This window comes from Bubalus bubalis, chromosome 14, assembly GCF_019923935.1.
Source record: "Bubalus bubalis isolate 160015118507 breed Murrah chromosome 14, NDDB_SH_1, whole genome shotgun sequence".
Lineage (NCBI taxonomy): Eukaryota > Metazoa > Chordata > Mammalia > Artiodactyla > Bovidae > Bubalus > Bubalus bubalis.
Genome location: NC_059170.1, coordinates 72,780,861 through 72,852,587, shown reverse-complemented (window position 1 = coordinate 72,852,587; position 71,727 = coordinate 72,780,861). Strand labels below are relative to the sequence as shown.

The 71,727-nt window shown below is 41.3% G+C and overlaps 2 protein-coding genes and 1 long non-coding RNA gene across 8 annotated transcripts; 1 reads left to right on the top strand and 2 right to left on the bottom strand.

Moving 5' to 3' along the window:
- Window positions 1–12,446: 12,446 nt before the first annotated feature.
- On the bottom strand, window positions 12,447–24,895 carry LOC102411182 (ankyrin repeat domain-containing protein 26). Of its 2 annotated transcripts, XM_044928270.2 has the most exons (6): window positions 24,392–24,895; window positions 21,704–21,818; window positions 21,373–21,546; window positions 16,086–16,191; window positions 14,461–14,598; window positions 12,447–12,503 (listed from the first exon to the last, which is right to left on the bottom strand). In XM_044928270.2, the coding sequence occupies exons 1-4, from the start codon at window positions 24,397–24,399 to the stop codon at window positions 16,090–16,092; spliced, it is 399 nt and encodes a 132-aa protein (XP_044784205.1). In that variant the 5' UTR covers window positions 24,400–24,895; the 3' UTR covers window positions 12,447–12,503; window positions 14,461–14,598; window positions 16,086–16,089. The 2 variants fall into 2 exon arrangements, with proteins under 2 accessions (XP_044784205.1, XP_006042195.1); XM_006042133.4 differs by lacking the exons at window positions 12,447–12,503; window positions 14,461–14,598; window positions 16,086–16,191 and adding an exon at window positions 19,083–19,407 and having other exon boundaries at window positions 24,392–24,892.
- Window positions 24,896–33,187: 8,292 nt separating this feature from the next.
- On the bottom strand, window positions 33,188–55,452 carry LOC102410635. 5 transcript variants are annotated; one of them, XR_006544685.2, is made up of 8 exons: window positions 54,590–55,452; window positions 53,368–53,645; window positions 52,495–52,664; window positions 47,886–47,965; window positions 43,567–43,696; window positions 42,896–43,104; window positions 42,022–42,200; window positions 40,186–41,429 (listed from the first exon to the last, which is right to left on the bottom strand). It is a non-coding gene; the product is annotated as an uncharacterized LOC102410635 (long non-coding RNA). The 5 variants fall into 5 exon arrangements; XR_006544683.2 differs by lacking the exons at window positions 40,186–41,429; window positions 47,886–47,965; window positions 52,495–52,664 and adding an exon at window positions 33,188–33,301 and having other exon boundaries at window positions 54,590–55,444; XR_006544684.2 differs by lacking the exons at window positions 47,886–47,965; window positions 52,495–52,664 and having other exon boundaries at window positions 40,186–41,418; window positions 54,590–55,444.
- Window positions 55,453–55,471: 19 nt separating this feature from the next.
- On the top strand, window positions 55,472–66,110 carry LOC123464868 (transcription initiation factor TFIID subunit 4-like). The gene is made up of 3 exons (XM_045162579.1): window positions 55,472–55,553; window positions 55,607–56,082; window positions 65,802–66,110. The coding sequence occupies exons 1-3, from the start codon at window positions 55,472–55,474 to the stop codon at window positions 65,805–65,807; spliced, it is 564 nt and encodes a 187-aa protein (XP_045018514.1). The 3' UTR covers window positions 65,808–66,110.
- The last annotated feature ends 5,617 nt before the right edge of the window (window positions 66,111–71,727 follow it).

The window sequence follows — 71,727 nt, the reverse complement described above, 5'->3', positions numbered from 1 at the left end:
AGAGGGGACAGGGTGAGATGGATGGCAAGAGTAACATGGAAACTTACAATTCCATATGTAAAATAGGTAACCAATGGGAATTTGCTCTATCACTCAGGGAACTCAAAGAGGGGCTCTGCAACAATCTAGAAGGGTGGGATGGAGAGGGAGAATGGACGGGGGTTTGGGAGGGAGGGGACATGGGTATACCTATGGCCGATTCTTGTTGATGTCTGACAGAACACAACAAAATTCCAGAAAGCAATTATCCTTCATGTAAGAATAAATGAATTTTCTACAACCCTATTTGAACATTCACATGGTTTCCTGCTTCTTTCCCAGTAAACAGCACACTAACGACTCTAACTTCTTATCTGTCTTCTGGAATGGCAGGTAAAGATTAAAGGAATGATCTAGATATTAAAAAAAAGGAGTAAAACTATGATTATCCAAGTTGAAAGTTTAAAACTTTTCAAATACATTTATGATGATCAAGCAGGACTCAATATTCACATCGGGAAAGAAAAAACAAATGAAAAGAATCAAGTAACCACAATGACTAACTTTTCAATATGGAAGAATTTACATGTTAGTTTCACATGTATAACAGAGAATTGACATGGTAATTTAACACCTATAAATACTGAAATTAATAAAGTTTCTTGAAAATAACATGGAATATACATGTTGCTAGAGATATTTTTTAAAGAAAAAATATCTTCCACAGAAATTTTATAAACTCTGGTGGTAATTTTTTTTCCTTATGATTTTATAATAACAAGCAGTCTATATAAGAAAAAAGCATAAATCATGATTTCATTCATTTAATGTATGTAATTACCCATTATTTGCTGACATTTGGAAAAAAGAAATCAGAATCTCTAGAGGAATAGTTCTACATTTCTTCTTTTAAATTGTTGCAGCTGAAAATTTTCTCAATGAAGAGAGATTAAGAATTTCATTTACAAAATTATAAATTATAATTTTAGTAAAAAGAATAGATAAAATGCTTATTTGTTTCCTCTTTATTTTCAGAAAGATTTAAAACACCCACCACGGTTATAGCAAACAGTAAGATAAATTAGGTAAGTACATTAAGTGTCTAGCGTCGGACACGACTGAGCGACTGAACCGAACTGAAGTTAGAAAGCACAAGAAACAGAAGGGCCAAAAATTCTTAATTCATAATACGTCTCCGAAGGCCTAAAACAGGGCTCATTTTGAATTGTCTCTAAATGAAAGTTTTACTAGGTTAAATCGAAGACATCACTTCATTAATTTCAAAGTGAGAATTTCTTTAAAATGAGAAATCACTTCAAATTTAAATGAACATCCAGAGGGAACTATATTCAAAAAACATATATACATACACAAGTATAAACAAATCACGTTGCTGTACACCTGAAACTTACACAATATTTTAAACTGACTACATGTCAACTGAAGGAAAAAACAAGAACGACCACCATCATCGAAAACAATCACCAAAAAAATAAGGAACACATTTTCTTTCAGTTTTTCATAAAAATCAGCTATATGTCATTCAAAAGTGTATGAGCATTGTTTTTTCATGACCTCACTTTCTCTTAAGTTGAATTTGAAATAATTTCTCGCATATTTATCATATAGAGTTCCTGGTCTGACTCACCCCCACTATTTCTGTTGTGTTTGTATAATAATCTGCCTCATCTTCACCCTCATTCCATCTTATATTCATCTTGACCTTCTTAAAGGAATTCTTCCCCTTCATCCTCCTCCCCATCTTCATATTCATCTAGTTGTTTTTCCTCAGCGCTCTGTAATTCTTTTCTTTAATAAGGGCATACTTAGTATGCCAATCTTTATAAATCTGAATCATGCACATGTATGGCTCTTATTATCAGACCATTTTGTATCGTGACTTTGAGGGCTTCTATTTCTGTGGTGGGATCCTTTTTGTCATCATAAGGATCAGGGGAATGGTATGTGAAAAAGTACAGGGAAAGAAGAGTTACAAATAGAACGACATCCCTTTGTACGACCGAGGCCTGCTACAGACTTGAAAAGTTTTGGAACAGGCTCAGGCGATGGGAAGGCAGGATGACAGATGCCCTCACACCAGGGTGATGGTTTGGGAAATGTTTCAACCACATCTTCAATGTTACTATCAGAATTATTGTCCTCAGAGAAAGCTGTACTCTCTGGTCTCAAAAATGCCACATTTTGCGTCTACTACAGTGAAAACAGGAGACAGTACATGAGAATATGTGTCATTTCAAATCAGGGAATAACACCAGGAGGACAGTCTTCAAATAACTTGCTGTTTCTCTTGGATTGCTGAGAAGCCTTCATTAGCTTTGTTAACTTTGGTTTCAGGACATGCTGGAAAAGAAAATAAGAGCTTGAAGAACATAACAAGTATCAACCTGAATAAAAGAATTATAACATCCCCCATTCCTCTATGATCTAACAAAGAGCACAGGCTCTGGAGTCATTCAGATGTGGATTTAAATCCCATTTCTGCCACTGACTGACCTGCTCATGGGGAAAGGATTATGACAGATGACATCAGAAGCCCCAGATGCTCCTCTCCTTACCCCTAATTGACTGCAATACAAATACTAGGACACCCACTAGATTACTTTCTCTACCAAAATGTTCTAGAGTAATAATTTATCCACGGTAGTTTAGAGCACTACTAAAAAACTAAGACATTTAAATTAATTGCTATATTTTGAAATTTGCTTCCATGATTAATATATACATGGATTATCACTTAGGAAGGGAAATATGAAAGTTTAGGTTTTAGCAGAACCTTATTTTTTTTTTTAAGAAGGCTATTTTATTTATTTATTTTTTTTAAATTTAATTTTTTTTTAATTTTTATTTTATTTTTAAACTTTACATAATTGTATTAGTTTTGCCAAATATCAAAATGAATCTGCCACAGGTATACATGTGTTCCCCATCCTGAACCCTCCTCCCTCCTCCCTCCTCATTCCATCCCTCTGGGTCGTCCCAGTGCACCAGCCCCAAGCATCCAGTATCGTGCATCGAACCTGGACTGGCAACTCGTTTCATACATGATATTTTACATGTTTCAATGCCATTCTCCCAAATCTTCCCACCCTCTCCCTCTCTCACAGAGTCCATAAGACTGTTCTATACATCTGTGTCTCTTTTGCTGTCTCGTACACAGGGTTATTGTTACCATCTTTCTAAATTCCATATATATGCGTTAGTATACTGTATTGGTGTTTTTCCTTCTGGCTTACTTCACTCTGTATAATAGGCTCCAGTTTCATCCACCTCATTAGAACTGATTCAATGTATTCTTTTTAATGGCTGAGTAATACTCCATTGTGTATATGTACCACTGCTTTCTTATCCATTCATCTGCTGATGGACATCTAGGTTGCTTCCATGTCCTGGCTATTATAAACAGTGCTGCGATGAACATTGAGGTACACGTGTCTCTTTCCCTTCTGGTTTCCTCAGTGTGTATGCCCAGCAGTGGGATTGCTGGATCATAAGGCAGTTCTATTTCCAGTTTTTTAAGGAATCTCCACACTGTTCTCCATAGTGGCTGTACTAGTTTGCATTCCCACCAACAGTGTAAGAGGGTTCCCTTTTCTCCACACCCTCTCCAGCATTTATTACTTGTAGACTTTTGGATCGCAGCCATTCTGACTGGTGTGAAATGGTACCTCATAGTGGTTTTGATTTGCATTTCTCTGATAATGAGTGATGTTGAGCATCTTTTCATGTGTTTGTTAGCCATCTGTATGTCTTCTTTGGAGAAATGTCTATTTAGTTCTTTGGCCCATTTTTTGATTGGGTCATTTATTTTTCTGGAGTTGAGCTGTAGGAGTTGCTTGTATATTTTTGATATTAGTTGTTTGTCAGTTGCTTCATTTGCTATTATCTTCTCCCATTCTGAAGGCTGTCTTTTCACCTTGCTAATAGTTTCCTTTGATGTGCAGAAGCTTTTAAGGTTAATTAGGTCCCATTTGTTTATTTTTGCTTTTATTTCCAATATTCTGGGAGGTGGGTCATAGAGGATCCTGCTGTGATGTATATCAGAGAGTGTTTTGCCTATGTTCTCCTCTAGGAGTTTTATAGTTTCTGGTCTTAAGTTTAGATCTTTAATCCATTTTGAGTTTATTTTTGTGTATGGTGTTAAAAAGTGTTCTAGTTTCATTCTTCTACAAGTGGTTGACCAGATTTCCCAGCACCACTTGTTAAAGAGATTGTCTTTAATCCATTGTATATTCTTGCCTCCTTTGTCAAAGATAAGGTGTCCATAGGTGCGTGGATTTATCTCTGGGCTTTCTATTTTGTTCCATTGATCTATATTTCTGTCTTTGTGCCAGTACCATACTGTCTTGATAACTGTGGCTTTGTAGTAGAGCCTGAAGTCAGGTAGGTTGATTCCTCCAGTTCCATTCTTCTTTCTCAAGATCACTTTGGCTATTCGAGGTTTTTTGTATTTCCATACAAATTGTGAAATTATTTGTTCTAGCTCTGTGAAGACTGCTGTTGGTAGCTTGATGGGGATTGCATTGAATCTATAGATTGCTTTGGGTAGTATACTCATTTTCACTATATTGATTCTTCCAATCCATGAACATGGTATATTTCTCCATCTGTTAGTGTCCTCTTTGATTTCTTTCACCAGTGTTTTATAGTTTTCTATATATAGGTCTTTAGTTTCTTTAGGTAGATATATTCCTAAGTATTTTATTCTTTCCGTTGCAATGGTGAATGGAATTGTTTCCTTAATTTCTCTTTCTGTTTTCTCATTATTAGTGTATAGGAATGCAAGGGATTTCTGGGTGTTGATTTTATATCCTGCAACTTTACTATAGTCATTGATTAGTTCTAGTAATTTTCTGGTGGAGTCTTTAGGGTTTTCTATGTAGAGGATCATGTCATCTGCAAACAGTGAGAGCTTTACTTCTTCTTTTCCAATTTGGATTCCTTTTATTTCTTTTTCTGTTCTGATTGCTGTGGCCAAAACTTCCAAAACTATGTTGAATAGTAATGGTGAAAGTGGGCACCCTTGTCTTGTTCCTGACTTTAGAGGAAATGCTTTCAATTTTTCACCATTGAGGATAATGTTTGCTGTGGGTTTGTCATATATAGCTTTGATTATGTTGAGGTATGTTCCTTCTATTCCTGCTTTCTGGAGAGTTTTGATCATAAATGGATGTTGAATTTTGTCAAAGGCTTTCTCTGCATCTATTGAGATAATCATATGGTTTTTATTTTTCAATTTGTTAATGTGGTGTATTACATTGATTGATTTGTGGATATTGAAGAATCCTTGCATCCCTGGGATAAAGCCCACTTGGTCATGGTGTATGATCTTTTTAATGTGTTGTTGGATTCTGATTGCTAGAATTTTGTTAAGGATTTTTGCATCTATGTTCATCAGTGATATTGGCCTGTAGTTTTCTTTTTTTGTGGGATCTTTGTCAGGTTTTGGTATTAGGGTGATGGTGGCCTCATAGAATGAGTTTGGAAGTTTACCATCCTCTGCAATTTTCTGGAAGAGCTTAAGCATGCTAGGTGTTAGCTCTTCTCTAAATTTTGGTAGAATTCAGCTGTGAAACCGTCTGGACCTGGGCTTTTGTTTGTTGGAAGATTTTTTATTACAGTTTCAATTTCCGTGCTTGTGATGGGTCTGTTAAGATTTTCTATTTCTTCCTGGTCGAGTTTTGGAAAGTTGTACTTTTCTAAGAATTTGTCCATTTCTTCCACGTTGTCCATTTTATTGGCATATAATTGTTGATAGTACTCTCTTATGATCCTTTGTATTTCTGTGTTGTCTGTTGTGATCTCTCCATTTTCATTTCTAATTTTATTGATTTGATTTTTCTCCCTTTGTCTGTTGATGAGTCTGGCTAATGGTTTGTCACTTTTATTTATCCTTTCAAAAAACCAGCTTTTGGTTTTGTTGATTTTTGCTATGATCTCTTTTGTTTCTTTTGCATTTATTTCTGCTCTAAGTTTTAAGATTTCTTTCCTTCTACTAACCCTGGGGTTCTTCATTTCTTCCTTTTCTAGTTGCTTTAGGTGTAGAGTTAGGTTATTTATTTGACTTTTTTCTTGTTTCTTGAGGTGTGCCTGTATTGCTATGAACTTTCCCCTTAGGACTGCTTTTACCGTGTCCCACAGGTTTTGGGTTGTTGTGTTTTCATTTTCATTCATTTCTATGCAAATTTTGATTTCTTTTTTGATTTCTTCTGTGATTTGTTGGTTATTCAGCAGCGTGTTGTTCAGCCTCCATATGTTGGAATTTTTAATAGTTTTTCTCTTGTAATTGAGATCTAATCTTACTGCATTGTGGTCAGAAAAGATGCTTGGAATGATTTCTATTTTTTTGAATTTACCAAGGCTAGCTTTATGGCCCAGGATGTGATCTATCCTGGAGAAGGTTCCATGTGTGCTTGAGAAAAAGGTGAAATTCATTGTTTTGTGATGAAATGTCCTATAGATATCAATTAGGTCTAACTGGTCTACTGTATTGTTTAAAGTTTGTGTTTCCTTGTTAATTTCCTGTTTAGTTGATCTATCCATAGGTGTGAGTGGGGTATTAAAGTCTCCCACTATTATTGTGTTATTGTTAATTTCTCCTTTCATATTTGTTAACATTTGTCTTACATACTGCGGTGCTCCTGTGTTGGGTGCATATATATTTATAATTGTTATATCTTCTTCTTGGATTGATCCTTTGATCATTATGTAGTGACCATCTTTGTCTCTTTTCACAGTCTTTGTTTTAAAGTCTATTTTATCTGATATGAGTATTGCTACTCCTGCTTTCTTTTGGTCCCTATTTGCATGGAAAATCTTTTTCCAGCCCTTCACTTTCAGTCTGTATGTGTCTCCTGTTTTGAGGTGGGTCTCTTGTAGACAGCATATGTAGGGGTCTTGTTTTTGTATCCATTCAGCCAGTCTTTGTCTTTTGGTTGGGGCATTCAGCCCATTTACGTTTAAGGTAATTACTGATAAGTATGATCCCGTTGCCATTTACTTTATTGTTTTGGGTTCAAATTTATACACCGTTTTTGTGTTTCCTGTCTAGAGAATATCCTTTAGTATTTGTTGGAAAGCTGGTTTGGTGGTGCAGAATTCTCTCAGCTTTTGCTTGTCTGAAAAGCTTTTGATTTCTCCTTCATACTTGAATGAGATCCTTGCTGGGTACAATAATCTGGGCTGTAGGTTATTTTCTTTCATCATTTTAAGTATGTCTTGCCATTCCCTCCTGGCTTGAAGAGTTTCTATTGAAAGATCAGCTGTTATCCTTATGGGTATTCCCTTGTGTGTTATTTGTTGTTTTTCCCTTGCTGCTTTTAATATTTGTTCTTTGTGTTTGATCTTTGTTAATTTGATTAATATGTGTCTTGGGGTGTTTCGCCTTGGGTTTATCCTGTTTGGGACTCTCTGGGTTTCTTGGACTTGGGTGATGATTTCCTTCCCCATTTTAGGGAAGTTTTCAATTATTATCTCCTCAAGTATTTGGTCTTTCTTTTTGTCTTCTTCTTCTGGGACGCCTATGATTCGAATGTTTTAGCATTTAATATTGTCCTGGAGGTCTCTGAGATTGTCCTCATTTCTTTAATTCGTTTTTCTTTTATCCTCTCTGATTCATTTATTTCTACCATTCTATCTTCTAATTCATTAATCCTATCTTCTGCCTCTGTTATTCTACTATTTGTTGCCTCCAGAGTGTTTTTAATTTCACTTATTGCATTATTCATTATATATTGACTCTTTTTTATTTCTTCTAAGTCCTTGTTAAACCTTTCTTGCATCTTCTCAATCCTTGCCTCCAGGCTATTTATCTGTGATTCCATTTTAATTTCAAGATTTTGGATCAATTTCACTATCATTATTTGGAATTCTTTATCAGGTAGATTCCCTATCTCTTCCTCTTTTGTTTGGATTGGTGGGCATTTATCCTGTTCCTTTATCTTCTGGCTATTCCTCTGTCTCTTCATCTTGTTTAAATTGCTGAGTTTGGGGTGTCCTTTCTGTACTCTGGCAGTTTGTGGAGTTCTCTTTATTGTGGCGTTTCCTCACTGTGTGTGGGTTTGTACAGGTGGCTTGTCAAGGTTTCCTGGTTAGGGAAGCTTGTGTCGATGTTCTGGTGGGTGGAGCTGTATTTCTTCTCTCTGGAGTGTAATGAAATGTCCAGTAATGAGTTATGAGATGTCTATGGTTTTGGGGTGACTTTGGGCAGCCTGTATCTTGAGGCTCAGGGCTGTGTTCCTTTGTTGCTGGAGAATTTGCTTGGTATGTCTTTCCCTGGAACTTGTTGGCCCTTGTGTGGTGCTTGGTTTCAGTGTCGGTATGGAGGCGTTTGATTAGCTCCTGTCAATTAATGTTCCTTGGAGTCAGGAGTTCACTGGAGTCAGGGTTTGGACTTAAGCCTCCTACTTCCAGTTATCGGTCTTATTTTTACAGTAGTTTCAAAACTTCTCCTTCTATACAGCACCATTGATAAAACATCTACATTAAAGATGAAAAGTTTCTCTACTGTGAGGGTCACTCAGAGTGGCTCACAGCATTACATGGAGAAGAGAAGAGGGAGGAGGGAGTTAGAGGTGACCCAAATGAGATGAGGTGGAATCAATAGTGGAGAGAGTGGGCTAGCCAGCAGCCACTTCCTTATGTGCACTCCACAACTGGACCGCTCAGAGATGTTCACGGAGTTATACAGAGAAGAGAAGAAGGAGGCAGGAGACAGAGGTGGCCAGAAGGATAAAAGGGGGAAATGAAAAGGAGGGAGACAGATCCAGCTAGTAATCAGTTCCCTAAGTGTTCTCCACCGTCTGGAACACACAGAAATTCACAGAGTTGGGTAGAGTAGAGAGGGGTTAGGGAGGAGATACAGGCGACCTGGTGGAGAAAACGGAGAGTCCAAAGGGAGAGAGAGCAGTCAAGCCAGTAATCTCGTTCCCTAGTGAAAAATGGGTCCTGAAGATTGGGTTCTTAAAGGTACAAAACTGGTAACAAATACATAAAAGCAAAAATTAAAAATCTAGAGTAGAGTTTGGAATTTCAAAAATGCGATGTTAATGAAAAGAAGAAGGAAAAGAAAGAGAGAAAAAATGAACAAAGAAAAACAAACAAGGTTGTGAAAATTATAAAGAAACTACAGGTACAAAATTGATAACTAATACCAAAAAGCAAAAATTAAAAATCTAGAGTAGAGTTTGGAATTTCAAAAATACAATGTTAAAAAAAAAAAAAGAAGAAGAAAAATAAAGAGAGAAAACAAATAAACCAACAAAAACAATGTCGCAAAAATTAAAAGAAAATACAGGTACAAAATTGATATCAAATACCAAAAAGCATAAATTAAAAATCTTGAGTAGAGTTTGGAATTGCAGATATACGATGTTATATAAAAGAAGAAGAGAAAGAAACAGAGGGAAAAAAATTAAAAAAAAGTCACAGAAATTATAAAAAAAACACTATATGTACAAAATTGATAACATATACCAAAAGGCTAAAATTAAAAATCTAGAGTAGAGTTTGGAATTTCAAAAATACGATGTTAAAGAAAAGAAGAAGGAAAAGAAAGAGAGAAAAAATGAACAAAGAAAAACAAACAAGGTTGTGAAAATTATAAAGAAACTACAGGTACAAAATTGATAACTAATACCAAAAAGCAAAAGTTAAAAATCTAGAGTAGAGTTTGGAATTTCACAAATACAATGTTAAAAAAAAGAAGAAGAAAAATAAAGAGAGAAAATAAACAAACCAACAAAAACAATGTCGCAAAAATTATAAAGAAAATACAGGTACAAAATTGATATCAAATACCAAAAAGCATAAATTAAAAATCTTGAGTAGAGTTTGGAATTGCAGATATACAATGTTATACAAAAGAAGAAGAGAAAGAAACAGGAAAAAAAAAAGTCACAGAAATTATGAAAAAAACTATAGGTACAAAATTGATAACATATACCAAAAGGCTAAAATTAAAAATCTAGAGTTTGGAATTTCAAAAATACAATGTTAAAGAAAAGAAGAAAAAGAAAAAGAAAAAAACACGGTCAAAAAATTATAAAATATATATATGAAGTTTGCTGAAGAAGAAAAAAAATAGGGTCTTTTTTTTTTTTTTGCAAAGTAATAGTTATAAAAGTGAAAATTAAAGGACAATAGAGGACTTAAATTTTTTTTAAAAAAATTAAAAAAAAAAGAAAAAAAGAAAGATTGATGGTAAAAATAGTAAAAATATATCTAGGTCTTTCTCTGGTTTTGTTGTGAGTATTGTGGGTTCAGTTCATTTTTGGCTAGTTCCTTGGTCTGACTTATATTTCTCAAGATCTATAGGCCCCTTCCTATGTAGTCCGTAGTAACCACAGGGTTTTAATCTATGGCCTGTAGCTTCCAAGGCGTTTCCCTCTGTTATAGCTTCTTCTGTTTGCTGGTCTCTTCAGTGTCTGGTTCCCGCCCTGACACAAAGGGGACGGTGGAGGACACTATTTTTTTTTTTAATTTAGGCTCACTTGTTCAGCCGTGCTGTGGGGAGGGAGGGAGGGATGCTGCAAACAGATAACACTGGCGTGCGCTCGCAGTGCCTCAGCCACACTGGGTCTGCCCCCGCTCACGGCGCGTGTAGCCTCCCTGCCCACACTGCTTGGGCTCTAGGTTGTTCCGCTGGGAACAATCAGAGGCCGGCCCTGGGCTGAGCGCCCAGGTCCAAGCCGCTCAGGTTCAGGCACTCGGGTAGTCCTCAGAGGCGCAGACTCGGTTGGGCCTGCGTTTTGTGCTCTCCCCAGATCCGAGCAGCTCAGGTGATGAGGTGTTTGGCGGGCGCCAATGCTGCGACTTATCGCTTCCCCGCCACTCGGTTATCTGGGTGTAAAACCGGCACACCTTCTCAGGCAGCTGTTGACCGTCCAGACCCCCCAAGAAGTTTTAGTTAGCAAAGAAGCCTGCTTACAGTTTTATAGATAGTGTCTCTCTGGGGCTGCGATTGCCCCCTTCCGGCTCTGGCTGCCTGTCACTGGAGGGGGAAGGTCTGCAGCCGGCTATCTCTGTTCAGTCCTTTGTTCTGTGTGTGGGCCTGGCAGTGTCTTAGGGCTGGCTTTTCACGTGGTAGATATCCCACAGTCTGGTTTGCTAGCCCAAATTATTTCGCTCAGATAGCGCTCAGGACATTCGGCCAGATTCTTACTCTAAGGGACACAGCCCGCGCCGCGCTTCCCTGCCCAGCCCCCGCTTGCTAATGCCGTGTGCAGGCATCTGTGCTGCTTCTCCGCTGGGGGAGTTACGTAGGGCTCACAATCTGCGATTTTTAATTGTTTATTTATTTTTTTTCTCCCTTTTATGTTGCCCTCTGTGCTTCCAAAGCTCAGCACAGATTCGGCAGTGAGAAGGTTTCCTGGTGTTTGGAAACTTCTCTCTTTTTAAGACTCCCTTCCCAGGACGGAACTCCGTCCCTCCCTCTTTTGTCTCTTTTTTTTGTCTTTTATATTTTTTCCTACCTCCTTTCAAAGAGTTGGGTTGCTTTTCTGGGTGCCCGATGTCCTGCCGGCATTCAGAAGTTGTTTTGTGGAATTTACTCGACGTTTAAATGCTCTTTTGATGAATTTGTGGGGGAGAAAGTGTTCTCCCCATCCTACTCCTCCGCCATCTTGGCTCCTCCCCCAGAACCTTATTTAGATGGGCTAGAACTGCAAACAGGATAAACTACTTCTATTCTGTTTGTCAAACAGCTAGAGGCCAATGAAACAGGGAAAAAAATCAGCTCCTTCTAAGAAACAGGGAAAAAAAACAAGGGTAAAGCAGTAGGGCAAGCATCATGAAGAAAGCCACAAACACTCTAAACAGAAAGCCACAAGCAAACATGTTCACAATAGAGGCAGAGAGAGATGGACTGAAAGAACAGACCCTGAAGAAATGTGTTCTTCAAGGAAAAATTAGGTTAACAGTAAATATTAAAAAAGAAAAAAATTAAAGTAGAGGAGGAAGAAGAAAGGAAAAAGTGAGACATTCTGAGTCAAGAACAAACTTTACAGAAAAAAAAATAAGTATAATAAGGTATGTGGAGAAACACATATTTAGAATTTATATACAATAGATCAGTAATATATCAGTATTCTTAAGGATATATTATGAGCAAAGCCTCTGTTTCATATAATTTTATTCATATATTTTCATGCATCTACACTGTTTTTCAAATTTTATGAAAATATCAACATCAGTTCAGTTCAGTTCAGTTGCTCAGTTGTGTGCGACTCTTTGCGATCCCATGGTCTGAAGTATGCCAGGCTTTCCTGTCCATCACCAACTCCTGGAGGTTTTACAAATGCATGTCCATTGAGTTGGTGATGCCATCCAACCATCTCATCCTCTGTTGTCCCCGTCTCCTCCCGCCTTCAAACTTTCCCAGAATCGGTATTTTCCAATGAGTCGGTTCTTCACATAAGATGGCCAAAGTATTGGAGCTTCAGCTTCCGCATCAGTCCTTGCAAAAATATTCAGGAGTGATTTCCTTTAGGATGGACTGGTTGGATCTCCTTGCAGAAAGAAAGAAAAGGAAGATGAAGTAGTCTTGAACTCAGGGCAGTACAGCTCCAATAACTAACTAGATTTAGCTTGGCATATGAAAACTCTCTCGAGCTTGCAAATCCTAGCTCTATAACCAACTGCACTTTGTTCCTGCAGGATTTGCTTCTCTTCAGTTCACAGTCTTCCTCTACACAGCTGGGATCTTACTGCCTGATTTCACAAGAGGATTAAGAGGATTTAATGAGATAATATACCCAGCAAATGCTTGCCGAAACAGTCAAAGAATGGAATAATTTGTTCTTGAACTTTATTGCTGGAACTACTTTCCAAGTAAAACCCGATGTGCGCTTTTTCATACGTTTAACATTCAGGTGTTGCATGAAACTGTTATTAAATCTGGTGATCAGCTGTTCTCTGTGGTTTATAATATAGAGAATCTCAGCTCTTAAATAATGTGTACCTAAATTTATTTATAACATATGCATTCACTACATTAGAGAACATAACGATCCCCCATCATTGCAGCTAATCACACGAAAGCTAATCACAATCAAGACTTGGCCTGGACCACTACTCTTCCTTCTCTACCTGCTCAGACTCTGAACCAGCAGATCTTTCTGACAATGATGCTTAATCTCCATGTCCCTCTCCAGTTCACTTGAAGACACATCCCTACTCTTGCAGTGGACACTGGCAAGCTCTAGACAGGGCTTACCTCTCTCAATTCCAACTATCTTACTTAGGGATTTCTGCTGAAATGGGTTCCTTATGGGGCAGATTCTGAAAACATTTAAGGTGGAGGCGGATAGGAATCCATTGGAAGATTTTCATTATTACAGGAAACAGATCCCATGAGGGGCCAAGAATAATTAGGGAATCTCAGGCAAGCTGGCACCCACTACTCTGGGAAGGATGACAGGGAACCTGTGACCTAAGAAAAGGTGCCCCCACAGGACAGAAAGCCGCCTTGAGCTTCAAGTCTAGATACAAAGGAGAAAGGGAAGATTGCTCAACCCCTGCAGGAGCACTTGACCCTCTCTGACAGCCTAAAATGGTCCCCCCCTGACATCTGCTAGCAGAAAAGATAAATAAGAGCCTCAAGGGCACCTCATCGTGAAGATTTAGGCCTACACGTGGGCTCCACATAAGGTCTCTGACTGAGGGGGGAAGCTAGGCGGCCCAGCTGCCCGAACTGGGTGCTGGTGCTTTGCAACAGTGACCGAGCGACAAGCGTATGTATGACCACAAAGGAGCTCTCACTCTGAAGTCTACGTGTGCATCACCTTAAAGTTCGGGAGCAAAGGTCAATCGTGAGCCCACACAGGATGAGTTTTTTTTTTTTTTTCCTTTTAAAATGATTTTATTAAAGTCTTCATAGAGCCAATCCAGATTCCAGATCCAGCTGCCAAGCAGACCCTGTCAAGACCAGCTGTAGCAGCGGTGCTGCAGCAGTGGAACCAATGCAAGCAACAGAATGGTGAGAAGGAACTGTTTTTTCCCCTCCAAATGACTTGTGGAAGAGGACTGTCTCATTGATCTTAGGGAATCTACCGGGTTCTTGGAAAATTCAAGCAGAAGCGTACAGAGAGGCAAGTCCTCAAGGGAAAACACAGGATTTGCTGCTGAACTAAATATTTCAAAACCCAAGGAACTAGTTAGAAATATCACATGTGTGACAGTGTTCATACCCCATACTGAGAGGTCACACTTGGAATGAAATGGCTAATGTCAACCTTTCTAAGGATCAAGGTCTACATGTCCTGAGATAAAGCACCCCAAGCCCACAGCCAAGAGTTACTAATTGGCCTTTGCTTGGCTTTCAGCTCTTGAGGGGGAACATCTCACCACCTTTCTCCAAACTGCCTGCACCAAACTGGAACTCTCACTGGTCACGTAGCAAGTAACAATTAAAATTAGTTTTGGCTGCAGTTTAGTGACAACTGGCATTTTAATGTGAACACTTACATATCAAACCCACTAATAACAGCATATTCTTCTGCAGTCCATCCAAAAACATCTTGAGAAAAGATGTCAACACCTTGCTGCAGAAGAAGTCTGATGACATCTGGTGATTCATACTTGACAGCAAGCATGAGGGCTGTTCTAAAACAACAGAGAGATGACTTCAGCCTCAGGAAGCTGAGGTGACTTACTTAAACAGTTAATTTGATATGCTTTACCAAGTGAACGCCTTGCCCTTTCATGAAGAACTGACCATTTACAGGCTCAAGTGTTCATCTTTGTAAATTACCTCCAAGGCTAAAATGAAGGGACAGAAAAGAAGCCTCCTGTCCCACTGGGATGCCAGGCAGCAGCACTTACTATTGCATAAGTCCCTGATGGGGACTTCCCTGGTGGGCCAGGGGGTAAGACTCCAGGCTCCCAATGCAGAGGGCCCAGGTTCCATCCCTGGTCATGGAACTGGATCCCATAGGCTGCAACTAAGAGTTTCCACAACTAGGACCCCACGCAGCCAAATAAATAAAAGTTTTTAAAAAATAATAATAAAGTCCTTGATGGACAAGAAACCGTGCTGAGGTCACTTATCTGAGGCAGGTGACTATTTAAGGGATGAATTCCCCCATTTCCTCCTTAGTCTGATATATTCAGCTTCAAAGTCAGCTAGAGGTTGGGTTAAGGAAAGGCTACTTGCAGGATTAATTCAAAAATATTGATAATAATGGGAACGTAAATAGTCATGGTGGCAGTTAATGATGTGGACAAGCATGTGCTAGGCACTGAAAATGAAATACTATATATAAAATCTTTCTTACACACAGGCACCTTTGAAAGATGCATTACTATTTGCCTTTCATATTAGGAAACTTATTTGCTAATGGTAAATAACCCTAATTGGTAGGAAACCTAGGAATTGAACCTAGTTTGAATCTAAAGCCCATCATTTTCATCTGTATTGTCCACCTCTGACTTGTCTTTGTTAAAGCTTTTATCCAATCAAAGCTATCTTTCTTCCTTCTACCTGCATTAAAAATGAAAATATCAAAATGTACTAAAATGAGAAATGATAAAACCTGATGAGTCCACAGGATCTGGTGACAGTGAGTAATAATCATGTTTTTGTGGCTGTTGTTATTTAGTCGCTATATCTGACTCTTTTGAAACCTAATAACATCAGCATTCTTTAAACAAAGTAATTTAAAGCCAAGAGTTATCCAAAAGACAAAATCAAGTCTTTTAGGTTTACTATGCATCTTTTAAAAATACATACATATAAAGTAGAGGTTAAAGAATTCTTTTAAAAGAATTAAGAAACTCGATACTGTCATGAGGTAAACTAAAAAGCAGAACCCATATTTCATAAAGCTAATAAAACTAATTTGAACTCCCTCAGCTATTACAAGATCAACCAAACAAACAGGTTGCATATGACATCAGTCAATATTATAAAGGAATACGAATCCTGCTATACATTCCTGCTATATATTGTTCCTGATTCCCAGTCAGAATAATTGACTTTCTACCTAAGTGATGATGTGTTGATCACAAATGAATCCTCTTATTCACTTAATCTTGATATTACCATCCTAGAACAGCACTAAGGGTTTTTAAAAGAAAAAGAACAACGGTACCTTTTCATCTTATCAACCGATGTATATCTGCTTCTTTCTTCACTAAAACCTCCACCATTTGCCCTCTTCTTTCACGTATAGCAAGTAACAGTGGTGTCCAATCATCCTGTACAACAGGGAAAACCATTTCTAATGTACACAGTTAACCTATTTCTAAACTGAAATTAAAATCATGTAATAGATTCTCTGAACTTAAAAATAAAAATCAGAAAGTAAATGAAAGAGAGGCCCCCTCCTCCTCATCACCCTGTGCACCTTCTTTCTCTTTAATCTGCTCCTCCTCTGGGCCTTCCCTGGTGGTCCAGTGGCTAAGTGTTAAGCTCCCAATGCAGGGGGTGTGGGTATCATTTAGCTACTGTATCAATTGCATATTTTAGGGACAATGCTGAGGCAGAAATATATAATACTATCTGTAGCATGCATAACCTATCCAAGGATGACCATGAGTAAACTCAAAAGGTTTACAGACATTCCAGTGGGAATATTATTCTCTACATGAACATGCAAAGAGAGAAACATTTTCTTTTTTTCAAAAAATCAACTGTGGGAACACTGTTTTACTGCTTTCTCAGGAAAGTCTCCTGGAATTTAATCTTACTCATTCTCTCTTCCTTGCTTGCTCTTTCCACCGCCCTTCCTTAAGTTAGACGTTCTGGCTGAGAGGTCAGCATTCGCTAGATGCTAACTGCATGCAGAATGAGCGCCCTCCCCACCTTATCTTCAAAGACCCTTCTTGATGACTCTCATATGATTACCTCCAGACCACCAGGAAGAAGCTTCCAAAATCCCAGGGTTCTGGTGTCTGTCTTGCTTTACTGCTCTTAGTTAAAGATTGCAACATAAAATTACCAATAAATACATGCTCAACATTTTCTCGGGGAGTTGCTCTTCCACCACATCTCCCTGAGCTGTCTCTTATAATCTTGTGTGTTTGTGAGAGTTACTCGGTGCAAAACCGCCACAATCAACTTAAAAATTCTAATTTAAAAACTCAATCCCGTTCTTAAGATATTTTTTAAAACATGAAATCAACAATAGATTAATTAGATTGTCTTTAAAACCTTCAAATATTTATCAAAATAAACGATCAATCAAAAATTGGAAATTCAAATGCTTATGGATGGAAAGCTGATGACCTGAGTAAGTGATAAAGTCAGGTGAGACCGGTAACCCCAAAAACACATGTCCCACACAGAAGGGGTGGCCTCTGCATGCAGACCAAACAGTAGGATGGGCCAAAGGGCATCCAGATTTGGTCCTTGGAGAAGCCTGAACTTCTGCATGAGCCTCCTAAATTTGAAATGTTGACTCAATGTGTGGAGGTAACTAAACATATCCAAGGGCCATGTTTGGTTTATGGCCTTCTTTTGGTTTTATGTTTGCTGTTTCCAAACAGGTGGGTATAAAGCAAATATTTGTATGTGAAACCTTTCCTTTCTTTAGTATCATATGTTTCACAAAAAAAGTGGGTCCCAATATGTAATAAATATGGCTATTAAGACTCATAATTCAAGTAAACATAAATTCTTTTAAAAAGACTCAATTCACAGTCAAGAATGTTTCCGCTGCCTGTTGAAACTACAATCTATCTCTAGAATTCTTCTAGATTGTTAATAAAATGGATAATGAGTTTCCAAGCCTGCTGGAAATAAATGCTTCGAACAATTCCCCTCTGTACTGTTACTAACTTCACGGGTTTTAAAGCTCTCATCTGCTTATGCCAGGGATCAGCAATTCTAACAGACACACTGCAAGAGTCTGTCCTGCAGCTGACACCAAAAAAGGCTCATGAGTTACTATTACTGCAGTGAGGAAAACCCCGTTGGTAACAAATATCTGTTGACCTAATGACCTGGATGGTAAGAGAAGGTGTAAAATCCTTAAAGGGTCAGACTCTACAAAGTGACATCGCCATGAGGAAATCGCTAAAGACTCTCAGAGTGTCACTGAATGAAGAGTGGTTGGAAGGAAAAGGAAAGCCCATAGATATTGCCAATGATACTCCTTTTAATATCTCAAACACAGGGGCAGAGAAAAAGTCTGGCTAATGTTGTTGGAAAGGAGGGAGCTGATGGAAGTAGCTAGCATTGATCAAACTCCAACACTTCAGGAGACTACTTTCTTTTATGAAGGGTGTCATTTAGAAATGACATGTGTTCACTCCATAGTTATTGATCAAGGATTGGAGAAGAATCTCAAGGGAATAGTTCTAAACGCACACGTCCAAGCGTTCCTCCATTTACTCAGTCAAAATCTTCAGGGAACAGCCTAGGCTTGTAAATTTTTTTACTAGTTAGTAGTAGTAGTTTAGTTGCTAAGTCATGTCCGACTCTTGAGACCTCATTGACTGTAGCCCGCCAGGCTAAATCCACCAGGCTCCTCTGTCCATGGGATTTTCCAGGCAAGAATACTGGAGTGGTATTCTTTTTTAATATGTTTTCCCAAATAATTGTGGTTCACTGTTGGGCATACACATCAAGGAAACCAGAATTGAAAGAGACACGTGTACCCCAATGTTCATCGCAGCACTGTTTATAATAGCCAGGACATGGAGGCAACCCAGACGTCCGTCTACAGATGAACGGATAAGAAAGCTGTGGTACATATACACAATGGAATATTACTCAGCCATTAAAAAGAATACATTCGAATCAGTTCTAATTGGGTGGGTGAAACTGGAGCCTATTATACAGAGTGAGGTAAGCCAGAAAGAAAAACACCAATACAGTATACTAATGCATATATATGGAATTTAGAAAGATGGTAACAATAACCCTGTATACGAGACAGCAAAAGAGACACTGATGTATAGAAGTCTTTTGGACTTTGTGGGAGAGGGAGAGGGTGGGATGATTTGGGAGAATGGCATTGAAACATGTATAATATCATATATGAAACGAATCGCCAGTCCAGGTTTAATGCATAATACAGGATGCTTGGGGCTGGTGCACTGGGATGACCCAGAGGGATGGTACAGGGAGGGAGGTGGGAGGGGGGTTCAGGATGGGGAACATGTGTATACCCGTGGCAGATTCATATTGATGTATGGCAAAGCCAATACAATATTGTAAAGTAATTAGCCTCCAATTAAAATAAATATATATTAAAAAAAAAAGAATCGCAAGGGAATAGTTCTAAATGCACACGTCCAAGCATTCCTCGATTTACTCAGTCAAAATCTTCAGGGAACAGCCTAGGCTTGTAAATTTTTTCAAAACATTTTCCCAAATAATTGTGGTTCACCAGCAGAATATAGCTGAGACTTAATGCAGCAACCACTCCAGTTCCATCTCTTACTCACACGGCCAATTCCTTCTCTTACCTGAAGGTTTGAATAAAAAAGAAAAGTGTAAGAGGCAAAAGTCATCAAAACTTCAATTTTTAAAAATTTCCTGGGTAAACAGTGGTAGAATAGGGACTAGTAAACCCAAAAGGCAACCTGATCTCATTATTTATAAACCCCTTACTTCCTTCCCATCAAGACATTCTAGATGGGAGAGCAGAGTCTAGACTCTTATCTAAGTGGATGGTTCTGCCAGAATAGGGTAATATATCAGTTAATCATTTGTTCTCTCTTAATTCCCATTTAATCGCCACCTGTTCACTGCCAGTCTGTTTTGCTCAGAGTCTTCTTAAAACTGGCACCTAGACAAGTTTACAATTCACTCACACTCTTTTTCAAAATAACAACTATTATTCCTGAAAACTGTAAAGCACCTCACAGAAATATATATACTGAAGGGAATGAAAAGCACAAACCAAAATCTTGGGACTTCTGTGGTGGTCCCGTGGCTGGGTCTCAGTGCTCCCAGTAAAGAGGGCCTGGGTTTGACCCCTGGTCAGGAAACTAGATCCTACATGCTGAAACTAAGCCCAGCACAGCCAAATAAATAAATGTTAAAATAAATCCTCTTCTTGGCATTTCCCAACTGCCAAAATTCCAGCTTGATTTGCACTTTTCACCTGCTTGCTCCATTTCTTTCCTTTTACCCTCTTAAGACTTGGGCAGTGAGAGAGAAACCATGTTTATAGAAAACATTTTTAATAAAATGGGAATTTGTCAACAGCAGCAGGATTTCTATTATGTTGTAAAATGCTTTCGTTATGTTTGAATTTTAAGACAAAGTCTACTGAGGCAAATTTTGCTTCACTGTGTTATTTCAGAGTGATTACAAAAAAAAAAAACAAAAAACAAAAAACTTAAGTTGGGGGAATTATTTGGAAAATGTTTTACCTTTAACAAGTGCAGTGTTATCACGAATACCAGCCATAAACACATAAAGGAATGCTTTACTCTCTAATGCTTGAGAAATATCATGATTTAAAGTGAAATCGTAGACAGTTTGGTTTCTTCAAAATACTTTCACTCAGGGAAGGCTGGAGCTTCCAAACACGGAAAACTGAGGCCACCTGTGAGAGTGGAGGGAGTTCCTGGCGGGGCTGCAGAGGCCGGACTTCACATGCTTCCTGAAGAAAGAGCAGGAGGGGCAGCTCCCCAGGCACAGCTGCCACCCCGCGGAGCAGCTCCCTGGGGCTGATCGTGGGAGACCCCGAGGGGTACCTGGTGAACCAAGTGGTCACCAGCACAAGAGAACGCCCTTGCTGGGTGTCAAACATGACCTGACCCGCCTGGCTGGATCTCAGAACCCAGGGTCCTGGAGGGCTCAGGGCTCCAGGCCTGCCTCCCAGGCCCACTTCCACTCACCCAGCTCCCCCTGCTGGGCACTGGGTCTCCTTCCTCCTCTGCCCACCCCTAGGGGCTCACATTCCCTGAGCCCCTGTAAACAACCAGTGCCCACATCACTTCACTCCCCACAGGCCTTCATTTCCTGTGGGCTCGGAGCCTACCACCCACTCCCACGCACCTTCTAATGGGAAAGCCTTCCTTCTAGGGTAGAAGGGTGGGTGGCAGACAGAGCTCTGCCCTTTCTGGGGGCGCTGACTTTTTTCATGCCCACCCCTTGACTCGGGTTTGGAACTGTTTCCATTGTAACAGGGCCTCATGGACACTATTCAGTTTACCTATTTACAAACACATGTATACCTGTGGCGGATTCATTTTGATATTTGGCAAAACTAATACAGTTATGTAAAGTTTAAAAATAAAATAAAATTAAAAAAAAAAGTAAAAAAAAAAATTTTACTTAGGTGTAAAGTTTGCTGAAACAAAGCAGGTTATTTTGCTGACATACTTTAATAAAGTCACAAGGACAAAAAAAAAAAAAACACATGTATATTAAAAAAATGATTCACAAATATTTGGTAAATAAAGTTAGGTGACCGATACCTTGTTCCTGGCTTCTATATCGGCGTCATAGGAAAGCAGCTTTGCTGCGAGTGATACATTCTGGAAAAAGACAGCGTAGCGGAGAGCGGTGTTGCCACAGACGTCCGTGACATTTGGGTCAGCACCATGCTCCAGCAGAAGAGTGGCACACTCCTCCTCTTGGCATTCTATGGCCTGTTAGTGTTGTGGCAAGAAACAGAGTGTGAATTCTAGGAATTCAAAGTAAACAGTCCACAGGCTTCACCAGTTTGCTGTATTTCAATGAGATAAATTCACCTTTAGTCTCAGGAAATCACACCCACTCATGTGGACATGGTTCGCTGTCCCATACCTTCATCAGCGCTGTCCTCTTTTCATTGTCACAGAGGCTAAGCAGGCATTTTCTCTCCAGGAGGAGAGTGACCACCAATGAACGGCCATTGGCACAGGCCAAGTGGAGCGCAGTCCTACAAAAGCAAGAGCAGTTTTTAGGAAACTCTAGTGTTACTGTTTCAAGGCAAACAATCGTTCCTGGGATTGAAAACATTCAATAGCATGCTATTCCTATCACTTTAAAACAAAGATTTCGTTTTCTTCTGGAGTAAGAACAGTCTATATTTGCTTTAGCTCTTCTTACCACAGTAATGCAAGAACCATCTACTTGAATAGAACGAGCATGACCTTGAGATTCAGCTCAACTTGGGTTTGTATTTGACTTTCACTCTGTCACTCATTAGCCATTGCTCAGCCTCTCTGTGCCTCAATTTCCTCATCAACAGAATGGAGAGGGAGTAGTAGTTATCTCACAGGACAGCACTGTGATGCTTACATGAGAGCCATGCAAAGGGTGCAGAACCGTTCCTGGCAGATAACAGCTCAGTAACTGTTAGGTCATATTATCATATTTATTGCTAGTACTACTAGTTTACAAGGACAACATCTCAATGAAGTCAAAGGATATGACACCTCCTTTGCAGATATACTTTGAGGATTACAGACAGCATTGTACTTCGATGATTCTAATATCCTCATTTTCTCACATTTTAACACCTCTGACATTGGAATGAAATTTATAATTCACAATGTCTGTACAACTATAATTAGTAGCATTTTTGTTTGTTTCTTGCTTATTTTTCCTGTTGGTCTAATTATCATAAGGTCTTTTTGCTTAAGGTTGCTGTTTTGAAAGCACTGATGATGCATATTATATATTATTATATATTACAGGTACACGACATAGTGATTCTCAATTGTTATAGATTATACTCTATTTAAAGTTATTATAAAATATTGCCTATATTCCTTATGGTGTACATATATCCTGGTAGCTTGCAGGATTTTAGTTACCCCACCAGGAATCGAACCCTGGGCCCACAGCAGTGAGTCTTAACCACTGGACCACCAAGCAACTCCCAAGATTCCCTTGACTTATGAAAGGGCTGAAAGTTGTCAGAAGATATCAATCCTCAAAAAAAATTCTAAAAAAAAAATTGAAAGTGACAAATTATTTTTAATCTCTGCTACATCCCTATTAGTGTCAAAAAGACCAGCCCTGTCTGCTAATCTGACTTGTCTATAGGCAGCTTGATCGACAGAGAGTTTTAATTTTTTGTGTGTTGTTAAAATGTTAATTCAACCTCCAGATTTCCTTCTTTTGTTTTTGGGGTTTTTTTTTTTGTGCTGAAATCCAGGAAACTCCATTATTTCAAAAAAAAAGAATTTTGAAATAATTCTTAGCGAGGTCTTTGGGGTGGGAGGGAGGCTCACCAGGAAGGGGATATATGTATACTTAGAACTGATTTATGATTGTATACAGCAGAAAACAACACAACGTTGTAAAGCAATTATTCTCCAATTAGAAAAAAAATTAAGATTAAGAAACAATAGAAATAGAAAAAAAGAAGGTCTCTGTCAGCAGAAAAAAAATGTGTAAATAGGAATTTGAGTTTTCTTCTGGTACTTTTCTCACTGTGCATATTTAAAATGTTTGATCCACACTCCATCTGAAACTTTTTGGTGAGATAAAAATCTAGTTACTTTTCTCTTTTATCAGGTTATTTCTCCATCATCTACACACAATTTATCTTTTCTAACAGAAAATGTCACCAGTATCAAGTTCTAAAGTTTTACATACATTTGGGTGTTTGGGCATTTTCTATTCTGTTCCATTCATTTATCTATCCCCCTTTCAGTTGTTAGTAAATGAATACATTGTGGGCACTTACAGCACATTTTGATATCAAGAAGGGCAAGTCTTAGTCTACCATGTAAAATTTTAATTTCATCACAATTAAAGGCAGCATAGATAACCCAAAATTTAAAATCACAATACATTGATTTGGTTTAAGTATAGAAAGACCATACATCCTAAGAAAATGTCTTCCTATTCAAGGACACAGCCAGCTTCCTACTTCAAAGCTGTCTTCTAAGGTCCTTCAGCAAAGAACATATATACCTAAGTGTACACTGATATAAAACAGATATTGAATTGGATCTGAAGAATTTTTAATCCAGAAGTTGACCTGTCATGGGAATTATTTTGCTCACTAGGCAGTTTTCTGTAATATATAATCTTACAGTATAAAAATGTGTACATTAAAAATAAGATGCTGACAACATCATGTTGTCCACTGCCATGATCCACAATAGGCGATCCATGAAGAAGTGTTTTCATAAATCACATGAGAAAAAATGTGAGAGCCAGGAGGTTCCAGAAGATTTCTTGAAGGCTACAGAACTTGAGAGCTCTTACTCATGAGTACATCATGCTAACCCATGCAAAGAAAAAGGAGGAGGAAGACAGAAAAAACAGATGCTATTCATATTTCATTTCATTTCTGTGACTACTGACATTCAGTTAAATGACTTCAAAACGATCAGCAAAGTGCCCTATAAGGGGAATTACAAGTGGGTCTGAAACCAGCTAAGGCTTTTTGCTGCCTATAAAGTCTTTGGGGTGCTGGATCCCAGGAAGGTGTCCAAGAGCCTTGGAAGGGAAACTCACAGGAGGGACCCCTACCAGGCCCTTCCACCCGCTTACCTGTTCATCTTGTCCCTGTCGTTCAGGCCACTCTTTCCGAGCAACAGAACCTGCAGCACTTTGGCTACATTGCCTATACTGGCAGCTTTGTGGATCTTTCCAAGGTCCTCGTTTCGGATGCAGTGCCCGGGCTGGAAGTTGATTCTATGACCGCTCTCTCTCACCGGGTTGATGGAGGAGCCAAAGGGCGAAATGCCCTTCTTACTCCTGAAGCCAAAAATCTTCTTCGTCACAGAGCCTACAAGCTCCAACCACACCTCACCTCCCCCTCAGCTCTTCAGAGTCTCCTAAACCCAACACAAGCACTACAGGTAAACCAGAGCAGTTTACAGCTCTGCCGTTTACAGCAGTTGACAGTTTACAGCAGCTGCCACCACCTCCCAGCTGGGAAACTCAACGGTTTAGAATCTTTCATCCCAGAATGATCGTTGCTAAGCAACACCTCAAAACACACTGCCCATGCGCACAGGGGCTTGGTGGGCCAGCCTGACAAGTGTGCACATGCAAGAACTGTAAGTTCATTTTCTGAAAGCAACAAACAATATCAATAAACCCTTACCTAAACTAAGAAGGGAAAACGGGAAACTGAAATAAACACAGAAGTCAAAGTGGCATTAAAACTATATAACTGTCAAAATAACTATACTACCCAAAGCAATCTACAGATTCAATGCTGCTGCTGCTGCTGCTGCTAAGTCACTTCAGTCATGTCTGACTCTGTGCGACCCCATAGATGGCAGCCCACCAGGCTCCCCCTTCCCTGGGATTCTCCAGGCAAGAACACTGGAGTGGGTAGCCATTTCCTTCTCCAATGCATGAAAGTGAAAAGTGAAACTGAAGTCGCTCAGTCATGTCCAACCCTCAGCGACCCCATGGACTGCAGCCTTCCAGGCTTCTCTGTCCATGGGATTTTCCAGGCAAGAGTACTGCAGTGGGGTGCCACTGCCTTCTCCACAGATTCAGTGCATTTTCTATCAAATTGCCAATGGCATTTTTCACAGAACTAGAACAAAACTTTTACAGTGTGTATGGAAACAGAAGACCCCAAATAGCCAAAGCAATCTTGAGAAAGAAAAGCAAGAGCTGACAGAATCAGGTACCCCAACCTCAGCCTACTCTGCAAGTTTCAGTAATCAAAACACTGGACCTAGCACAAAAACAGAAATATACTGAATGATTAATGGAACAAGAGAGAAAGTTCAGACAGAAACCTATGCACCTATGGTCAATTAATCTAGGATAAAGGAGGCAAGACTGTACAAAGGAGCAAAGCACCCTCTTCAATAAGTGGTGCTGAGAAAACTCAACAGCTACAGGTATAAGAAGGAAATTAGAACACTCCCTAACATCATACACAAAAATAAACTCGAAATGGACTAAAGACCTAAATATAAAGACAGGCCCTATAAAACTCTTAGAGGAGAATATAGGCACAACACTCTCTGACGTAAATTAAGGCAGTATCTTTTTTCATCCACCTCTTAGAATAATGAATATTAAAAACGGAAATAACCAAATGGGATCTAATTAAACTCAAAAGCTTTGGCACAGTGCAGGAAATCATAAACAAGACAGACAACGGCCCACATAATGGGCAACACTATTTGCAAATGATGCAACTGACAAGGGAGTCATCTCCAACATATTCAAACAGCTCAAAGAGCTCAATATCAAAAAAAAACAACCCGATCACAAGATGCGTGTAGGCTCTAAATATACATTTCTGTAAGGAACACCCACAGACGACCAAAACGCACATGAAAGGATGCTCCGCATCACTAATTATTAGGGAAATGCAGAAATACTACAATGAGGTATCGTTTCACGCCAATCAGAATAGCCACTATCAAAAAATCTACAAACAATAAATGCTGGAGAGTGTGGAGAAAAGGGAACTCTCCTACACTGCGTATGGAATGCAACTAGGTACACCCACTGTGGAGAGCTCTATGAGGTTTCTTTAAAAACTAACTATAAACTTGCCATATGATTCACCAATCCCAGTCCTGGGTATGTATCTGGAGAAAACCATAATTCAAATAAGTACATGTACCCCAATGTTCACTGCAGAACTACTGACAATAGCCAAGACATGGAAGCAACCTAAGTGTCCATCACCAGAAGAACGGATAAAGAAGATGCAGCACGTGCGCACACACACGCACACACACACACACACCCCACACACAAGAATGAAATAATGCCATTTGCAGCAACACAGAAGGATCTCAAAATTACAATACTAAGTGAAGTCACTCAGAGAGGAACAAATATCACATCACTTACATGTGGAATCTAATCAAAATAAGCTTATTTACAAAACAGAAACCAACTCACAGATCTCAAAATCAAATTAAGGTTATGAAAGGGGAAAACATAAAGGGAGGGATAAATTAGGAGACTGGGGTTAAAACATAGACACTATTTTCCAGTAGTGATGTACAGATATATGAGAGTTGGACCATAAAGAAGGCTGATGGCCGAAGGTTTGACGCTTTTAAACCGTGGTGTTGGAGGAGACTGGCGAGAGTCCTTGGACTGCAAAGAGATTAAACCAGTCAATCCTAAAGGAAATCAATCCTGAATATTTATTGGAAGGACTGATGCTGTGTGTGAAGCTCCAGTACTTTGGCCACCTGATGTGAAGAGCTGATTCATCAGAGGAGACCCTGATGCTGGGAAAGATTGAAGGCAGGACGACAAAGGGGACAACAGAGGACGAGATGGTTGGAGAGCATCACTGACTCAATGGACATGAACTTGAGCTAACTCCACAAGATAGTGGAGGACAGAGGAGTCTGGTGGGCTGCAGTCCATTGGTCGCAGAGTCGGACATGACTGAGGGACTAACGCTTTCACTTTGAATATGGAAAACATAATAGTGCTGGGTAAGTTAGGTGCAGACAAAACACTTAGGATCAAAAGTACTTCTGCTTAAAAGTAGTATAAATATACGTAAAATTAGTATTTTTAAAATACCGTATCAATTTTCATCATACACACAAAAAGATTTCCCTTTAATAAAGACCTTCTCATCATGTTTAATGGGAAACAACGAAACAGTCCAGAAACAGTCCAGAAAGGAAATTTTTACTATTTACCTTTCAGGTCATATATTTTTTTCTTCAAAACCTGTACAGATTCAACCCATCTGTAGATCCTAGAGGAGACACCTCATAGGACTCAGATTCAAATTCAGCAGCAGCTGGAAAGAAAAAGGATTACATTCTTTATCTAAAATACTTGAGTTCAGTATTAGTTAAAAATAAAAAAAAGAAAACAAACCTGAGCTATTTCTAAATGTTCCAAAAAATGAAAACATATCTATAGATGACAGGAAACAAAATACAAGATTACAATTACATACTCTGCCCTTGGTCCCACATGTGGCTGAGTATCAGAGCTTCTGGCTTTCTCATTCTTCATTCATTTCTCACTAACTATGTGCAAAGGTGCTGTGACAAACACTGGAATTACAAGATGAAGGTGACCCAGTCCACCCTGAGAAATGATATCCCATAAACTGGAACAACAGACAAACAGGCAATTTCCATACAGAGTCATAAATACTAAGATACAAAAGATGGCACAAGGAACACTCAGAAGGGACAGCCAGCTTTGTGTCAATCCTGTCAGCTTTTTGGTGGAGGTGCTGTGGAAGCAGATACCTGAAGGAAAGGAAAAAGTACAGGAGAGGGAGGGGAAAAGCACGTACAAAGACCGGAGGTGAGGAACCCCACCTGTGGGATCCTACAGTCTGTCTGGTTAGATGCAGAGCTGAGGGGCAGAGGAGGGTGGTAGAGAGAGAAGGCCGACTACATTGGCAGGACCCATGCTGACGTGGGTGGTTGGAATTCTTCCTGAGGGCAAAAGATAAACTAGTGACAAAATCAATGACTGAGAAATTTTAAGGTCACCCACCAAGTGACAGTGACACAGATGTAACTGCTTGAGTCTGGGTTTCCTAGCCTAACGACTACCAGACACTTGACAAGTTGATAAACTCCATGTTTTCTGAGAATAGTGTCAGGGTGCAGGTGCATAGTTCTACGGGGATGGCAGAAGCAGAGGCAGGATATAGCCAGGAACAAAGAGAAATACATGCTGTTGTGATGACTGTAGCTCTGTAGCATAGTCTGAAGTCAGGCAGGATGATTCCTCCAGTTCCATTCTTCTTTCTCAAGATTGCTTTGGCTGCGCTCAGCTTTCTTTCTGGTCCAACTCTCACATCCATACATGATTACTGGAAAAATCATAGCCTTGACTAGACGGACCTTTGTTGACAAAGTAATTTCTCCGCTTTTTAACCTGCTGTCTAGGTTGGTCATAACTTTCCTCCAAGGAGTAAGTGTCTTTTCATTTCATTGCTGCAATTACCATCTGCAGTGATTTTGGAGCCCGAAAAAAATAGTGTCTATCCACTGTTTCCCCAGTTATTTGCCATGAAGTGATGGGACCGGATGCCATGATCTTAGTTTTCTGAATGTTGAGTTTTGAGCCAACTTTTTCACTCTCCTCTTTCAATTTCATCAAGAAGCTCTTTAGTTCTTCTTCACTTTCTGCCATAAGGCTGGTGTCATCTGCATGTCTTAGGTTATTGATATTTCTCCCGGCAATGTTGATTCCAGCTTGTGCTTCTTCCAGGCCAGCGCTTCTGATGATATACTCTGCATATAAGTTAAATAATCAGGGTGACAATATACAGCCGTGACATACTCCTTTTCCTCTTTGGAACCAGTCTATTGTTCCCAGTCCAGTTCTAACTGTTCCTTCCTGTCCTGCATACAGGTTTCTCAAGAGGCAGGTCAGGTGATCTGCTATTCCCATCTCTTTCAGAATTTTCCACAATTTATTGTGATCCACACAAAGGCTTTGACATACTGTCATAAAGCAGAAATAGATGTTTTTCTGGAACTCTCTTGCTTTTTCGATGATCCAGCGGATGTTGGCAATTTGATCTCTGGTTCCCCTGCCTTTTCTAAAACCAGCTTGAACATCTGGAAGTTCACAGTTCATGTATTGCTGAAGCTTGGCTTGGAGAATATTGAGCATTACTTTACTAGTGTGTGCTGCTGCTGCTGCTGCTGCTGCGTCACTTCAGTCGTGTCTGACTCTGTGCGACCCCACAGATGGCAGCCCACCAGGCTGCTCTGTCCCTGGGATTCTCCAGGCAAGAATATTGGAGTGGGTTGCCTTTTCCTTCTCCAGTGCATTCATGCATGCTAAGTTGCTTCAGTTGTGTCCGACTCTGTGCGACCCTATGGATAGCAGCCCTTCAGGCTCCACTGTCCACAGGATTTTCCAGGCAAGAATATTGGAGTAGGTTGCCATTTCCTTCTCCCTTACTAGCATGTGAGATGAGTGCAATTGTGCAGTAGTTTCAGCATTCTTTGGCATTGCCTCTCTTTGGGATTGGAATGAAAACTGACCCTTTCCAGTCCTGTGGCCACTGCTGAGTTTTCCAAATTTGCTGACATACTGAGTGCAGCATTTTCACAGAATCATCTTTTAGGATTTGAAAGAGCGCAACTGGAATTCCATCATCTCCAAGCTTTGTATAACTGCTCAGCAAGATATTTTTTAGAAATTTAAATTAAAAGGTTGTAAGTAAAATAGTAATTAAAGATCTACTCTTGTATAAGAAAATAACAAAACAATCTTAACCTAGAGCAGAAATTAATCTTCTGACTTAGGATCACAAGTTGGTTTAATTCATTAAAAGCGTTTCTCTTATGATTCCTTCAAATGAAAAAAACCCCGTATGTCGTTAGTGTTTAGGTGCCAGTCATTCACTTATGCTTGGGGGCAGAAAAACTGCAGTGGGTGCAGTAGAGCTTGGAAATGATAATGAAGCACAGCCAAAGTGAAATCAATTAGAAAGTAAGCCAGACATCTGAATGTATACTTTCAGTTACTAGGCAATAAGATTCTATTTCTAAATGAGTTCAAATGCAGCTTTTCAAGAAAATTTAAGAGTTTAATCAATATCTCTTAAAAATGAGAAATCTAGGACCAAAAAAGATCACAACATTTCTGTGTCCTTGATTACCACAGTCACTGATGGCTTTTACTTAGTGTGCCTAAGTCAAATTACCAGCTCAGAAGTTCACCATATTAAAAACAAGAATCACTTATCAGAAATCTGAAACTCAAAGCAAAAAGATAATAGAACTGCCCTTAGTCAAATAAGTCTCAAAGCTGTTATGTAAAGGGCATGGAATTGAGGTAGAAACCACTACACTTGCTCTTGGATTAAGATTTCATTTGAGCACTAAAGTATTATAGAAATTTCTAAGACAAGGGGACTCCAGGACTGGCCTCCTGCTAAGAGTGCTGAGTAAAGATCTGTTCTGCTGTTTCTCCACCTCAAGTTTGATGCTCATCTGCCAGCCTCTCATTAGTCCTGGGGAAGATGGAAAACACCAATTTCATTCATGTTTCCCCAAATGACTGGAATTTTTTAAGTTGCCATACAGTAAATGGAATTCCCATTAAACTGTTTGAGCACTGAAAACACAGAACAGCAGACCTACTATAATCAATGATAGCTGTAACCTTGTTTGAAAGAAGTACACATGTGTCTGGGACTCCTCAAGTAACAAGTCACAGTTGGGAGAGGAGAGAAAGGGCGTCGGAGAGAAAGGGAGGTGGCCTCACAGTGACACCTGCTGCCTCTGGGACACACCTGCCTCCGGGAAACAGGTCAGGGATGAAGAAACACCCCTTCCCACCAAGCCACGTTCAAGTGCTTCCTCTCACCACCCTTGCACATACGTTTCTCTCATGACCTCAGAGAAATTAAGCATTTGGCTCTGAGGAATCACCTAGAGCCACAATCTCAAGGGAGGATGAGAAAGTCAATGGATGAGACTGAAGAGAGCTAAAACAGCCCCAGAAACAATTACAAGCATCCCCTGCTTTTCCAAAGTTCATTCAAAGTCACTTACTTCTATGAAGGCCTATGTTAGCAACTGTTTTTGATTAAAAAAAAAATGTGAAGAGAATTTTTCATTTCAAAAGGCAAAATGTCAAAACAGCATTCAGTGTATGTCTTAACAGTGAGAGGCATCGTGTTCCCCAAGCAGGGAGACTGGCCCCACCGAGCTCCTTCCCCGGAAGCCACACCCCACATCCCAGCAGCAAGTCTCCACAGCCCTGAACCCTCTCTGTGAGCACCTGTGCTTCCCTTGTGTATACTTATTTTAGGCATCGACTAGCAGAATGTGTCCTCGGGTACCTGCTCCTTTGCTGTCTGCTCTTTGGGCTTATGAAAGGAGCCCTAGGAGTGCTCTGCTTTCAGACGGCCGGGAAACTTTTCCAGCCTCCACACACCCCCTCAGTCAGCTTCAGCCACTCTGTGAATTACCCTGCCTTTCACCCCTGTGTGAACTCCCCCTATTTCACAAGCATGCTTTTAAGTAGTGTAGAAAAACTTGGTACAGTATTAACATAGATTGTCATAGAGCACCCTCAGGCAGTGACTATCTAGTTAGCTTTCACTTCCTACTAACCTCAGGAACCTGGCTCTACAAAAATTAGGCTTCAGAGAGAAATTAATGGACTAAACTTAGCTTCTGTGATTCTGTGTCTTGACTACTTGTTTACTTTATTTGCCAATGACTTTCTGACTCCTAGTTCTTCTAGGTAGAAAGTTAAGTCGCTCAGTCGTGTCTGACTCTTTGTGACCCAGTGGACTGTAGCCTACCAGGCTCCTCCGTCCATGGGATTCTCCAGGCAAGAATACTGGAGTGGATTGCCATTTCCTTCTACAGGGCATCTTCCCAACTCAGGGATCGAACCCAGGTCTCCCGCATTGCAGGCAGACGCTTTAACCTCTGAGCCACCAGGGAAGCAAGTCCTCTTCCAGGTAGAGTTGCTTATATTTTCCCCACTCTGCTTTATTATAATCTTCTGGCAAAGTTTTCATCTTCAAGAGTTCAGATTACAAGTCTTCAATTCTGAGTTCCATCTGACTTCTTATGGAAACATTATTCTTCTCTCGTAAATACTCTAAGTTCTCTTGAGATGCTGCCTGTATGTAAGGCAAATGTAAAAAGATAACATTTTTAAAATAATTGTAACTTGGATAATTATACTTGTTCCCTTTAGTTTTGAGTCAGTGATTCAGAGGGCAATTTTAAATGTGAAAAATAAAGAGTGGACGTTTAAAATAATTATCATCAATGTGAAGTGAATTAAATCTGAATTACAAAATTAAAGTGGAATCAATGGTATAGGAGTACTTATATAATCTGATAATTCAAAGACTACAAAGATCAACTTAAAATTGTAAACAATGAACAAGACAACTTAAGAATAATTCAAGAGGATGGTGCCGGTTGTAAACCACAATATTGTCTTTTCCTCCTAACAGTCTTGCTGTATACCAACTGGTCTTATAAGTAAAAGGATTCTTTATGGAGAATCATTCTGAAAGGTCAGTTTACTGATAACTGTGATGGAAACTGAAATATTTAAAGGGAGAAACAAGTGTCCCTTTCCTTCCAGAAATCTACAAAAGAAACTGCTCTAAGGGAAGTAGAGGGAACACAGAAACTGTCTACATCGAAATGTAATGTACAGTGAGGTGAATTCAAGCACGTGACAGATCCACAAATGAACCTGCAAAAATAGGCTGACTTCGTTTCATTTCTCTGCGAGATCCTGTCTCGCGCTCTCTTCAGTCTCCAGTATATACTGCTCTACTTGACTGTGTTCTATCATGTTCAGTTCTATATGACTTTTGAGGGTTACTACTTCTTGCTCCAAGTTCTTTTTCTTCTTCTCTAGTTTTTCACATTTCTTTTGCATTCCCTTCATAGATAATAACTCCTCTCAAAGGACTTGATTTTTCTGCATCCAGGTGCAGCCATTTTGAAGATGCAGTTTCCAGCTCTGCTGGAAGGTCATCTATAAGAAAACAATACCATTTGGTAATGAGGTAAGTGGACTGAGCACAGCCTAACTCAAACCCAGGATCAAATAAATAGGATGGTATCTGTATTGTAGAAGGTAGGACCAGGAATTATTCAGAGAATCAAGAAAGAAGTTCAAACCACCAAGAGTCAGAAAATACACTCTTCACTGTCATCATCTTTCTCACACAACATTTGTATTTGATTTTACACTTTTATTGTTCTACAATAAATATTTTTCTACCTTTCCTCTATAAAATGACTACAAGGCCCCTCTTAGTCGAACATCTCTGATTCCTCCCCACCCCCCATCTTAATGCCCCACGGTTTTCAAAGAAGTGCGAGGGAAACTGTATTGGGTTATCTAGGACTGAGTCAATAAATCCCTTCAAAAGAAGACTGTGAAAACAAGACTCTAATGACTAAATCTATAAATATGGATGCTAATCCCATAAGACTTTGTCTGAACTGCAAAGACTTTTTGCTCATTTGAACTGCATTCCAAAGCAGCTAAAGAAATTCCAATTCCTAAGAGTTTACTGAGATGATCCATACATTTTTCTGAAAAGAAAAATGTCACATTCTGGTAATCTTTTGTTACTTTCCATTTGTGCAAGACTAGGGCTGTGTGTATCAATAAATATTCCCTGTTAGTGTGTACTTAAACAAGATTCTCCCTCATGGAAAAAATGACCACAGCGTAAATTTAAGGGCTAAACTGCTTTTCACAGGCTCGATGACAAGGGCTGAGGAGAAAAGGCTCCATGAGAGCTGGACAGTCAGGAAAGCTCTGCAGGAGGAGAGACTGGGCACCAGGTCTGAATAAACAGAGGACTACCCAAGAGAAAAGAAACTGTAAAGACAGAAAGGACAGTCTGAGCAAAGGCCAAGAAAAGGAGAAATCAGCCGGTGAACTCTGAGGATAAAATCCCACTACAGGGAAATAAAAACATGTCCACACAGAAACATGTAAATCAATGTTCACAGCAGTATTATTAATAGCCTCAAAGCGGAAACAACTCAAAGCTCCATCAACTGATGATGGATACATGGCTTAGTCACATACTGGTTATTGTTTGACCATCAACAGAAACGGAAGAACTGATACGTGCTATCACATGGATGAACCTCGAAAACATGACGTCAAGTGAGAAAAGCTAATCCCAAAGGAGCATATACTGTATGATTCCCTTTATATGAAATACCCAAAACAGGCATGTCTCCAGAGACGGATATTAGACTGGGGGTTGCCTGGGGCTGAGGGAGATGGGAGGGGGGCATAGGTGGTGGCTAAGGGATGCAGGGTTTCTTTGGGGGGCTGATGGAAATGCTCTAAAATTGACTGTGGTCACAGGTGACACCTCTCTAGACTAAGAGATACTGAACTACACATGTTGAGAGGGTGAATTCCATGATACATGAATTATACCTCAATAGCTTTTTTAAAAAATTCAATGGCAGGATCTAGATAATCTTCTTAATTCTTCAGTTTGGATGAACGTACTATATACCATCTGAGTACCTCCATGCCTTTACAGTATATCTAAAATGAAAAGAAAAGAAGGCAATGCCTGACTTCAACTGATTTAAAACCCTTTCTGCACAAGTTATTCTTAAATGCACACAATAAATATATACAGAATTCTACAGCCATTCACAGAAGTGAAGATGTGAAATGACAATTTTCTGGAACATTCCATTAAACATTATCCTCTGATTTTATCTGCCTTGCCTCATCACAGTAATACAGCTTTCACTAAAAAAAGTCTATCAACTTCTGTGAAGAATGAGGCACAAGTCCCAACTTTTCTAAGGATATCTAATATAAGAGAAGATATAGTGCAAATGGCAGAATGAGAGTCAGAGTTTAAGAAACAAGTGCACTGGGACGACCCAGAGGGTCGGAATGGGGAGGGAGGAGGGAGGAGGGTTCAGGATGGGGAACACATGTATACCTGTGGCGGATTCATTTTGATATTTGGCAAAACTAATACAGTTATGTAAAGTTTAAAAATAAAATAAAATAAAAAAAAAAGAGAAGATATAGTGCAAATGGCAGAATGAGAGTCAGAGTTTAAGAAACAAGTGCATTTAAAGATAATAAAACTGTAGTAAATTACTTGTAATGAAAATACAAAAGAAAGCTGTCCATGAAAATGAGTGTCTTAAAACACTTTATCCTACGTATTGACCGTTGACACATCAAATTTCACACCTACCTGACTTGTGAGTTGAAGTAAGTTGATCCTTAAATCCTGTGCCTCAACTTCTAAGTTAGGACAATAACGTGACATGACCTCCAGTGAAGCCTCCGAAATAGACTGCTTTCTTAGGATGTCAGTCAGTTCTTGTCGAAGTTGTCTCACAACTGCCTAATAAGACACTCCGTCACTGAGTTTATAAAATCACTTTACTATTACGTTATGTTAATAATACACAACGCCAACATATGCACTTTGATCTCATCTCACACACTAGCAAAGTGATGCTCAAAATTCTCCAAGCCAGGCTTCAACAGTACGTGAACCAAGACCTTCCAGATGTTCAAGCTGGATTTAGAAAAGACAGAGGAGCCAGAGATCAAATCGCCAACATCCGCTGGATCATAGAAAAAGCAAGAGAGTTCCAGGAAAACATCTACTTCTGCTTTATTGACTGTGCGAAACCCTTTGACTCTGTGGATCACAACAAAGTGTGGAAAATTCTTCAAGAGATGGGAATACCAGACCACCTTACCTGCCTCCAGAAAAATCTGTATGCAGGTCAAGGAGCAACAGTTAGAACCAGACATGGAATAACAGACTGGTTCCCAAATTGGGAAAAGAGTACATCAAGGCTGTATGTTGTCACCCCGCTTAACTTAGATCAGAGGACATCATGGCAAAGCTAGGCTGGAGGAAGCACAAGCAGAAATCAAGATTTTCAGGAGAAATATCAGTAACCTTAGGTATGCAGATGACAACACCCTGAGGGCAGAAAGCAAAGAAGAACTAAAGAGCCTCTTGAGGAAAGTGAAACAAGAGAATAAAAAAGCTGGCTTGCAACTCAAAATTGAAAAATCTAAGATCATGGCATGTGGTCCCATCACTTCATGGCAAATAGATGGGGAAACAGTGAAAACAGTGACAGACTTTAATTTCTTGGGCTCCAAGTCAATGCAGATGGTGACTGCAGCCATGAAATTAAGATGCTTGCTTCTTCCAAGAAAACTATTACAAACCTAGACAGCATTATTGGGACTTCCCTGGTGGCTCAGACAGTAAAGCATCTGCCTACAATGCAGAAGACTCAGGTTCAATCCCTGGGTCGGGAAGATCTCCTGGAGAAGGAAATGGCAACCCACATTAAAAAGCAGAGACATTACTTTATTGACAAAGGTCCATCTAGTCAAAGCTATGGTTTTTCCAGTAGTCGTGTATGGTTGTGAGAGTTGTGTCATCAAGAAAGCTGAGCACCAAAGAATTGATGCTTTTGAACAGTGGTATTGGAGAAGGCTCTTGAGAGTCCCTTGGACTGCAAGCAGATCCAACCAGTCAGCCCTAAAGGAAATCAGTCCTGAACATTCAATGGAAGGACTGATGCTGAAGGTCCAATACTTTGGCCACCTGATGCGAAGAACAGACTCATGGAAAAGACCCTGATGCTGGGAAAGACTGAAGGCAGGAGAAAAAGGGGACAACAGAGGATAAGAGGGCTGGATGGCATCACCGACTCGATGGACATGAGTTTGAGCAAGCTCCGGGAGTTGGTGATGGACAGGGAAACCTGATGTGCTGCATGCAGTCCATGGGGTCACAAAGAGTCAAGACATGACGGAGCAACAACTGAACTGAACTGATGGACTTTGAAAACTATCACCACAGACATCTACTCACCTTCTTTTCCCTCCTCACTGAATCTGGTTACAGACACAGAAGTGGCCACCCTCCGGCCTTCCTGATATTAAGTTACTCAGAAAAAAGATGCAGACTCGCTGTCCATGCCCAGCCCCTCCCGATAAATCTGCAGAGCTTCACCACCACATGTCCAGAAAGAAATAGATGTGAATGTGGGCAATTGGTGGAAAATTTCATGCTGTGGAACATTTTGCCCTTCTTTATTAGAGGTGTAATTAACTTCAGAGATCTTCACATAGTCTATCCAGTGCTCAGATCTTTCCAATAGATTCCTATCTCAGAGAAAAAATGAGGCCATTCCCTTGTGGCTTATCTATTTTATATCTTGTAGTGTGTCTATGTTAATCCCAAACTCCTAACTTATCCCTCCTCCCCACCTTTGCTCTTGGCTAACCACAAGGACCAGCATAGCACAGGGAACTCTACTCAATATTCTGTAGTCACCTACATGGGAAAAAGGATCTAAAAAAGATGGGATATATGTACACATAAAACTGAATCAACTTGCTGAACATCTGAAACTAACACAACATTGGAAATCCAGTGCATTCCAACATAAAAGAAAAATGAAATTTAGAAAATGAGGTTTCTCCCATGGCCTTCAGGGAGCCTCGATAACCTGGCTTCCACCTGCCTCTGGACCGCAGCCCCTACAGCCCTCTCTCTGATTCACTCCGTTCCTGCTGCTCTCAAATCCTGCCACCCTTCAGTCTTAGTGGACATGTGTGTATCCAAATGATAGTAATTCATCCTTAAAATGAGAATTCTCCAAGCCAGGCTTCAATAATACATGAAACGTGAACTTCCATTGTTCAAGCTGGCTGTAGAAAAGGCAGAGGAGCCAGAGATCAAATTGTCAACATCCGTTGGATCATTGAAAAAGCAAGAGAGTTCCCTAAAAACATCTACTTCTGCTTTATTGACTATGATAAATCCTTTGACTGTGTGGATGACCACAAACTGTGGAAAATTCTTAAGAGATGGGAAACCAGACCACCTGACCTGCCTCTTGAGAAATCTGTATGCCAGTCAGGAAGCAATAGTTAGAACTGGACATGGAACAACAGACTGGTTCCAAATGGGGAAAGGAGTAAGTCAAGGCTGTATATTGTCACCCTGCTTATTTAACTTATATTCTGGGTACATCATTAGAAATGCTGGGCTGGATGAAGCACAAGTTGGAATCAAGATTGCTGGAAAAAATATGAATAACCTCAGATATGCAGGTGACACCAACCTTATGGCAGAAAGTGAAGAACTAAAGAGCCTCTTGATGAAAGTGAAAGAGGAGAGTGAAAAGTTGGCTTAAAGCTCAACATTCAGAAAATGAAGATCATGGCATCCGGTCCCATCACTTCATGGCAAATAGATGGGGAAATAGTGGGAACAGTGGTAGACTTTTTTTTTTTTTTTTTTTTCGGGCTCCAAAGTCACTGCAGATGGTGACTGCAGCCATGAAATGAAAAGATGCTTACTCCTTGGAAGAAAAGTTATGAACAACCTAGACAGCATATTAAAAAGCATAGACATTACACTGCCAACAAAGGTCCTTCTAATCAAGGCTATGGTTTTTCTAGTGGTCATGTATGGATATGAGAGTTGGACTATAAAGCAAGCTAAGTGCAGATGCATTGATGCTTTTGAACTGTAGTGTTGGAGAAGACTCCTGAGAGTCCCTTATATTGCAAGGAGATCCAACCAGTCAATCCTAAAGGAAATCAGTCCTGAATATTCATTGGAAGGACTGATGCTGAAGCTGAAACTCCAATACTTTGGCCACCTCAGGCGAACAGTTGACTCATTGGAAAAGATCCAGATGCTGGGAGGGATTGGGGGCAGGAGGAGAAGGGGACGACAGAGGATGAGATGGTTGGATGGCATCATCGACTCAATGGACACGGGTTTGGGTGGACTCCAGGAGTTGGTGATGGACAGGAAGGCCTGGCATGCTGTGGTTCATGGGGTTGAAAGAGTCAGATACGACTGAGCAACTGAACTGAACTGAAATGATGCTGGGAAAGATTGAGGGCAGGAGGAGAAGGGGACTACAGAGGATGAGATGGTTGGATGGCATCACCAACTCAATGGATATGGGTTTGAGTAAACGCCAAATGTTGGTGATGAACAGGGAGGCCTGGTGTGCTGCAGTCCATGGGGTCGTAAAGAGTTGGACACGACTGAGTGACTGAACTGAACTGATTGAACTGAAAATGAGAATTATGAGCAAATTGTTTGCAAAAATGTTCTAAGTAAATCATAAATAGCAGATGGAAGAGCAAATCAAGAAGTGTTTGGGTAAAGCTCAGCACTTGAGTCCCAAATTATGATTGAATGACAAGTAGATGCCTTTAAACAGTTGACAGGCCATAAGAATAAATGATTCAAGGCTGAAATATTTCCAAAATAAATTGACATGAAGAAAAATAAAATTATCCCAAGAAATATAACAAATACCTCCAATAAACACAACCACTTGATAGCTTTAAAAAAAAATACATCTGATACCTAACCTATACAGCTACCCCAAAGTAAGAGCCTTAGCTCTGTACATATCTAAACAGATCAAATTTTGTAAAAAAAATTGTTCTTGAGAATATGCTTCCATTCTAACATTGTAATAGTCCACTACAAGAATTATACCTATTGATAGCTGCACTAAGCACTTCTACGAACATCAGTTAACTCATTAGCTATAATGATTCTGGAAAGGAAGAAGTTAGAAATATAAGTAAGGTGCAGGTTTTTCACCAGGTCTTCTGACTCTACTAGTCCTCTTACATCAAACCACAGTTACTTCTCTAGTACAAACATATCAATACAAAATAAGCCTCTTATTTCACTCATGGTGCATACACGAATGGTAAATAGGTAAATTTTAGAGAGCTCTTCTTAGACAATCCTGAGATTAATTGCTGTTTCCATAACTTTCAATACTTTTTTGTAATGTTTAAAATAGTAAGATAATGCAATAGACAATGAAAAACACTTATTATCACTAAATATTTATTATGTCATATCTATCACTGTTTTCAGAAGTTCCTTGTACAAAATAGGACACTACATAGAGCAAAGTGTTAATTTTCTTACAAGAATGACATCCACAATACAGTCTCCGGATTGCCTATACTTTTCCTCCTTACCATCAGAGGAAGTTATAAACTACCCCAATGATCTATCAAGGAAGGGAAATCACTGCCAAAAATTAAGAGTATCTATCCCATGAACGGAGAAGCCTGGTGGGCTGCAGTCCATGGGGTCGCTGAGGGTTGGACACGACTGAGTGACTTCAGTTTCAGTTTTCACTTTCATGCATTGGAGAAGGAAATGGCAATCCACTCCAGTGTTCTTGCCTGGAGAATCCCAGGGACGGGGGAGCCTGGTGGGCTGCCGTCTATGGGGTCCCACAAATTCGGACACGACTGAAGGACTTAGCAGCATTGCTAGCAGAAGAGGTATGGTTTTTCTTCGTGGAAGCAGAGGAGGAGGGACTTTTATAACTTTATTCTGAAGAAGTTACTTTTTAAAAGTGTTCAAAAATGTTTTTACAACTGATCTTGCAGTTTTTAAAAATTGGAAAACTGTAAATGATATGCAAAGGTCGTTGACAGGGCATTGGTTAAAGAAATGACAGTGGAGCCAAGAACGGACTCTGATTTAGACACTGAAGGTGATGATGTGCATGGAGGGACGCACACGCTCACTCCAAAGCAGAGGGACTTGGGTGTGTAGCGCAGTCGATGGGGGAGCACACACCGTCTTCCTGGCCTAAACCGCAATCAGAGGAGGATGCCAGCTCCTCCAATATAGTTGCAATAATTTTGAGATCAATTCCTATGGAAAATATTAAAGGCCTCTCCTTGGATAAGGTCCTCGAATGTCCCTACCTGACTGCTGTAGACAAATGGATCTGAATTACAAGCATTACTTTATCTGACACATGAAAAATGTCATCCCTCCTCAAAATATAGATGTATAGGCTTTCACAAGCCTCTATACTTTCTAAGGTACATACTCTTCGATTATAAAATATATACATACACAGATACATACACACACATAAATGACTACAGAAAATACCCCCGAGTTCATTTCCTTATTAGCCATTTCTTTCTGCTTTTGTTCGGCAAGTGATTGGCCAGGATTCCCTCCTGTAAGATTATGGCATTCCGTTCTCCAGAAAGCTGCTTCTGAGTGTCATATGTCGCCCTTCCATAACCTGGAGAGACACTATATGTAGTTTTTGGGCCCATATCATTAAAAGAAAAAAAGAAAAACAGTTAAAAGCTTAGAAGCAGAATATAAAATGAAATAAAACTGTTTAAAGGAAGTAGCCTTTTAAAGCACAAGGATCTTTATCCCATGTGAGTAACTTGGATTTTAATTTAAATGTCTGCTAAATTTATCACAGAGCAAAAACATGCAGATACAGTATTGTGAAAGGAAATCTCTTTACAAAGCATTTAACTAGTTCCTTCACAGTTTCAAGGCAAGTTAGCCTGTATTTTAACATTTAAAAAGCCAAAATTAAGACGTGGATTGGAATTAAGAAGATTACTTTGTCTAATGTATCAAAAGTGCCAATCATTATGTTAATCATTAAGCTCAAGTTACATCCAATCCTCCATGCAGAAAACACATACACAGCATCTACTAGAAGCCAAGAATGGCAAGAAACTAATCACATAAACTCTGAATGTCACAGTTCATACCTAGGTTGAGATAACATTTTGCTTGAAATCTAAATAATACATATGAAATAAAAGGGATATTATAATATTGACGAAATGGTGCTAGAAATTTTCACCAACAATTACTCTACCTGATTCAGATCATTTCTCAGTCTTCAGTTCCATCTAGAGCTCTGAGAGTGAGTTCTAGTTGCTGTTCATGTCAACTTCTTTACTATATTGGTCTTCCTTTCTTCTTAACTGCTCCCTAATTTTTTCATATAACATATCAGCATTTCTTCTATTCTCTTCTTCTTGCTTTAAGGTCAAACTGCAAAATTTATAGAGCTCTTCTTAAAAAAGCATGAGACTATTCGCTGCTGCAGTAACTTTCATTCCCTCTTCATAATGTTTAAAATAGTACAATGGAGGAGGGGGGAAATACAATGAAGAACACTTAATAATGATCACTGTTTTCATGCAGAGGGTTAAGAATAAAACAGCATAAATATTTTTTTCTTTTCTGTCTTGAGAAAAATGGCTACTTCATCCTTCTGTGGGTGGGAATGAAAAGTAATCTAAACTTTCTTAAGAATAGTTTAGAAATATGGATCAAAGACTGTTTCCAAACGTTCTCATACTTTAACCAAATAATACGCTATTATTGAAGAAAATGAATTCAAAATAATTAGAAATGAATCTGTAGAAAAGATGTTCCTTATAGTATTAAACATAAGACAGGAAAGTGAAAAACAACCGAAAGTCAATCTGTTGAATCACAAATGAGGTTTCCCTTATGGTGGACTTCTGTATGATCATGAAAATGATCATTTGGAAAAATATACATTAAGTCATTAGACGCATTCACTGTTAAGAACGTACATTATTTCCATGAATTTCACACTCCACAATACTAACGACGTATTCTCCCAGAGGGTAAGTTAAAAATTATAACACAAGTACGTCTCTGCAGTATTAAAGTAAATAACAGTTCAAATATTTCTTTAAAACTAGGATGAACAGCACCTCAGGCTACCGAGCTCTCGTTGCCACTCCACTTTCTGATGCCCTAACTGTGATTCACTTCTTTTCTTTCAGACAGTTCTGTAGCTCACCAACCCTATTTTCCAGTTTTTTAATTTCTCCTCTAAGTAGTTCACAGTGGCTTTTTAAAAGTTCCATTTATCTTTCACAAAAAAGAATTGCATCCCAAATTTTCAACAAGCTAACACAATCTGCAACAAGAATAAAACACAAAGAAACAAGAAACACCATGATAGGAGTAATTTTTGAGTATAAAGGACTGTGCCTTTCATATTCACTCCTCCATACACTGAACAGATATTGAGTGTCTATTAAGTGGAAGACATTATTCTAAGCTCTCCAGATAAAACAGATAACCCTGGCTCTTGTTTAGCTTGCAGTCTAGTAGAAGAGAAAGAGAAATAAAATAATTACATATATACATATATATATATAGTAATTATAAATTCAGGTACAATAAGAATGGTCATAGGCTCAGCGTATACACTCACTTTTGACACAAAACATATTTGTCTTTTAACACAAAACATATTTCTAAGATGTACAGCACTGTAATATATCCGTAGCTCTAGAGCAGTACTAGACAAGGTAAGCCTATATTACTACACCATACACAAACAGGCTTCATATTGACATTTACACCACGGTCCTACCTTTATACCTCAAGCCAAGTGGTTCTACTTGCAATGTGGAATTCTTAGAGTAAAGACATCACCATCCTCGGAAGCACTTTCAGATGACTAAGTCATTCAGGTAGCTCACATCATTAATCTGTGCTTTGACCTACACATAAATAATACTGTTTCACAGTGTCCTTAAAATATTTATAAAATATACTAACTGTACAAAGGTGATAAATAGTGCATCATTAAATGAAAAACAAACACTTCTTAAAAGGACAGATTTTTATCAAAATGATGATTTGATCAATAGTGTTTCTAAATTAAGTTCTCAAAGTATATGTCTCTACAACAGATGAAGATTTTCTCTTTTGCCACTATGTCTTTTACAAAATATTTTTTACTAGGATAATATTTTTTTAATTAACTTTTTTATTATACCTTGTTCTTTTCATTAGATGCTTTCTTTACAGCCCTAAAATGACAAATGGTTCTTTTCAGGCTAATATTAAATACTTAAAAATACAAACAATACCTAAACTTTGGCTTTTTACATAAAACCATTGTACTGGGAAGTAATTTTTTACTAAAGGATTAAACAATAAATAAGAGTAGCATTAATGGGGTCGCTAAGAGTCGGACACGACTGAGCGACTTCACTTTCACTTTCATGCATTGGAGAAGGAAATGGCAACCCACTCCAGTGTTCTTGCCTGGAGAATCCCAGGGACGGGGGAGCCTGGGGGGCTGCCGTCTATGGGGTCGCACAGAGTTGGACATGACTAAGCGACTTAGCAGCAGCAGCATTAATGGACAAAGAAAATATATGAATAATACTAATAAAGCACTGAATTTAGATCAAAGGAAAAGGAAAAACATAACGTTACTTGTGTTATTTGATAGGAAGCAGTATACCAGGGTTTTTGGCAGTTGTCATTTTCAATAAGAACTACCTTTTATGGCAATAAAACCTATCTGGGAGGTATTCCTTCATTCCTTATAAGAAAGAAACCCATTTTTAAGAAATCCATAATGACCACGCTATTAGCCTTCTGAGGACTTCCAATGCAACTGCTATGCATTATTATAAGCACTTGACATGTCTTCAGGCATTTTTAATCCTCACAGTAATTCTCGGAGACAGGTAATACATTAGGTCCTCTACACAGGGAGAAATGGTGCACAGAAAGGCTGAGGATCTTGTCCAAGCCCACACAGCAGGTCACCAACAGACCCAGAATTCAAACCCAGGAAATCTGGCCTCAACACTGTGGTTCCAAAACATGCTGAGAAAGCAAGATTTAAATAAGTTTTTCTAAGTAATATGATAGCAAATGAACCTATATTATTATTCAATGTCTACCAATAACTATAGATAATTTCTTAATCTTAACATATTTCTTTTTTTTTTAATTTTATTTTATTTTTAAACTTTACAATATTGTATTGGTTTTGCCAAACATCGAAATGAATCCGCCACAGGTATACATGTGTTCCCCATCCTGAACCCTCCTCCCTCCTCCCTCCCCATACCATCCCTCTGGGTCGTCCCAGTGCACCAGCCCCAAGCATCCAGTATCGTGCATCGAACCTGGACTGGTGACTCATTCTATATATGATATTTTACGTATTTCAATGCCATTCTCCCAAATCATCCCACCCTCTCCGTCTCCCACAGAGTCCAAAAGACTGTTCTATACATCAGTGTCTCTTTTGCTGTCTCGTATACAGGGTTATTGCTACCATCTTTCAAAATTCCATATATATGCGTTAGTATACTGTAAAAAAATCAAACGTCTTTCCATGTAGGCAATATTGGAAATATACTTGCAATAAAGACTTGCTTTTCGTAAAGAAATTCATCAATAGGCATTCATGTAACCATTCTGCCGTTTCTTCATGCATCTGACACACACTTACTGAGTAGACGTGTGTTAAAGACACTCTTAGGATGGGAAGGATGGTTTTAGTAATTTAGAACTTTATGACCCAAAAATAATAATTAATGAAAGATTGTCAATAGCTTTTTCTACTGAATATAAACAAAAATTTCCCCTTTTCCCAGGAATCTATAAACAACATGAAGTTAATATGATGTGGTGTTTCAGAGTACCTTACAAAACCGCAGCTACTCATGATGGTACGATCATCCAGAATCAAGGAATGATTCAATCCTATTCAGTATAGCCTAAGTGTTTGTATATTCATGATTCTATAATTTTTAAAAATCTATGTATGATAGAATTGAAGTAATCATCTCCATATTCAATTACATAAGAATATTACACTTTAGAACCAATGAACAAGCCCTTACCATAAAACTATATATGAACAGAAGTATTATGTACAATTAGTTTACTGTAATAGTTTAAAGATAATGTCATACAATCAATAAGCTTTCTAATATCAGAAATGGAAACAAGATTGAACTCAATGAACACGTCCTCTGCTGGCTCATTTCCAAAAGCATATATACACTAAAAGCTCCCCTCTGAATATAAAACAAGAAACTCCCTTGAACTCCCCATTCCTCTTCAGTTACCATCCAGTTCTCCATTGCCTGTCCCAGGGAATAGTGCCTATGGAGCTGTATACGTGTATTCGATACAGTTCAGCTTCCAAGGGGACTAGTCACTGAAATGACTTCTGGCCAAAGGCACACGTCCTCACCTTACCCTTTCACGGTTAAGTGAAAAATAACGTGCCTTACCTGAAAATAGGAGAAAAACGTGAACTCAAAACCCAATTTTGTCCCTGTTTGTTTGAATTAATTCATGTATATTAAAACTACCAAAAATGAATTAGGAGATGATTTTTAATGTTATAAAGGCTGGCTTCCCTTAAAAATATTTCCCATCAGTATATCTTAAACAGGGAGTCCCTACAGCACATTTGAAAGCTTTTTTTTTTTTAAGGACTAATATCTGGAGAACAGACAAACTTTATATTACTAGGAGCCAAAATCTATTAACACCAATCAGAAAGAGGAACCAATTCCTAAATAAATGCAAATTATATATAATGATAATGTTATACATAGATACATATTACCTGCTTACATTCAGTTACATGTGTGATCAGTCCTGTCTGTGACTCTTTGCATCCCCTAGGACTGTAGCCTGCCCAGATCCTCTGTCCATGGGGACTCTCCAGGCAAGAATATGGAGTGGGTTGCCACAACCTCCTTCAGGGGACCTTCCCAACCCAGGGATTGAACCCAGGTCCCCCAGCAATACTGGAGTGGGTATCCTATCCTTTTCATCAGGGGAACATCCTGACCCAGGAATTGAACCGGGGTCTCCTGCATTGCTCGTGGATTCTTTACCAGCTGAGCTACCTGGGAAACCCCTACATTCAGTTATATTAAATTTTAACAGCCACCGATGAAAGTGGATAAAGCATTTTTAATAATATTTACTGATTTTCCACCTGGAAATGAAATAAGTTATAAAGTTATTATTTGTACCTTAACACCAAAGGTCCAATCTGGAAGGTTCAATTCTTTTAATAGGCAGTTGGGCTGATTCTATGACCTACTCTGTCGCTGAATATTCATCCCTAAGTCCATCCTAAAGGAGGTCAGTCCTGAGTGTTCATTGGAAGAACTGATGTTGAAGCTGAAACTCCAATACTTTGGCCACCTGATGCGAAGAGCTGACTCTTCTTGAAAAGACCCTGATGCTGGGAAGGATTGGGGGCAGGAGGAGAAGGGGACGACAGAGGATGAGATGGTTGGACGGCATCACCGACTCAATGGACGTAAATTTGGGTAAACTCCGAGAACTGGTGACGGACAGGGAGGCCTGGCGTGCTGCAGTCCACAGGGTCACAAAGAATTGGACATGACTGAGCGACTGAACTGAACTGAATTGAACTGAAGTCAACTATGCCGAGATATCAGACAGAATGAATCTTTAGTCTTGGCGTCAGTGACTGGCAGTTTCAATGGAAAACCTTGACCACTGGCAATGCTTTCTCTTTACCCGTATCTAGGTCAGGGACTATCATTGTCCTATTGTTCATCAATTCAATTCTTTAATCCTAGGATTCAGTATTTGATCTCACCTTCTTTATCATGTAAAGAAATTATAAAAATGGAAGAAGTAAACAATAGTCAAGAGAGTTTTTTGCCTCAGTTCCAAACACAAGCTATAAATTATAATAGATTCTAACAATATTTTAAGTTTTCTCATTGAAGTGCTATAAAAACTTAAGTGATCATCTGTCGATTCTAAAAGGCTACTTTTGAAAGGTAATTTTATTTGTTATGAACTCTGCAGCAAACTGTATTATGTTGTTAAAGGATAGAAAACAGTATTAAACCAGAAATTCAAATTTACATTTTTACACACCTGTGAATGGTTATTTTCATCTCCATCACATTTTTCTTCTTCCTCTCATGTCATTTCTAAGTCTAGTTCTGCTGACAGATCTGTAATTTTTTTTAATTACTTAGAATATTTAGATAAAGGACAGAATATTTAAAACATTCTATCAAATGACAGCTTATATCAATCTTAATCTTCAGCTGAATATTTACTTCTTTAAGAAATACTTCCAATGATCTCAGACTTCAAGAAACCTTGTGGGAAATATAGAATTCATCAGGTTACAGGCACACAAACATCTCAAGGATTCATTCACAAATTCACCCAAACATCAGTGAACAAAACAATCAGAAACCAAACAAAATCTCAAAATACAGGACAGATATATAAAGCCACAATATCTTCTCTTCTCTACTTCATAACAGGACCTTTTATAACAACATGCCAAGCTTCAACTGCAACATTATTCACAGTTTACAAAATTCCTTTATTTTCCTTTTCTCAATTTCTTAAATTGAAATGCTTCTTTCCCAACAAATTACTTTTCATCTTTTAAGACTCAGCCTGCTTTGTAAAGTTGTCCTTGATTACAGCTGTCTTTCCCCAGATAAACAGGTATCTCTTTCCTTGTAGCTACCCTAGGACTTTATAGATTTTCCAAGTGTATCTTCATCACCTGAATGTAAATTATTTCTTCACATGTCTACCCTCTTGGCCCTTAGACTGCAGAGGACAGGCACTTAAAAATCATGCTGGTATACATAAGTCTTTAGTTCTTTTATTCAATAATTATTTTTGGGGTTCCTACTCAGTATGAGACACTGGAGTTTAAAGAAAAATGTAGATAAAAGGTGTCAGGGAATGGCTTTTCAAGAGATACTGCCTGAGCGCAGACTTACACAGTTCAAGGGAACAGAGGGCAGGTGAGGGAGAGCACGGAAGGCTGCAGCAAGATGGGGCGAGAAGCACACACACGAGAGGGTAAATATTTGTTCAAAGTACAGGGACAGGTGAGGAGGGCATCAGCAGTGGTTCAGGATTCCAGAGCAAAGGACAGAAAGGACGAGATGTGGAGAGTCAGGCAGAAGTCAGATATGAAAGCATCACGTGTCACTTTCAGATGTCTAGATATTAATGTGAGTTGACGACTGGTTCATGGTCACATGTGCTGTTGAGACAGGTGACCGTAAACACTACAGGAGATGGAATTTGAAGGGCATACAAATAGATGGAGGGAGAAGAATCTGAAGGCATTAATAATGAAAAACAAAGGTGATGCAGACCTGAACTGGGGGAGTGTTTCCAGAAATATTTAGGATATAAAACTTTCTGGGTTGAGTACAGAATAAATCTTTATGAAATCAATACATGTACAAATCTTGGGACCCTGAAGGAGTAGACTCTGCCGGTTACTCGATAAAAGGTATCGACTGAGAAAAGAAATGATATGCATGAACTGTCTGAAGTTGCTTCTATTTACTTGGTGGTTTTCCTATGTCACATCTTCCAGTGTTGCAAGGATATGTGTAGGTGTTTTATTTCAATTTGTGCTTCTTGGACCTACCAAGCTCACTGAGAAACAACAGCAAACAAGTCACTTGTAGAGATGGAAAAAATACAAAAAAACACTTTGAGTTTATAGCTTGTAGTCACTATTCTGGGAGATAACTGAGAATCTTGTAAATGCAAAGGTAACCTCTACAGGTGAGGAAGGAAAAGAAAAAAATGACAGGAGTGAAAAAAGAAACAGTGTATGATTTCTAACCATAGCCCTGATTGTATGACTGATTGAAGGCACTAAATTAATTGGTATTTATGGACAACACGTATTAGATGTGGTTACTCAATAGACTGGGCATCGCAGTAGAATAAGAATTGCTTTTCTATATACTGCTTTTAAATGATACAGATCAGATCAGATCAGTCGCTCAGTCGTGTACGACTCTTTGTGACCCCATGAATCGCAGCATGCCAAGCCTCCAGCACTCCTTAAAATCAATATTCCTTCTGAACTATTAATTCATTACAAATAATAAAACAAGTTGATATATTAGATGGATACAACTGAGGAGGTACTATGTAGCAAATTTCCCATGACTCCCATTGTCACTCAGAAAGCCAATTCTAAAATATATAAAGTCATAGAAAACACAAGAAATATTTTAGCATTTGGCTTCAGAGGTGCTCTTGCAGTCATACTGAATATAATTTATAATGAATACTTATGAATTCAGAGCTATGTAAAAATATATCTAAGAAGCTACATTTTGAGAAGGCAATCTCTAGATGTCTACCTAGGTCTCCCAACTAGATGCAAAATTCTAAATGTAATCCTGCTACACACTCTCAGGTATGCTACATACTAGCCTAAATGAATTTACTTTCTCCTAACTCTCTTTGTCATGTATGATGGTCTTACTGTGGTAAGAGGAAGAATGCAAACACCTTTCTAAGAAATACCGTTTGGCTGTAGGTGGCATAAAAGGAGTCAGCACACGGTAGATTTTGCCACAACATCTAACTTTGGAAACGTCAGTGCCCAGGTGGCCCAGTGCTGAATGCTCTGGGCTTCTTCACTACCTTGTTTGCTTTCTCTGTTTTCCGGCAGCTGAGACCTGCACAGCTGATAGAGCGTGTAAGTCCCTGTCAGAAACACCACTCCAATATTCACCTTTTCTTTATCTATTAAGGTTGTCAGGGGAGTGTGTAATTTCCTCGGTTCTGTCTTGTCACAGCAAACATTTGAAGTGAAGGACGTTAAAGCCCTCGGCATGTCACAGCTCTCAGACAGTGTTACAGCTCCATGTTACAGCTCAGTTTTACTTAGAAAATAAAGGAAAATACATCCTCAAGGCATGAGGGCACGCCAACCCAAAAGACACGAAGAGAAGAGAGGAAGAGAGAGAGGGAGAGGGACAGAGCACGCACGCATGGGACAGAGACCCCTGGACCTTTGGCTTCTCCTTTTATATGTTTCTTTCCTCCCCCTGGACTTGCCCCATGTAAACTGGGCTAGCCAGGAGTGCTGTTTGTTCTACCTGAGGTCCTCACTCCAGTCCTCAGACCTTCCTTTGTTCTATCTTTGCGGGCTTTACCCTTCCTTGTCTTTTAGCCACCGCCATTCTGGACTCCTTTTTCCTATTCTAACTACCTAACAAGGTCATCTGTCCCAGTTCTGTGGATGCTGACTGATTTTTGGTCATTGATTGTGAAATCAACAGACACTGATCATCAACTTGCAAATGCCTGGCTCTCTGACAAGTCTCATTACTGAGGCTCAAACTGGTAGAATCCCAACCTGAAAAATATGAAAACAAAGTCTCCATTTATTAGAATGTGAGGAAGAATACAACTCTGACCTGCTCCCCTAAGCTCACTATTGCTTCACAGCTTATTGTATCCTACACGTCACTGTAGGCGTCTCTTCATGAAGAGATGCTAACTAGTGTGTCTCATTTTTTCTACTTTTTACTTTTCTAGTGTTACTTACATCGATTCACTCAATCTGTTCCCTATTCTGTATTCCATAAGAACTTTATGAATAATTTAATTGCCACAGAATTATTAGATATTAAAAATCTTGCATGTTTCAAAATCAGTGTAGTATTTATTGAAAATAACACTTCTAGCATTTAGAACCCTATTAATCTATTTTGTTTCAAAACTTAGTTTCATTTCCTACATCATGCTAATGCTTCAGAGGATTTCTGTGAAACAACTGCCAAAAAATCAGCTATCTTAAAAAAAAAAGTCAATGTCTTCCATATTCAAATTAGTCTACTTCAAATAACAAATACCAGTACAACATATACCTCTGATGCCTGAGACTTACTTAGAGGAGCTGGGGTTTCCCCTACTTCTAGTACCACCACCCTTCTCTCCCACCCCCAGTATTCTCTGGAGCAACAGTGACTTTTTCTCTTTCCAGTGTAAATACACTGCAGCCATCTAGAAGGAATTCTCTCAAGTGTCCTCATCAACTCCAAACTCACCTCCCTAAGGACTTACTTTCCTCCCTTCCTCCTGTCGCTAGAATCTCTCCTCTCCAAAGGGTAATCTCTGGATCTGTGGTCTAAATTCCTCCCCCTTTACATTCCTTCTATGGATCATCTCCACCACTTCTTTTTCCCTCTTTGCTTAGCAATGGTAGCTTACACCTGTAATTGCTACTGCAACTCTTTGCTTCCCTCTGGCTATAAACACACTCAGAAAGAAAAACAAAATACTGCTTTTTCTCAATCCTGTTCTGTCCTGCACTATGCAATGCTCCTCTTCCAGATTTCTCTAAAGGCAAGGCTACACCCTTGCTACTCAGAGAGCTTGTTAGAAACACAGAATCTCAGACCTCCTGCTCAGCAAGTGCACTTCCCACAAGGTCCCCAGGCAACTAATTCAAATGTGAGAAACTCTGGTCTACACTGAGTCTGCTTCTACATGACTTCAACTTAATTTACTCTTCTAAAATCTTAGCCTCAACTTACCCTCAGGAAAAGGCAATGGCAACCCACTCCAGTACTCTTGCCTGGAGTACATCCTGGAAATCCTATGGATGGAGAAGCCTGCTGGGCTGCCGTCTATGGGGTCACACAGAGTCGGACACAACTGACATGACTTAGCAGCAGCAGCAACTTACCTTCACTCTACCCTCACTTTGGAGACACTTCCCTCCAAACTGAAACTGCATTAGAAGCTGGAAACTTCCAGTGGACACTGTAGCAGGCTGTAGGTTCCTTGATCTCTCCATCATGGCCCCTGCTCTTTCCTTCCGTCCAGTTCTTTTGTTTTGGCCTAAGTGACACCATCCTATGAAGTAGCATCATCTCATATGACATCAATTTGCACACATTTACAGCTGAGCGCCTATGCCCATGTTCCTGCACAGAGGCTAACACACAGCTCTGCGTGCCCAGGAATCTCAATCCTGAATGCCTTCTCACAGCCAGAAAAACAGTAAGACAAGGAAAACTCTGCTGTTCTTCTCAGACAAGCTCATTTCAAATTCATCGCCCATGTCAAATACTCTCCCTTTTTCTAAAGACCTAACTTATTTCTTGCCACCTTCCCCCATAGACCCTTGCTTCCTTTTCCTTCATTTCCTCCCCTGAACCCTATGCCTCTCTCATCCTTCATTCCCTCTTTCCTCTTATTTCTCAACCTTCCTGAGGTTGTAGAGTATCTTGAAACACAACTAGTAATTTTTTTCTTTCGGCCATGGATCACACTGACCAGGGATTGAAACTGCACCCCCTGCATCAGTCTTAACTGCACAGTCTTAACCATTGGACCAGACCTCCAAGGAAGTCCAGGAACTCATAATTTAGCTCCTTAAATGCCACTCTCAATTTAATCTGTGGCTGACACCTGATAAGATACACTATTTCTCTCCTCGACTTTTTCGTCACTATGCATCCGACAGGTGATTTGCTTTGGCTATTAGAATACATCAGCAGTCCCATTTTAATTCAACGTTCTGTCAAATGATCTTTCTATCAAACCCAGTTCTTACCTTCTACTTGTCCATTTAATGTCTTCTTTTCCTTTTTGACCAGCAGCTCCAGATAAACGATCCACATACTTCTGTGGAAGGCTCTCAGAGATACTGTTAAAATTAATACTGAGTTGTATGAAGATTTCCTAAACCCTTTCCAAGAAAACATCCTACTTTTAAAAACTGCCCACGTTTAATCCAGGTAAGACAGGTTTTGCCAAGATCCCACAGCTGCTAAGTGTCAGAACCAGGATGCTGACTTCAGGCACGGTGCTGGATCACCAGGCAGCAGCCGCCTGCAACGAGGAGAGCAGGCCCTTCCTATCTCCTTCTATTGGTGCCACCTTCAAAGAGGGCACCCTTACTTTCTGTTACTTCAAGTACGGCTGCCATAAAGGTACTCTGCACATCAAAAATGCTTTGTATTATTAGAGTAAAACTGAAAGTCGCTCAGTTGTGTGGGACTCTTTGCCACCCTATGCATATATAGTCCATGGAACTCTCCAGGCCAGAATACTGCAGCCATGAAATTATAAGACGCTTACTCTTTGGAAGAAAAGTTATGACCAACTTAGACAGCATATTGAAAAGCAGAGACATTACTTTGCCAACAAAGGTTTGTCTAGTCAAGGCTATGGTTTTTCCTGTGGTCATGTATGGATATGAGAGTTGGACTGGGAAGAAAGCTGAGCACTGAAGAATTGATGCTTTGAACTGTGGTGTTGGAGAAGACTCTTGAGAGTCCCTTGGACTGCAAGGAAATCCAACCAGTCCATTCTGAAGATCAGCCCTGGGATTTCTTTGGAAGGAATGATGCTAAAGCTGAAACTCCAGTACTTTGGCCACCTCATGCGAAGAGTTGACTCACTGGAAAAGACTCTGATGCTGGGAGGGATTGGGGGCAGGAGGAGAAGGGGACGACAGAGGATGAGATGGCTGGATGGCATCACTGACTAGATGGACGGGAGTCTGAGTGAACTCCGGGAGCTGGTGATGGACAGGGAGGCCTAGCATGCTGTGATTCATGGGGTCACAGAGAGTCGGACACGACTGAGAGACTGGACTGAACTGAGCCTTTCCCTTCTCTAGGGGATTTTCCCCACACAGGAATTGAACCGGGGTCTCCTGCATTGCAGGTGGATTCTTTACCAAATAAGTGATCAGGGAAGCCCTTGTTAAAACATCACTAAAGCAAACTGCTGTTGTCATAAACCCACAGATTTATCACTACCCGCCATACTTTTGCGTCTCTTGAAATGTTCCTTGCAGATCAACTTGACAATTCAAATGCAGTAATACTTTCAAGTTTCAAGAACTCTCTTTTCAAGGCCAAAGTGGTAAAAAAAAAACAAAACACAATTCAGCCTGTTTCTCTCTGACCCTCTCTAGCAGTTTTACACGTGCACATGTACCAAAGAAACATAGATTTGGTTGGGAGATTGGGACTGACACATACACACTACACACTGTTGTTTTTGAAATAGATAACTAGTGAGGACCAACTGTATAGCACAGGGAACTCAACATTCTGTAAGAGCCCATATGGAAAAAATGCTTTTAAAAAGAGCTGATATATACACGTAACTGATTCACTCTGCTGGACACCTGACACTTAACACAATATTGTAAATCAACTGTACTTCAATAAAAATCGAGGGGAGAACAGAAAGAAGAGACAAACATTTGGCTATAGACTGAACTGGAATAATGCAGCAATTTTTAGATAAATGTCACTTCAGAACCCAAAGTGTAGGGTAAAAAATCAGGATATTGTCATTATCTTCAAATTAAAAACAATTAGGAGCCCGGTGGCGGAGGGACGCAGGCCCCACTGCCGGCGCCTCGCCGGCCCCACGCGGAGGGGGCACGGGCTCAACTGCCAGCTGCCCGCCCCACAGGCCAGAGGGTGACCGCCCTCCCGGTTCACAGGGCCCCATGCCCGGCTTACAGGGCCCCGGGGCTCCGGCGCGCGTCTCCCACTGACAGGCCCCCGTGCCGGGTTCACAGGGTCCACGGGCGCCGGCGCGCCTTTCCCACCAACAGGGCCCCGTTTCCGGCTCACACGCCCCCTGCGGTGCCGGCCCGGCTCCCCGCTCACACGCACCCCTCTCCCCGCTCCCCAATGGCCCGGCTCCCACTCACACGCACCCCTCTCCCCGCTCCCCAACTGCCCGGCTCGCCGCTCACGCGCTGCCCTCACCCCAGTGCGCCAGGCGGCGCTCCCGCTCTCACAACCCCCCGCACGCCCCCCGCGCAGGCGCCCGCCCGCCTCGCCGCCCACACAACCCTGCCCCGAGGCGCGGGCGGGTGCTGGCCGCTCACAAGCCCTCTGTGCGCCGCCAACCCTCGAAGAGCCCCGGCCTAAGCTCTCCGCCCGGCGCCCACGCCCTGTTCTGCGAGAAGCCCGTGCAGCCGGCCCGGGAGCTGCCCTGCGCGGCCGAGGGAAGGCTGCCTGAGGCGCGGCGCTATGAGGGCCGGGGGGGCGGGCGCCTCCCGGGGCCGCTGCTCTGGGACTGCACAACCGCGAGCGGGATGGCGGGTGTGCCTGTGGTTCCACTCCGTGGCTGTGGGCAGATCGGTTTCGGCGGCTTCCCGCGCGCCGGGGACGCCGCCACTTCCTCTGCGACCCCCGCCGCCCCGCGTCCTCGAAGCCTCTGTGCGCGCGGACTGCGCGGTGGGCCTCTCGCCCCGGTGGCGCGCGGAGAGACCGGGAGACGGGCTGCTGGAGCTCAGGTGCGAGTTACACCGGGGAGGTGGGGACGGGGTAGCCAGGGCGTTAGAGCCGCGCCCTGAGGGCTGCGGTGAGTGTAGCCCCACCGGGGAGCCGGCCATGCAAACACCCTCCCCTCCCCGCCGGGGAAGGGCGGGCAGCAAGGGGGCTCTGGGGCGGGAGGCTCGCTCTTCACTCCCAAGGCATTTCAGAGGAGCGATGGGATTACTCTGTGTTTAGATAGCTGTTAGAGCGCTTGGACGCGGGGTAACTCCTCTTGTCGCCGCCCCTGACCTCGGACGTGGGGTAGCTCTTCTCGGCCGTTCCTGCGCCCTCGCAGTCAGGTACTCTCGGCCACTGCCCCTGACCTCGGACGTGGGGTAACTCCTCTTGGCCGCCGCCCTTTGGGCATGGGGTCCTCCCAGCTTCTGCCCCTGACCTCGGACGTGGGGTGGCTCCTCTCGGCCGCGCCTCGGCGCGCCGGTCGCAGCCGCCTGCGCCTCGGCGCGCCGGTCGCAGCCGCCTGCGCCTCGGCGCGCCGGTCGCAGCCGCCTGCGCCTCGGCGCGCCGGTCGCAGCCGCCTGCGCCTCGGCGCGCCGGTCGCAGCCGCCTGCGCCTCGGCGCGCCGGTCGCAGCCGCCTGCGCCTCGGCGCGCCGGTCGCAGCCGCCTGCGCCTCGGCGCGCCGGTCGCAGCCGCCTGCGCCTCGGCGCGCCGGTCGCAGCCGCCTGCGCCTCGGCGCGCCGGTCGCAGCCGCCTGCGCCTCGGCGCGCCGGTCGCAGCCGCCTGCGCCTCGGCGCGCCGGTCGCAGCCGCCTGCGCCTCGGCGCGCCGGTCGCAGCCGCCTGCGCCTCGGCGCGCCGGTCGCAGCCGCCTGCGCCTCGGCGCGCCGGTCGCAGCCGCCTGCGCCTCAGCAATTGCACTATTCTCACAAGTTAGTAAAGTAATGCTCAAAATTCTCCAAGCCAGGCTTCAGCAATATGTGAACCGTGAACTTCCTGATGTTCAAGCTGGTTTTAGAAAAGGCAGAGGAACCAGAGATCAAATTGCCAACATCCGCTGGATGGCACCCCACTCCAGTACTCCTGCCTGGCAAATCCCATGGACAGAGGAGCCTGGTAGGCTGCAGTTCATGGGGTCGTGAAGAGTAGGACACGACTTTCCCTTTCATTTTTCACTTGCATGCATTTCCCTTTTTCCCTTTCACTTTTCACTTTCATGCATCGGAGAAGGAAATGGCAACCCACTTAAGTGTTCTTGCCTGGAGAATCCCAAGGATGGGGATTCCGTCTATGGGGTCACACAGAGTTGGACACGACTGAAGTGACTTAGCAGCAGCAGCAGCTGGATCATGGGAAAAGCAAGAGAGTTCCAGAAAAGCATCTATTTCTGCTTTATTGACTATGCCAAAGCCTTTGACTGTGTGGATCACAGTCAACTGTGGAAAATTCTGAAAGAGATGGGAATACCAGACCACCTGATCTGCCTCTTGAGAAATTTGTATGCAGGTCAGGAAGCAACAGTTAGAACTGGACATGGAACAACAGACTGGTTCCAAATAGGAAAAGGAGTTCGTCAAGGCTGTATATTGTCACCCTGTTTATTTAAGTTATATGCAGAGTACATCATGAGAAACGCTGGACTGGAAGAAACACAAGCTGAAATCAAGATTGCTGGGAGAAATATCAATAACCTCAGATATGCAAATGACACCACCCTTATGGAAGAAAGTGAGGAGGAACTCAAAAGCCTCTTGATGAAAGTGAAAGTGGAGAGTGAACAAGTTGGCTTAAAGCTCAACATTCAGAAAACGAAGATCATGGCATCAGGTCCCATCACTTCATGGGAAATAGATGGGGAAACGGTGGAAACAGTGTCAGACTTTATTTTTCTGGTCTCCAAAATCACTACAGATGGTGACTGCAGCCATGAAATTAAAAGGCGCTTACTCCTTAGAAGGAAAGTTATGACCAACCTAGATAGCATATTCAAAAGCAGAGACATTACTTTGCCAACAAAGGTTCGTCTAGTCAAGGCTATGGTTTGTCCTGTGGTCATGTGTGGATGTGAGAGTTGGACTGTGAAGAAGGCTGAGCGCCGAAGAATTGATGCTTTTGAACTGTGGTGTTGGAGAAGACTCTTGAAAGTCCCTTGGACTGCAAGGAGATCCAACCAGTCCATTCTAAAGGAGATCAGCCCTGGGATTTCTTTGGAAGGAATGATGCTAAAGCTGAAAGTCCAGTACTTTGGCCACCTCATGTGAAGAATTGACTCATTGGAAAAAACTCTGATGCTGGGAGGGATTGGGGGCAAGAGGAGAAGGGGACAACAGAGGATGAGATGGCTGGATGGCATCACTGACTCGATGGACGTGAGTCTGAGTGAACTCCGGGAGTTGGTAATGGACAGGGAGGCCTGGCATGCTGCGATTCATGGGGTCGCAAAGAGTCAGACACAACTGAGCGACTGATCTGATCTGATCTGATCTAGAGCGCTTGTGGCTCATCTGGTAAAGAATCTGCCTGCAATGGGGGAGACCTGGGATCAATCCCTGCATTGGGAAGATCCCCTAGAGAAGGGAAAGGCTACCCACTCCAGTATTCTGGCATGGACTGTCACAAAGAGTCTGACTTTGCAAAAAGTCAGACTGAGCGTCCTTAACTTCACTAATTAAGGGGCTTCCCCACTAATTAAGGGGCTTCCCTCATAGCTCAGTCGGTAAAGAATCTGCCTGCAATGCAGGAGACCCGGGTTCGATTCTTGGGTTGGGAAGATCCTCTGGAGAAGGAAATGGTAACCCACTCCAGTATTCCTGCCTGGAGAATCCCGTAGACAGAGGAGCCTGGCAGTCTACAGTGCATGGCATTGCAAGAGTCAGACACGATTTAGGGACTAAACCACCACGCAGCACTTTGGGGAATGGATCGGATAGAAGAAAGACTGGTTCTGAGTGGGGTATAATAGACAGCAGGAGAGATGGATGTGGTCAACAGCCCAGTTGGGGGTCACTGAACACCGTGTCCTGAGACGACAGGATTTGTTGGTACAAGAACAGGGGTGGAGGTGAGAGGAGTAGCAGGGGAGGGGAGGGACCTTGTCTCTGGAGGCTTCTCTCAGGCAGCAGAGCAAACATCTGGCGGTCAGCAGGAAGAGCCTTTGGGTAAGGTGAGTTTTGTTTTGAACATTCAAAAGCACTTAGTCTGACGCTTGGGCCATTTAACAGATGGGGAAGCTGAGCCACTGGAATCAGGGATCAAGTTATAGGACTTGTCTGAACTTGCAGCTGTTGGAGGCGGAGCCGCAACTTGAACAGTTTTCTTCAGTTCCAGTCGGTTATTCTTGCAACTTCAGGCAGTTACCTTATCTAAAAAGTTAGGAGACCACAGCGGGAGGTTCACTGGAAAAGTAGAACTCAGAGGGGCCTTTGTTGTTCAGTCCCTAAGTCATGCCCCAGTCTTTATGACCGCATGTACTGAGGCACGACGCCAGGCTTCCCTGTCCTTCCCTGTCTCCCTGAGTTTATTCAAATTCATGTCCACTGGGTCAGTGATGTCATCCAACCATCTCCCCCTGTGTAGCCCCCTTCTCCTTCGTCATATCCTCAGTCTTTCCCAGCATCAGGTTCTTTTCCAGTGAGTTAGGACTTTACATCAGGTGGCCAAAGTATTGGCGCTTCAGCTTCAACATCAGTCCTTCCAAGGAACATTCAGGTTTGATTTCCTTTAGGATTGGCTGGATTGATTTCCTTGCTGTCCAAGGGACTCTCAAGAGTCTTCTCTAACACTACAGTTCAAAAGCATCAATTCTTTGGTGCTCAGCCTTCTTTATGGTCGAACTCTCATATCCGTACATGACTACTGGAAAAACCATAACTTTGACTATAGGGACTTTTGTCTGCAAAGTGGTATCTCTGCTTTTTAAAATGCTCTCTCGGCTTGTCATAGCTTTTCTTCCAAGGAGCCAGGGTCTTTAAATTTTATGGCTGTAGTCACCATCCGCAATGATTTAGGAGCCCAAGAAAATAAATTCTGCCACTGTTTTCATTTTTTCCCCATCTATTTGCCATGAAGCGATGGGACTGGATACCATGATCTTAGTTTTTGAATGCTGAGTTTTAAGCCAGATGTTTGAGAGGGGTGGAGTCTTTCCAATAAGTCCCCACTAGGGTGGAAAGACTAGGCCACGTGGGAAGAAAGGAGCCCAAAGGCGCATACAGTGCCCACAGGTGCTGGCTTTTCAGAGTGTGAGGCCAGCTGTCTATTTCGCTCAGACTTGAATATTGGTTTCCCACTTTGGGAAGCGGCAGGGTGGAGGTGGGGAATCAGGGGTGAACTTAGAAGTGTAAAATCACTGGCTTTTCTGGGTCATAGAGGGTGTTGGTGCACCTTTTCTTGCAGTCCTGGCTGCCTTTGGGGGCTGGCCATTGGGACAGCTGAGCTGGGTTAGACTAAGAATTGGTCTTGATGTGATTGTCCCCTCACACCCTGGACGCACACATGCTTTTGAGAATCATTCCTCCCTGGCAGATGGTAGCTGGTTTAGGGCAGGGACTCTGCCTTTTTCATTCCAGAATCCCTCATGGTTAGGTGCTGTGTTTGGCCAATTGGAATGATGCACTTTGTATCTGCAGAACTGATCATCGTTTGAGTCTTTAGGAAAATTATCTTGAGTTCCCAGGGGCTTACAGCTGGAGGTGGGAGCACAAAATGATGCAATTCCCAGTGTAAATTTTTAAAATTTAAGTCTTAAAAAAATAAATAAAAATTTAAATCTGAAAACTCAGTTGTATCTTTACAAGTGTATTTCAAACTTGTCTTTTGTATACCTGCTGATCCCCTAATCGTGCAAGAGCTTCAGCTGTCCCTTAAAATAATATTTGTGATAAAAGGAATATTTAAGTGAATTCTAGTAAATCAGACTTTTCCATGATATCTTTTTATCCAGTTGATGAAAGAGTAGGTAGAAGTCATTCTTTAATTTTTCATTACAAATCATTTCTTACATCCAAGCAGCATTAAATAGTGTAATTTTGTAGTTATACCCGTAGTGCTAAAGCATTTATTTTGGCTCTAACGGTAGATGGGTTGCTTCTCATTGTTTTGTTTTGAGGTTTGTTTTTTTTGTTTGTTTCATTGTTATAGCATTATTGGTTTGTTTGTTTTTTTTTGGTAAATATTTTAATTGAAATATAATTTATTTAAAGTATTTCAGGTGTAGGGGTTGCTTGTTGACAGACATTATGTAGCATTTATGAATTTTATAATTCTAATGTTTTTATCCTTCTAAGGGAAATTTTTTTAGAAATTTGCCAAAGTAGGTAGCAGAAAAACTCCTTTGGCTTTTCTGTTTTCTATCCTAGCAGTGTGTAGGTTTTTGTTTTGTTTTGTTTTGTTGGTAGTAACCTTTTAAGATCCTTTTCCAATAAATAATAAGTTATTTACATGCTTTTGTCTTGTGTTATTACTTCTGTAGACTATTGGTTTTTTTGCCATTAGCTTTATTGAGGTATAATTTATGTACAACACCATACACATTTTAATAGGGTTTTGACAAATGTATACAATCCTTGTAAGCAGCAACCCAACCAAGATTTCTGCTATCCCAAGGATTCCCTGTTCTCTTCTGTGGCACTGGCTACCTCCCATCTGCAGCCTTAGGCAGCCAAGGATTTTCTTTCCCCTACAGATTACATTTGTCTTTTTTATTGTATTTCTGCAGTCAGCATGCCAGCAATTGCAAACTTTTCTGTACAGGGCCAGTGAGAAGCATACAGTGTGTACTCCTTTCTGTCTGACTTCTCAGTACAGTGTCTTTAAGAGTATCCTTAATGACTCTGTTGATTGTGTATTTTGTTAGTAATTCATTCCTTTTTATTTTTTTAATAGTGCTAAATGATACAAAACTTAAACGTTGCCATTTCTAACCATTCTTCTGTGTCCACTTCAGTGGCGTTAATTATATTCCCATTGTTGTGCAACCAGCACCCCTGTTTCCAAAGCTTTTTCATACCCGAGATAAACTCTATAGCTTTTAAGTAGTAACTACCCTCTCAGCCTGGTAGCCTCTAATCTACTTTGTTTCTGTGAGTTTGCCTATTCTAGACATTTCAGACAAGTGGCATCATACAATATTTGTCCTTTTGTGTCTGGCTTATTTCACTAAGCAGTGTTTTCAAAGTTCATGTTGTTGTATATATCAGCACTTTTTTTTAACTGAATAATATGCCATTGAATAGACATACTTTGTATGAACATAGGTTTTCAGTTCTCTTGAGTGTATACCTAGAAGAGGAATTGCTGGATAATATGGGAATTCGAAATTTGACTTTTTGTGGACCCACAAGGCTGTTTTCTGTAGGGCTGTACCATTTGACATTCCTCCCTGCACTGGACAAGGGTTCCAGTTTCTCCCCATCCTCTCCAACACATGTCATTATAGCCATCTTAGTAGGTGTGGAAGGACTAGTGGTTTTTCATAAGGTACATAAGCATAGAGTATTGCTACAAACTTGGTGGGGGAATTAATGAGTGTAATTTTATATGCTCCAAGAGGATGGACTGAGACAAGTTCTGGAGGAGATGAAAGCTTCGTACGAGCAAAACCTACCTGATGTGTAAGTTGGTAAGTTGATCTTTTAAAACAGTTTAAGAAATATATTGATGTCAGACCATCTTAACGTTAGTTTTTAGATATGGGTTTTTTTTTTTGTTTTTAATTCTCTGTGAGCCTGATCATACCCTAGCTATACAGAAGCAGAAGGATTTGTGTTAATGGTTGTTACGTCTCTAGGGACCAAATAGTGCTGGCACACGGTAGCTGTTCAATAAATGCTTCTTGTCTGACTGGTGTGACTTGAAAGGAATTAGGGTGGATGCAAAAGAGATGACCCAGGAGCAAGTAACAGACTTAACGGGTGAAGTGTGTTACTTCCGCTACTTGTTTTCATCAGGTGAGGCCTTAGTGGGTTTAAAGGGAGAACAGGCAGTTTGCAAATTTAGCAGGAGCAGCAGTGACTTCCAAAAGCTCGAGTGAAGTTGGCTGGGAACTCGTGCTGCGGAACACTACAGCTTGGTAGGCTAGAGGGTTCTGGAGTTGCAGACTGTTTAGAGCCAAGCATGGTAGTTGGCACAGAGGAGAATTTGAGCTGAATGACAGACTTCAGAGGACCTGTGATTGAGTGAAGAACAAGACACAAGACTACTGACTGCTGGAGGAAAATTGAGTTATTGAGAGCTCATCCTGCAGAGAAGTATGTCTGCAACTTGAGATTTCGTCCCTGGCCTTGTTAGGTAGTGTTTTCATCAGTTAGTTGGGCATAGAAATCAGTAGCGTGTTGCTAGGGTGTGTGGAGTACACAGAACAGTAGGAACACTTTGCAGTGACTGTGTTTAAGGATAGATACTGGTGAACAAGAAACTTATCCGCAAGAGGTCTGCAGTAAACGTAAGGGAAATGGAAAGTCCTGCACTCAGGTTCCCAAGTCCTTCATTTGTTCATGCAACAGATATGCACTAAGCAGTTATGAGCTGATAAAGGGCTCTGGTGTTTCAATTGTAAACAGCAGAATCAAGAGGTTTCCCCCCATAGCCCTCAAAACAGTGTCATGTAGAAGGCAGAGGTTAAATGCAGGTAACGCAGGTCCAAGTACCTGCTGTGAAGGAAAACACCACACTGGGAGAGAGAGAGTCATGCACTGAAAATATTGGTAGATTGAGAAATCCTGGAAATTCTCTCTGAGGAAGAGACTCTTCAGCTGGAGCTTGAAGAAGTGGGTTTTAGCGATGAAGTAACTGTGGGCAGAGAGCATTCGTTGGAGGAAACAGCATGTGCAAAGGCCCTGAGTCTTGAAAGAGGATGGGATGCCCAGGGACCTGGTCATTCCCAAAGGCCAGTGTGGCTGGAACTTAGTGAGCAGGCCAAGGGCAACACCAGGGGAGATTTCTAATCATGTGAGGCCGATGGTGGCATGTTTGTGTTCTGAGGACCCCCCTGCCCCATGTGGATAGTGGATGGTGGTACTGAGAGGAAGCATGGTGGTCATGGAGGTGACAGGAGGGGTGAGCCAGACTAGAGGAAAGGAGAGCAGGTTACCCACCTGTTTAGGAGGTGACTGAATATGCTTTGGTCCAGTAAGGGACTGATTTTCCTGTATTCATACCATGGGGAAATTCAGGCTCCAAAATTCTGTGTCCTATCCTCCTAGTTTGGTTCTGGGCAGGACAGTCACTATTACCAGTTTCTGGTTAAAATTCTTTGTCAGAAGAAATCTATTCTTATTTAATTGCTATGGGGAAATGTGACTTTTTAAAGGAAGTCCTTGTGTTCTTCATCAAAAACTTTGATGTTAAGTTGGGTGTATTTTATTTGTGCTATTTCATGATAATCAAAAGCACATTGTGAGCAGTGTGGAGAAGAAATCTAACGTTTGTAGAGTGGCAGAAGTATCTAGAACAGATTTAGAAGACATGGTACATCTATGTACAGGGTCCATGTACATCTCTACATGGTCCAGATCTAGAAGACACGGGACATACATCTTGCCTCTATGTTCAGGGCCTAAAGCAGGCACATACATTTTGTATTTATCTATTTCCTCTTAAAACTCCACAGTAGACACTTAGTAATTCTGTGCATCTGCTTTTGTTTTGTTTTCCCTTTTTTTTTTTCAATTGTGGTAAAGGTACACACCAGGTAGCTCAGTGGTAAAAAATCTGACTGCCAATGCAGGAGGTGCATTCCCTGGGTCAGGAAGATCCCCTGGAGGAGGAACTGGCAACCCACCCCAGTTCTCTTGCCTGGAATATTCCATGGACAGAGGAGCCTGGCAGGCTACAGGCCATGGGGTCAGAAAGAGTCGGACATGACTTAGTGACTGAGCACACATACCACTGAGAGTATTCAAAACACTCATAGTGTCATACAGCTACCACCACCACCACCTTCTCCAGAACTCTTCATTGTACAAAACTGAAACACCACACCCAGGAAACAATTGTAGATCTGATTGGAAAGGGTGATGCTTGTCTGATATCTAAGGAGACATATATTTTATAGGGGAAAACCACAATGTTCTCTGTGTCAAGGACCCTAAAGTACAAACATGCACATGGTTGAAGATCAAGAACCATTTCCTGGACGAGTGGAGGAGCATTTGACTTTAGAGTCCTTTGCTCCCTTTATGGGAATGAGGATTTGAAAGTATTGGTACCATAGAAAGAGGACTCGTAGGATGAGAACATGATGTGAGGCCATAATCTTATGCACCGTGATATTCGATCTCTTATCCCATCATGAAAAAGAGATTCCAAAAAATGAGGCAAAAGTTTGTCTTTTGGATACAATGGAAATTAATCAGTGTGCAAAACCCAGTGTGCCACATGGCTAAACACAAGAATGGGAGTGTGATCCTAGGCAAATTAGTTAGGTATTTAAATTCTTTTTTTTTTTTTAATTTAAGTTTGTCCACACAGCTTGCAGGATCTTAGTTCCCTGACCAGGGATTGAACCTGTGCCCTCAGCAGTGAAAGTGCAGTGTCTTAAACATTGGACCACCAGGGAATTCCCTGACTCTTTTCTATTTTATCCTATTAGCAAAAGCTCTGATGTGGAGGCAGAGCTAAGTACTATTTAGGTAGGTTAACTACTAACCCAAATGGCTAACAACAAGTATGGAGTCAGTTGTTAGCTGCCTTTGAAAATTTGACTTGTACTCAATAGGCATTCTTTTCCTTAAATGTCTTATCAGGAATAACGCAAAGTCAAGTGGACGAGGTGATTTGATACCAGCCATCAAGTTTCGACACTGGTTTTTGCTAAGAAATCAGCGCTGCACTGGAGCCCACCTGTGAGCTTCTCTGTGTTTGTGGGGGTGGCAGGGAGCAGTGGAGGGCTCCCATCCCAGTGGGTGTTAGAATTCTTGGAGATGTCTCTCTCTTATGATCATTCTGAATTTTCTGTTTCCATTTGAACATTTTTTTATCATGGAAAATTGCAGTATTCTTAAAACCAGGGAATAATATTACAACCTCCACCCCCATGGAGCCATCATATACGTCAAACAGTTCTTAACATTTTGCCATAATTGCTTCATCTTGTATTATGTGTCTAGGCTAAACATGAGACATTTTACCACTGAATAGTTTTGTATGCATCTTTAAGAAATAAGGACCTTTGGGGCCTTTTCTCACTGTAGAATTGACCTATGACCACTGTACAATTCTCATGCCTAGAGCAGTGACCATCCCTTCACAGCATCCATCCAGTCTATTCCTCTTTTCCCTATTGTCCCAAAGGTGTCCTCTTACAGTGGTTTGTTTGCCTCCAGCACCAAATCAAAGTCCACATGTTACCTTCCGGTGGTTCAGTCTAAAGCCTCTCCTGATCAACACAACTTCTGCTCCAATGCTGTGTTAATGGTCTAGATATGACCGGCTGCTTCGGATTAGTGCCCTCAGGTGGGATTATGGCAGTGTCTTGCCAAGTGCTTTACGATTGCACATGTCTGCTGAAGAAGTAAGTTAGCACTCTTGTTCAAATTTGTAAATTCGGATACTGGCTGAGGTTCTGGCTCAGCTTCTGTAATAGTATTTATAGTATTTGTCTTTTTGTTTTAACATTTGCTTTTCAGTAGTTTTTGGTCTGTTTGAGAATGGTAGGAGTAATTCTAAATGCTGTATGGAAAACTATTAACAAAATAAAGGGTCCCGTTATGTTAGTTGCTAGAGATCCATCAGTAGGGTTCAAAACTGGCATGATTATTTGTAGATTTTACGTAAAATATGTGTGTGTACATACTTTGCTTGGGGCTTCCCAGGTGGCACTTGTGGTAAAGAACTTGCCTGCCAGTGCAGGAGACGTAAGTGATGCGAGTTCGATCCCTGGGTTGTGAAGATCCCCTGGAGGAGGGCTTGCAACCCACTCCAGTATTCTTGCCTGGAGAATCCCATGGACGAGGACCCTGGTAGGCTACAGTCCATAGGGTCGCAGAGTCGGACACGACTGAAGAGACTCAGCAGGCACACATGTACTTTGCTTATCTTTGTGAATATGTGTGATGAATTCTTGATTTGTCCAGTCACTGAGGCACAGGATTTAAGGACACAGGATTTAAGGCAAGAAACTCGTGTAGAAATGTTGGCTCTGCTTCTGTGAGATCCTAGGCAGGTGACTCCATCTCTCCCTGTGTCTAAATTGCCTCATTTGCAAAGTGAAGGTCATAGCAACTGCTGCAGTGACTTCAGACACTAACGACCTAGTTAGACCAAACTTCATAGGTTAAGACTGCCCTGGAGAAGGAAACGGCAACCCACTCCAGTACTCTTGCCTGAAGAATCCCATGGATGGAGGAGCCTGGCAGGCTACAGCACATGGGGTTGCAAAGAATCGGACACAGCTGAGCCCACACACACGCATAGGAGCACAAACCTGATGTTTAATCCTCCTGATCAAAAGGGAGGTGATAAATTGTTAGTCTCTAGTCATGTCCCTTGACCCTCCTAGAACCCATTCTTTTCCTAAGGAGATTCGCTGCTTCTGTCCAAGGCAAACAGATGGGCTCTAGGCCCTCCTCCATTCACGAGCCAGGTGGTCACCATATGTCTCAGATCAGGCTGCTCCCACCTGCTCATCCCCCGCCCCTGCAACGTCCCCCCATCTCCTCCCACTCACCTGCCTTCTCAACCTTCCAACCGGGTCCATCTTATTACGCCTTTAATGGAACCCCTTCCTATCCTCCCTCATAAAAAAAAAAAAAAAGACTGCCCTGACTTCAGATACCAGCTATGGTTTGGGGGTTCCCAGGGCCACTCTCCCTTCTGACCAACTGGCTGCAAATTCAGAGGTTCCCACTCTCCCCTCAGGTTTGAGACTTTTAGCCTCTTGATATCATTGCAGAGAGGAGAGGGAAGCTAGAAGTAGGGCTCCGTCATGTGTGATTCAGTCCATCATAGTTGGATCCATCGATGCAGCTCTTTGTTTTGATAAGTAAACAGCAGAATCAAAAGGTTTGCCCCTGTGGCCCTCCCAGTGTCATGCAGAAGGCAGATGTTAAATGCAAGTAAACCAGGTCGGAGTACCTGCCATGAAGGAAAACACCACACTTGGAGAGGGAATCGTGCCCTGAAAATATTAGTAGATTGAGGAATGAGGGAAATTCTTTCCGAGGTAGAGACTCTTCAGCTGGAGCCTGAAGAAGCGGGTTTTAGCGAGGAAGTAACTGTGGGCAGAGAGCATTCGTTGGAGGAAACAGCATTTGCAAAGGCCATGAGTCTTGAAAGAGGATGGGATGCCCAGGGACCTGGTCATTCCCAAAGGCTAGTGTGGCTGGAACTTAGTGAGCAGGCCGAGGGCAACACCAGGGCAGATTTCTGAGCATGTGGGGCTGGTGGTGGCATGTTTGTGTTCTGAGGAGCCCCTGCCCTGTGTGGATAGTGAATGGTGGTACTGAGAGGAAGCATGGTGGTCATGGAGTTGACAAGAGGGGTTAGCCAGACTAGCAGAAAGGAGAGCAGTTTACACACTTGTTTAGGAGGTGACTGAACAGGCCTTGGTCCAGTAAGGGACTGATTTTCCTGTATTCATACCATGGGGAAATTCAGGATCCAAATTCTGTGTCCTATCCTCCTAGTTTGGCTCTGGGCAGGACAGTCACTATTACCAGTTTCTGGTTAAAATTCTTTGTCAGAAGAAATCTATTCTTATTTAATTGCTATGGAGAAATGTGACTTTTTAAAGGAAGTCCTTGTGTTCTTCATCAAAAACTTTGATGTTAAGTTGGGTGTATTTTATTTGTGCTATTTCATGATAATCAAAAGCACGTTGTGAGCAGTGTGGAGAAGAAATAACGTTTGTAGAGTGGCAGAAGTATCTAGAACAGATTTAGAAGACATGGTACATCTATGTACGTGGTCCATGTACATCTCTACATGGTCCAGATCTAGAAGACACGGGACATACATTTTGCCTCTATGTTCAGGGCCTAGAGCAGGCACATACATTTTGTATTTATCTCTTTCCTCTTAAAACTCCAAAGTAGACACTTAGTAATTCTGTACATCTGGTTTTGTTTCCTTTTTTTTTTTCCAATTGTGGTTAATTGAGATGTGGGTCCAATCCATGGGTCAGGAAGATTCCCTGGAAAAGGAACTGGCAACCCACCCCAGTTCTCTTCCCTGAAAATTCCATGGACAGAGGAGCCTGGCAGGCTACAGGCCATGGGGTCAGAAAGAGCTGGACACAACTTAGTGACTGAGCACACATACCGCTGAGTGTATTCAAAACACCTATAGTGTCATATGACCACCACCACCTTCTCCAGAACTCTTCATTGTACAAAACTGAAACACCACACCCAGGAAACAATTGTAGATCTGATTGGAAAGGGTGATGCTTGTCTGATATCTAAGGAGACATATATTTTACAGAGGAAAACCAAAATGTTCTCCCTCTCTGTGTCAAGGACCCTAAAGTACAAACATGTATATAGTTGAAGATCAAGAACTATTTCTTGGATGAGCGGAGGAGCATTTGACTGTAGAGTCCTTTGCTCCCTTTATGGGAATGAGGATTTGAAAGTACTGATACCATAGAAAGAGGACTTGTGGGATGAGAACATGATGTGAGGCCATAATCTTATGCACCGTGATATTTGATCTCTTATTCCAGCATGAAACAGGGATTCTAAAAAGTGAGGCAAAATTTGTCTTTTGGAGACAATGGAAATTAATCAGTGTGCAAAATGCAGTGTGCCACGTGGCTAAACAAAACAATGGAGTGTGATCCTAGGCAAATTAGTTAGGTAATAACAATCTACAGATCTCTAAATAGTATTATGGGTAAATAAAGCAATTCAAAAGCATAAGATAAATCTATATACAGTCACACGTTATGATCCTTCGATGTATTTCATGAAAAATATAATCTGCATACAGAGATTTTTTTCTTTTTTTTTTCTTTTTCGCTCAGTCCTGTCTGACTCTTTGCCACCCCATGGACTATACAGTCCAGGGAATTTGCAGGCCAGAATACTGGAGTGGGTAGCCTTTCCCTTTTCCAGGGGATTTTCCCAACCCAAGGCTGGAACCTGGGTTCGATACATACACAGATAGTGCAATAATATTTATGAAAAAGATACACATGCATATATCTGGACCTGCTTGCAAATGCAAAGAAAACGGTTTGTAAAGATAAACTCCCACCTTTTAACAGTTCCATTAAGAAGAGGAACAGGACAGAAGGAAGTTTTAGGGCTGCACTTTGGGTTCTTCTATTCCCACTTTTTATTTTATGCATTTACTTCGAAATTATTACAAGGAGAACATTATGTCTGTAAAGAATAACTAAATGATGTGTACCAGTTCACCAAATGCTTACCTGAGAACCATGCTTCTGGATAATCCCCTCAAAGGTAAAATCTGCCACTTAGAACAGAGGGAAAATCTATGCCTTTTGTGTGCAGATGTGTGTGTGAGTATGTGTGTCTGTGAACAAGCCAGATTCTCCCAGGCACTTCTGAGTCACGTAAGCACTCATTTCATTTGCCTTAAAGAAGTGCTTCTTGTACTAACTAAATCCTGAGAAGATGGGTGCTAGGGACAAATTTGGGGCTAGTGAAAGCATAGCATGTAGTCCCATCACTTTATGGCAAATATATGGGAAAATAATGGAAACGAGAGACTTTATTTTCTTGGGCTCCAAAATCACTGCAGTTGGTGACTGCAGCCATGAAATTAAAAGATGCTTGCTCCTTGGAAGAAAAGCTGTGACCAACCTAGAGAGCATATTCAAAAGCAGAGACATTACTTTGCCAACAAAGGTTCTTCTACAAAGCTATGGTTTTTCCATTGGTCATGTATGGATGTGAGAGTTGGACTATAAAGAAAACTGAGAGCCAAGGAATTGATGCTTTTAAACTGTGGTGTTGGAGAAGACTCTTGAGACTCCCTTGGACTGCAAGGAGATCCAATCAGTCCATCCTAAAGGCAATCAGTCCTGAATATTCGTTGGGAGGACTGATGCTGAAGTGGAAACTCCAATACCTTGGTCACCTGGTGCGAAGAACTGACTCATTGGAAAAGACCCTGATGCTGGGAAAGATTGAAGGTGGGAGGAGAAGGGGACAACAGAGGATGAGATGGTTGGAAGGCATCACTGACTTGATGGACGTGAGTTTGAGGAAGCTCAAGGAGTTGGTGAAGGACAGGGAGGCCTGGCATGTTGCAGTCCGTGGGTCACAAAGAGTTGGACATGACTGAGCGACTGACCTGAACTGAACTGAGGCTACCACGTGACTGCCAAGGACACTCTAGCATTCAGGTGTGAGCAGCCCAGGTTCAAACAGACTCGCTTGGAACTTCTCCAGGAAACCGTTGGGTGGGTGGAGAGGGGTACTCTGTCCAATAGCTCTTTTCTGATCTTCTGTGCTCTTTGAGAACCTGGTCTTTATCCCTGGAAATGAGTCTTAATCCCTCAAGGTTGCACCAGAGGCAGAGCAGGAGGTGGGGCAAGAGCCTGTGTCCAGTCCCAGGGGCCCAGGTTGGAGTCAGGGCCTGACCTGGAGAGAGAGATCTGTCTCCCCGCAGGGCCTGGCCTAGATCTTGAGCCGCCCTCAGCTTCAGGTCAAGACCAGGAACCGAGCTTGGCTGGGCAGGGGGGGCAGAGCGCAGAGCCCCCTC

Bases quoted from the DNA above. Each gene is read 5' to 3' on its own strand.
- LOC102411182 (XM_006042133.4), bottom strand. The intron at 21,547-21,703 runs GTATGGGACAGC...CAACACTAACAG, and splicing joins AGAGGACAGCGCTGATGAAG to GCCATAGAATGCCAAGAGGA. The intron at 19,408-21,372 runs GTATCGGTCACC...TCAAACCTTCAG, and splicing joins ATATAGAAGCCAGGAACAAG to GTAAGAGAAGGAATTGGCCG.
- LOC123464868 (XM_045162579.1), top strand. From the start codon at position 55,472: ATGGCCCGGCTCCCACTCACACGCACCCCTCTCCCCGCTCCCCAACTG. The intron at 55,554-55,606 runs GTGCGCCAGGCG...CCCCCCGCGCAG, and splicing joins CACGCGCTGCCCTCACCCCA to GCGCCCGCCCGCCTCGCCGC.